Here is a 72,089-nt window from a genome sequence, read left to right on the forward strand (position 1 = left end):
TATGGACATTGTTTTCTTGAAAAAAGTCTACCTTTAAAAAATAATAAGGGCCCAACTATTATATGTAACTATAATACACTAATAAAAGCATACAAAATAATAAAGGCTGGGTATATGGCTCAGTGGTAGAGAACTTGCCTACCACAAAAGAGGCCCTGGGTTCAATCCTCAGTATTGCAAAAAATAAAATAAAATAATCTGGATCTAAAACCCAAGACTAAGTTTATAAATTAGAGAGACAAAAGAGAGGAAATTTTAAAATACAGTTAAATCTTGATCCCAAAAATGAAAAAAGTATGTGTAGGACAGGGAAATGGTTCAGTGTTAGAGTGCTTGCCAAGCATGCAAGAGGCCCTAGATTTGATTCCCAGCACTTCAAAAAAGAAATAATTATAATAATAATAATAACAACAACAACAAATATGGGTAGAAGACTTCAGGACAACTTTGACAACTTATAAAATTAAAACCTGGACTTGCATTCTAAAATGCATTCTCTACATTTCGGATAGAGGAATTAATAAATCTAGAAAAACAAAAACAATGTTAAAGAAGAAGTATGCCAGTGGTTTCAGACAATCGTGGATCAGAGTTCAAGGCAGATTTGTTTAAACAGGTTGCCAGGCCCCATCCCCAAAGGTTATATAATTCAGTAAGTCTTGGGTAAGATCTGAAAACTGCATTTCTAACAATTTCCCAGGCAAGGCTGAATGTCTTTGGAACCACTGAGGTACAGTATTCCCCACTAGAAAATGTTCTATACAATTACAATAATCAATGAATGGATAGACAAAATGTATTATATACATACAATGGGAACTATAAAAAGAAACAAAATATTGATTCATCCTACAACATTGATGAATCTTGGAAACATTATGCTAAGTGAAAGAAACCAGACACAAAAGGCCACACAGCATAAGATTTCATTTATATGAAATATCCAGAATAGGCAAATCCATAGAGACAGAAAGTAGATTAGTGGTTTTCAAAAGCTAGGGGCTAGGGAGCATTAGGAGTGATGCTAATAGATGTGGGGTTTCTTTGGAGGAGTGACAAAAATGTTTTAGAATTGGATAATGGTGGTGGTTGCACAGCCTTATGGATATACTAAGAATCATTAAATTCTACACATTAACCTGAAGAATTTTATGATCTATGATGAGGATCTCAATGTAAAAATATAAAAAAGATTACCAGAAGAAGAGATAAGAGGCTCTCTATATATTCTTTCTTTTAATAAACAAGCTGTGTCCTTTTTTTTTTTTTTTTTTGGAGGTAAATGGACACAATACCTTTATTTTTTATTTATTTATTTTTATGTGGTGCTGAGGATCAAACCCAGTGTTTCACACTTGCTAGGCGAGCACTCTGCCAATGAACTACAACTCTAGCTCCTTGTATTCTTAGAGTAACTGAAGATCGTAGATTTGACTTCATGTGTTTAAAGAAACTTAAATTTGAAAGTTAAATAGTAAACTATAAAACAATATTTGAAACAAACATGGCAGCATCAATAACCTTGCTCTTTCAGTTTGAGGTTAGTTTAGGAAAAAATAAGACTAACACCTCCACCAAAAAAATAGACTAAGGACATGAACAGGTAGTTCTTAGAAGCAGACATATACATTGGCTGGAAAACATTTTAAATATTCAATCTAATTAGCTATAAAAGGATGTAAATTGAACAAAGATTCTTCTTTTTATATTTATTTTTTAGTTGTAGTTGGACACAATATCTTTGTTTTATTTATTTATTGTTATGTGATGCTGAGGATTGAACCCATGGTCTCACTCGTGCTAAGTGAGTACTCTATCACTGAGCCACAATCCCAGCCCCACAGATTTTTCTTGCCTCATAAATTGGCAAAGAATTTTTAAATTTAATTTCATTTATTAGTGCATTATAGTTATACATAATAGTTGGGTTCATTTCGACAAAATCAATTATTTCTTACTCTAAACGTGTGGAATTTAATTTACTTCATTTTGGTTCCTGGTTCCCAACCCCTTTCATTCCTCTCCTTCTTGCCCATATTCTCCTTTCTCTACTGGTCTTCCTTTCACTCATTTATTTCCTTCATAAATATCTCTAAATAATTTTTTAAAAAATCTTTCACAGATGAGAGTTTCAATGGTCCTGAATTCCAGGAGCATAATCTGGCAACCAACCTGTGACATATAGGTAGTCTGCGAATCTACAGTACCGCTTACATGAATTTAACCTAAGGAAATAGTTGAGGATGTGTCCAAACAATCAGCCCCCAGATGGTAGTTTGGCAACCCTTTCTAAGATTCTTAAAATGGGAAAGGAATTGTGTGTTCAACAATAAATAAGAATTGTGTGAAAAGATGGTCCATTTATCAAACAAAATACTATTCAGTCATTTAAAATTATGATATAGATGCATTGCCATGAAAGATGTTTGTAATATATTGTTAAGAGGAAAATACAGGTGAGAAAATAATATATACAATATAAGCCAACTTTTGTTGGAAGAGCTGTATACGTGAAGTGGAAGATCCAGAAGCCTATGCACTCAGGCATAATTGAGGTCCCTGGGTAAGGAGACAAGAATGAGTTTTCCTTCCTTTAAGCTATATATTTTATTTGCTTTGTTTCATTTTTTTTACAAGTACTACATAGTGCTTTTGTAATACAGAAACAATTATTTCTTACTCTAAAGAGGAATGTAAGTAAAATTGAAGTGGACATTTCGTTTTCTGAGATACACTGTGATATAAAGAAAATGGAAGCCAGGAACAAGACTCTAAACCAAAGAACAAAATGGGAATGGCTTTGGGAGTTCCACTCTTTCTGATGTCATCTGGAAATAACATTCTCTATGTTGTATTCCTACCATAATAATATAGTTCTGCCAACTCAATATACTCTGCTCCTCAGGAAACTTGTCAACTTCAAGGAAAAGATGATTCTAGAGAGATTTTTGTTTCCCTAGCTATCTAGTATAGAATTCAGAGACCCAAACACACTGAATACATAGCAGCTAACGTATCAAACTTGAGCAACTTTTAATGGGACTCAATTTCCACTAAAAACAGCAGATGATGTTTATTTATTATTTACTATTTGCCAGGTTCTGTTCCAAGAATTTTAAACATAAAAACCCATTTCTTCTTCATCACAATCCTCTAAGAGAGGTACAACTATTATATCCATCTTAGAATGAGAAACTGAGGCACAGAGAAATTAAGTAACTTGCTTAAACTCATAAGATCCAAAATTAAGCATTCTGGTTGGAGAGTCTTTTCAAAGTCTTTTTAACAACTCTATACTTCTGGGTTGAAACAAATATCTTGCCATTGTCAAAAGGAAAACTTCTTGGCCTCCTTAAGGTTAGGATTACTCTTCATGAGAGGGCCATAGTGGTCCCAGAGAAACGTCCTGCATCTTCTCAAAGCTCTCTGCTTCTGAACCTAGGGATATGAAGTTCAATGGAGCCCTGGTCTCCTTTCCTGCTCCCCAATCCACTGTCCTATCAGTTTGCATCTGAGGAGCAAGGTAGGGTTGAACAACCATTGGGCTTTTGGTGTGATGGACCCTCACAGCACTGTATCCTTGAGAAGGGGTCAAAATTTGCAGATCAAGGCCATAATTTCTCCCACCAGCTGCTATCTGCTAGGCACAACAAAAGCCAGAACCTGTTAGAAGTCCCAAATCAGTCAATTTTGATAAATTTTTTGTTCAATTTTGTCCTAACTTTTTGAAAGTTAATTAATTTGGTGACGAATGGAGAAGTCCACCTGGGGTGCAGGGAGAAAGAGGCTTTATTGTCCATAGAGAATTTAAAAACAGTAATATAACTAGCTAAAAGTCTGTTTATAATTATCTCCATGCACCCACAATTCTAAATAATGTCAGTAATAAAAGACTCCAACCTGCTGGATTTATGAACCACTTCCACCGACTTTCCCCAACCTTGGTACACCATGGCTTTCATTCCTATCCTTTCTTTTGTTCTACCATCTTATTTATAAGTCTGACCATCAATATCCAGTTCCCTCCCTTTACTCTTTATAATGAATAAAGAAAATAGTCTTTGAGGAGGAGGAAAAGGAATGATCTTTAAAGCCTATGTTGGCCCTCTTTTCTACCCTTAAAGGTATCTGGGAAAAGAGACCTGGGAAGCCAGGCATGGGGCCCAACACCAGCTTTTCCCCTAAGGGAAGACATTGTCCCCAAAGTTGGAGTCAGGCTCATGCTGGGAAAGGGAGTGTCTTTGAGGCCCAACCCTGATGTCCCAGCTTCTCTGAGACTTTCCCTGTGCCCCACGGCAGAGTTAGTCACTTCCTTCTTGTGCTCCCATAACACTTTGTACATACACCCCTTTGTTAGAGCACTGGCATGTTGAACACTCTTGGATCACCCCACTATTCAGAGAGCTCCCTGAGGGCAGGAACTTACTTGTTCATCTCTGTTCCCTGCTTCCGACATAGTGACTGGCACTACAAGGAAAGATGTTCAAAAATGTTCAGCTGAACTAAAAATGGAATCGTTCACTATCCTCAGCTTTCCCCATAAATCTCTGCCGGTTGTTAGCCCATGATGAATATGGTCCAGAGTGGGACATCAGTCATTCATTTATTCTATGCACACTTGTTTATTATTATGTAATTCCACTGTAGTAGGTTGCTATTGATATTAGTAGTTTCATTTGCTAAAGATAAATTGCAAATCTGAGAGAAGAATAACAATTCAACACAAAACAGGGAAGTTTTTGAAATAAATTCATATATTACAGATGGGAAATTGATGATTTTAATTCCTCTACAATGACTATAGAGACCTGCAAAAGGAATGAAAACAGAAATGAAATTTGGGTCATCCTTACCCAGGGGCAAAATCTGATGAGAATTATTGTGACCCTATGATAAGGACTTTGCTGAGGCCTCAGTGCAGTAAGGGAATTGCTTACTAATAACGGGTGGGGATGAGTTGGGAGGAAAATGTGACAGGACTCGTTCAGCCTTGTTCAGGCCACACCCAGTTTATTCAAGGACTTCTGAACCCTAAAAATGTGAAAAGAACACACTGAAGGTTGTATTTGGGACAAGTGGCAGGTAGTCCAAGGGAGGCTAGGGAGGAAGCTCAGTAGTAGAGGGTACAGTGCTTGCTCAGCATGTTGCAAGCAAGGCTATAGGTTCAACCTCCAAAATGGAGGGGGAAAAATTGTCACCTACAGCATGTTCTTGCAGTGAATACATTACAATCCTCTCTACCAGGAAAGAGAATCCCCATGCTGCAAAAGGATGGTCTTGAAAACAAGAGCTGGGTCAGGTGCAGAGGCACACAGCTATAATCTCAGCAACTCGGGAAGCTGAGGCAAGAGGATCGCAAGTTCAAAGCCAGACACAGCAACTTAGTGAGGCCCTGTTTCAAAATAAAAAGGATTGGCTCAGTGGTTAAGTGCCCCTGGGTTCCATCCCTGGCACAAAGAAATAAAAAGAATACGAGCTGGTCTGAAGAACACCTGACGATTTTGTTTCAAGAATGAGTGACTGACTTGATTTACTTCCCTTTGTACAGTAGAACTTGTACAATAGCCTCAAGAGTCATGTCAGCAATAATCCCCATGAAAAACATTTGCCAAGATGAAATTCATCCTTCATGGGCATGTGCTGCAGTGGCACTTTAAAATGTATCATCTGGGCATCTGAAGAGAAATATAATAGCATATAAAATAAATTTTAAAAGTCAACTAACAATAGCATCTAGGAGATGCCACTTGGAGAAAAGAGAATGGAGTGCAGGGAAAACCTTGGGAAGCATACAGCTAATGGCTTCAGCAGCACTTCCTGAGCCCTGGTTTTAACCTATTCTGAGAAACTTCCATGACCTCCCAGGCAATATTAGCATGGGCAGGATTTACAAACCAATAGTCCATAGGCCAAATCCAGCTCACAGCTGTGTTTCATTTGGCTTGAACAGTGAATTCATTTTTTAGATGTTGGAAATCTTTAGGACATGTGCTTTCCAGTTTACCACAGTCCTCACTGCTCCCATTTGTCTTACACAGGACTCAGTCACATGAGCTGCCAGGCCTGTGTGGGCATCTATATCTAGGACCTCTCTAGGCTTTAGACTCTATTCTCAATCTTGGCTGTCCACCTGAATCATCCAAAGGAGTTTTAGAAAACACCCATATCTGAGCCCCATCCCAAATATCTTAACTTAATTCACCAGAGGTGCAACCTGGACAAAGGAAGTTTTTAAAGTACCCCAGGTGATTTTAATGTATAGCTAATGTGAGAACCACTGCCCTTGAAAAGTGGTGCCCACATGTGTCCCACCAGGCACTGCCTGCCTCCAAACTGGCTGCCTCTTTCTACTTGCTGCTGTACCACATGGCCAATATAAGGACCACCTACCTCACCAAGACCCTTACCTTCAACCTCGTCTGATATGCTCCAGGCCAACCTCCCCATGCCATTCCTGATGATTTGGGAGATAATAATCTAGAGCTTTTAACAGATTTGGACACTGGCACAGAGTCAATCTAGTTATATACATCTTAGACATATAATAACATCATGAAGAAGGTATTACTTTACTCTCCCATTTTACAATTTACATTTACATTTTACATTTACACAGATGGGAAAATGGTGACACCTAGCCCTATGGGCATAATAGCCCCATCATACACTCAATAACTCAGGCTACATTGAATTTATTTCAATAAACTTTCAGTACCATTTTTGCAGTTGGTAGAGGGCTATATTCCAGAACAGCCCTGATAATTGTTTATAGCCCACTTTGCTCTGATAGGTCTATGCCTTTGTCACAGGGGTTGGTAAATATTTGAATTTAGAGTCCATGGACTTGTATTGGGCACCAGGCACTTTCTCATATCAACCCTGTGACAACAAAGGTGATTAATATGTGGTCCCAATGCTTGGGCTCAAGCCTCAAGGGGGAAATAGACCCTGAAATAACTTGCAATGAGATACGACACAGCATAGTAGGAGTCAGAAACTGAGTGTTATGAGAACATGGACAGGGAAGCATCTGTCTCTAACTCTGCAACATCAAGAAAAATTCTACAAAGCTGGAGATATTTGGACCTGCACATGGAAGGATAAGTAGGAGTTTCCCAGACAGAGAAGGAGGTAGGTGGAAGTACTTGCTGAGCAAAGGCATGGAGGTGTACCACAGCACAGCATGTATTTGGAAAACTTGGCTCCGAGACAGGAAAAGAACTGAAGATTCCTTTGAAGGTTAGTTTATCCTGCTTATCTATAAACCTCATGATTGTGAATGGCCTTAATTATTTTTTCAGTATTTTGGACCATCAGATCAGTCGCTCATGAGTTTCCCAGCTGCAAAGACAGAGCTCAGCAAGGTGGCAATATCCCTCCTCTGTTTCCCAGCACCTTTCCCTTTTCAAATAACATTCCAGAAATCTTAAAGTGACCCTTATCTCTAGCAAAAGGTAATCTCTTTTTCCTCTCTCACTATATACAATCATGAGCACACTGGCATAACTAATTATATTAAATTGGCTGATTCCAATGGCAGCATCATTGGGGGAAAAAAGGTCACAGGAAGAGATAGAAAACACAAAAAAGGAGCACACAATGTAACAGTAATACACTAATACTTTGGATTTGTTTCAAATTGTCTTAGGATAGTTATTAGTCATTCTACTAATTAATATGCATCAGGATCCATAATTCTTCTTAGGCATGCCTTTTAAAATTCACATTTTGTCCCTTACTCTGGACATCTTTTTTAATGTTACTGAATATAGAAATTATGGATTTTTAGTATCCACACTTGGTGAGTTATCTGAAGGCTTTCATTTGAGCTAATTATGGTTGCACTTTCCAAAGCAAATGCATCATCAGAAGTAGTATTGTCCAAGATCAGCCAAATGCCTGTGCATGAGCCTGCCCTCCCTTTTTCACGTGCATGTGCTTCAGCCGGGGGCGATGTTCATGACTTTGATATTCTTCAACATTTTCAAGCGGGAAGGTTTGTACAAGATTAATTACAAACTTAAGGCCTAGTATAGCTCAAGCCCTCATTATCATTAATGAACCTCCTCTTCTGTACTGAGAAGGGAAGAGACCTCTAATTGGGTTTATTTCTTAGAGTAGGCAACTAAGTAGCCCTCAGAAGTTCACTTTGCAGACCTATCATGTGAAGCAAACCTGCTAATCTATGAAAACTGGAGTATCCACTGAGAAAAAATAAATGTTGTGACATTAGTCAGTTGGGGAAAACCACAATGAAAATCCACTGCATCACAACATACATGTGGTTCATTAATCCGTAAGTAGAACTTGGCCTGAATTATTCATGATAATAGCCCTTAATATACTAGTTCACTACAGTGTATTTTGTACCAGTAATGGAGGTCTTCGTCCTTTAAGAACTTATTACAACTCTCCACTATTAAATCTTCCCTGAGAGGTGGGGTAAGAGTCTGACCAAGGTTTTCATGGGAATGTCATGTTTGCAGCATAATAATCAAGCTTTACTATTCTGAAGAGACTTTCATCCTAAGGATCTCAAAGCACTTTATGAGCCTTCATTAGTGCCAGGAATACCCGGAAGGCACCAGGGGTTTACTATCTTTGTTTTATAGGTGAAGAAACAAGACAGGGGCTGGTGAAGTGACTTGCCCAAGGTGACATAACAAATCAGCGGGACATCATAGAGGGTACAGGCAGGTTTAGGCAGTGTTTTTCTTCAGCCTTACAAGACACCATTTGAGTTATCTTTTGGGCTAGAGAGGCCTAGCCATGACTTTCAATGTTTGGGTAGCTCTCCTCCACTCCTGTCAGTCAATGCACATAAAAGGCCCCCATTGGTGCCAGCAGAAGGGAAGAATAAACAATACTCTTACTGGTGTTTTCAATTCAAAAAAATTCCTTATTGGTTACTCAACTCTTTTATTCACAATTTCTCTCTCACTTTGTGTAGTTTGAGAAATTCTCTTGTGAAGTATGCTAAATATGCCAGTAATCACTGTCACACTTGTACTCTCTAAGAATTGAATGTTTGGGGATTTTTGTTGTTGTTGTTGTTGTTCTTATGAAGTAAGTTTCCAAAATTATCATAGGCTTTTTTCCATTTTATTACAGGATTTCAATAAAGGACCTTCAACTAAGTTAGATTCTGCTGTTGTGCCAGAAAATTATGGATAATTAAGTGGTAGTTTTCTCCTTATAAATGTGATGATTCTTCTAAATCCTCTACCTTCAAGAAAACTGAGAAGGAACCTTTTGAAAAATTATTTTTTATTGATAATGACATCTATAATATGGGTCCTACTTTGAGGTAGGGGGAGGGAATCTTTTTTATTTGTTTTGCTTTAAATGTGTGTTTTTGATCCCAGCTCAGATTTACATTTAAAACATTTTAAAAGTGTATGCACTCCCAATTGTGTGGAATGCAAGGAAACAGCTCTGTCCTTTGTGACAGATTCCAGAGCGTCTCTACCTTAAGGCAGGCGGGTCACTGGGCCGCTTCAGTGACCCCCCCTAACCTGTACCAGGCTGCCGGCAAGTACTCCTGTCAGCTCTGTTTACTCTGGCAAGACTGATGGCATCCAGGTGGATTTCCCAACACCCCGCCTCCTCACTCTCCGCCCCCACTCCTTCCCAGCCCACAACTGACTGGTTGTATTTGCCAGTCTAATAGTTGGTCAGTGAGTTGCTCTGCACAACTCCAGTCTGTGGACCTGACTTGTCTCCTGAGTTAAACTACTCACTTAGCTTCGAATCAGTTCAGGTCCTCCACCTGGCACCCCTCACACCCCAAAGTGTCTCTTCAATGTGTCTGTCCCTCTGAGCTTTAGGAAAATGTGCATTTGTGCCTGTTCCTGTCCCTGCATCTTCCCAGATGAAGTTGCTCGCCTGGGAGGGCTGTGCTGTTAGGCAGATAATCCTGTTAAGCATCTGGAGGGCCTGGTCAAGAGTTGTGCAGCTCAAGAATGTCAGAAGCAGATAGAATGGTGCTAGATGTGGGATGGGGGCAGTGCTGATGGTAAATAAGTTGCTTCCCTGGTGAACATCAGCCTCGGGTCTGCCAGCTCCCACTGGCTGGCAATAAGCTACTGATCATAAGTAATAATTATCAGTGGGTGACTGTTATGTGTTAAGTGCTGTTATTAGCCCCTTGGATGTACCACTAAGGATTCAGACATGAGTAAGTCATGGTTCCCAGGTAATGCATGTGAAGGTGGGGAGAGGAAAGGTGAAGTTAACAGACCAAAGAGCAAACATGAAATGATGTATTGCAGAATCCAGAAAGGGAATGATCCTTGAGGAGTGGAAGATGGTACTTGAAGGAACAAAAAGGATCCAGGCCTGAGGAAAAGAGGGAGGGTGCTCCTGAAAGGAAAAATTACATAAGCAAAGGTGCCAGTTCAGGAACTAATGAACTGTATTCAGGGAACAATAATAGAGGGACATGGCTGGTGCAAGAGTTCACACGGGGGAGTAACGGAAGAGTGACTCTGAAGAGCCAGGGTGGGGCTGGTTGAAGAAGGCCTGAGTGCCAGGCAGAGGGGTTATTCAGCAGGCAAAAAAAAAAAAAAAAAAGTTCTAGCAGGATTAGCCAGGAAAGTGGGAGGGTGACATGATCCAGGTGGTGTTCTGAAAAAATTAACCTGGCATCAGTATGTAGGTAGAAAGAGACTGAAAACAGGAAACTATTTGACTGCAGTAACCTACACAGTGTTTGATAAGGACTGGGCAATGGCTGCTTAACCTATTCATAGTTTCCCTTGCTGTCTAGAGCTTTCTTCAGCCCCTACCCTGGACATGTTCTGCGATTAACTTCATTAATTCCTTAGGTCTTGGTGCACACACTACTTCCTCAGGGGAGATCCTCTAGACTGAGCCCCTTGCTAGATGTTCCCACGTATGCCCACTTGCTTTGTCATAATACTCCACTGTGTTGTTTGGGGATTTTTAAGTTCTAAATTAAAAAAAAAAAAAAAAAAAAAATATATATATATATATATATATATATATATATATAAATAATATAAATTTACCATCTTAACCATTTTTAAGTGTACAGTTCAGTAATGTTCAGTGTATTCACACTGTTGGGCAACCAGTCTCCAAGATGCTTCCATCTATACCCATCTATACCCATTAAACAACTACCTCTCATTTATCCCTCCTCCCAGCCTGCAGCAACCACCATTCTCTCTCTCTCATACAGTATTTGTCTCTTCTATAAACTTATTTCCCCACCAAGTATAATGTCTTCAAGACTCATCCATATTTGGCGTGTTATAAATTTCCTTTTTAAGGTTGAATAATATTATATTGTATGTATATACCACATCTTGTTTATCCATTCATCCATTGATAGATATTTTTAGGCTTTTTCTAAGATGAAATGGACTCTGGGGACCGGGGTTGTGGCTCAGTGGTAGAGCGCTTGCCTAGCATGCGTGATGCGCTGGGTTCAATATCTGGCACCACATAAAAATATAACAAACAAAATAAAGGTATTGTGTCCATCTACAACAAAAAAATTGTAAAAAATGGATCCTGATAGAATAGGGTAGAATAGAGTGTAATATAATAAAAATATCAAAGTTTTCTTGTAATAGGGACAAGAATTGAGAAAGTCACTTGTCAGAACTCCAATATAATGAGAATAGCAAAATAGGAAAGAGAACTTAGGGATATGAACCAAATCCCTTCTTTTCCTCATATAATGCAAATGTCATGGCAGGCACTGATGAATTTCTACATCTGACTCTTCTAAGCTTAAACCATCAAAACAGAAAATGGAAGTGAACTGTAGATTAGTAAAGTACTACTTCTCCTGGCCACATTTACTCAAACATTCTTCATTCCATGGCCTTATCTATCTCAGAATACATACAGGCTGGTGGGGTAAGACCAATCTTCTGGACTGCACAAAAAAAAAAAAAAAAAAAAAAAAAACAACAGGATGCCTGCTACTCAGTTTCATTGTCCATGATAATGTGGATTTAGCTTCTAGTATGAGCCCCAAAGCTCTTTCTTTTGTAACACCCTTCATATTTATGCTCTCAATACCTCGTATTAAGTCCTAGACAGGAGCCCTTTTAGATTGGATAATAGTGGTCAAAGAGAGCTCTCTGGAAAGTTTTTATCTTGTACCTACAAGTAAAGAAGATCGGAGAGAACATACATATTCATACACACAAACACACACATGCTCACAGGCACACATGTGCATAAAGCCTGGGGCCAAGGAAGCAAGGAGGAGAGGTTGCAGCTGTACCTTGGCAAATGTGAAAGGGAAAAGAACATCTGAGTGATTGACTATATCCTCAAATTCTTCCCTTAGTCACTGCCAGGGACATCATCCTCCCCACTTCCAAATTTGTTCTGGCAATCATGCAGATGTTTAGTGGACACTGTTGGAATAACACAAGTGTTCACTGATGTCCAAACCACCCTGGATAAAGAGAGGGCATCTGCAGACCTATGTTTAGTGCACTTTATTAGCCCCAAGCCCCAATAATGCACTGGTCCAGGAGCAAAGTCATCAAACATCTCTGCCTAAGAAATGCAACCAAATCTGTATAAACAAAAACTGAAAATAACTTATTCTGGTAGTTGTTCAATAGAGTAGTCACATACCTTGGCATACATCCACAGGTTCAAAGGCATTTAAGTTTTGAGAGAAGCATTAGTTTGGAGAATAATATATAATATGATTTTGCTAATTTTTAACATAGATTTAAGTTAGAGATTCAAGATTAAAGAATCATATCAAATGCTTATTGTAAGTGAGTTTTTAAATTGTTATTGGAAACCAGAATATTTTATTGAAAATAAATAAAATAGCAGATACACTAAAGACATGAAATTGATACTGAACTTTTAAAATCAATTATACATTTGGAAGCAGGACTTAAATTCAAAACCAAGTGAAATTCATATTCTGAGTTCCTCTTCAACTCTAAACATATGACAATGACAGATAAAATGTATAAACACAATAACAATAATAGTCATAGTCAAAAAGAATGTGTTTATTTTGCACATTCATGGACTAAAAAATTATCAGAAATACAAAGTTATAAGTGATGGATTTTAAAAAATCCCATGAGAGAAGGGGAACCAAAGCTGAGATCATTGCAGAACAGCACAGATCCAAACACTGAGCAATGATGACTTTTCTCAGGCCCCGGATGCAAGACAGAGTTTTCCCCATCTCCCTAGATATGTGACTTTTTCAAAACTATAGGTCCAGGTGGTAGTATTTTTTTTTTTCAGGCTTCATTAATGAGTAGGGGAGTCCCGCCTTAATCTCTATTTTACAGTGATCTTAAGTTTGATCTCCACTCTTTCATGAAGTTCTAAATCAATAAGCAGTAGATAAATTCATTCCAGATGAAATGACAATAATAGAGGTAAAAATGACATTAAAATAACTATTTGAGTCTTCAAAGAAATAAATGAAGAAATAACATCCATAAAAGAATAAAAAGTTATAAAACAAAAGTAGGCAGAAGTGAAATAAGAGGAAAATTTTAAAATAATTATAATAAATGTTAGAAATGAAAAATGTGTTCATTAATGTAAAAAAAATAATCTGTAATAGACACAAAAAGAAAAATGTCACACTAAGAAAAAGCAGCAGAAATTTATTCAGAATCAAGCATAGCATGACAAAGGTAAAAACAATTATTCAAGAGCAATTCAGAAATCCAGATAATGATTAGAGATTTCTAAGTAGATTTCTAAGAGTAGTTTAGAGTTAAAAAAATAGAGGAAATGAGGGAGAGCAATAATCAAATAAATGTTGACTGAGAATTTTTCCTCATATTGAAATAACATTACAAATCCTGAGCAGGAAAAGTGAATGTAAATTATTCCTACTTACATTATTACAAAACTTCAAAAAATCAAGGATATAGAAAATAATCAAAGCTATGGAAGAGGCAGGACAGATTACTGGCTATAAAATGATGGTTAGACCAACAGCAAACCACTCAGAAATATCAGAAGTCAGACAATTTCTAATGAAATATCATCAATGTTCCAAGAAAAAAAAAACACTTCAGAATTCTTCACACAGCCAAACTATCATTCATGTGTAAGAGAAAAAAGTAGGGCTGGGGATGTGGCTCAAGCGGTAGTGCGCTCGCCTGGCATGCGTGCAGCCCGGGTTCGATCCTCAGCACCACATACAGACAAAGATGTTGTGTCCGCCGAGAACTAAAAAATAAATATTAAAATTAAAAAAAAAAGAGAAAAAAGTAAAGGCTTTTCAGATTTATAATGTCCAAAGGCATTTGCAGTGCATAGATCCTCACTGAAAAGACTACCAAAGGATTTACTTCAGTGAGAAGAAAAATGAACCCAGAGGGATGGGATGGGATGTGAGGAAAGACAGAAAGCCCAAAATAGGGAGAAATATATTGGTAGATTAAATATAGACTGTAAATTTGGACAGAAATTACCTGAAAAAGCATAAGATAAAGAAGAAGTGTTGAAACATGAGCCAAAACAAAGAAATAATTCACCAGCAAAAATAAGAAAGAACTTGGTCTGCTCTAGACTCTCTTTGTTCAGCCATTCAGCAGAGGAGAGATGAGTGACCTGCATGTATTGATTGATTTATACACTAGTCCTATTCCAAGAAAGATTTAAGTTAGCTAACCTGCAGCTATTCCTGGTCTATCCTTCATTTTCAGATTCAGGAACTTCCTAAGGGAGTCATTGGCAGCCTTTGATTGAACCTTTGGCACTAGTCCCAGAGAGAGCTCTCCATGTTCAAATGAATCATGGGATGTAGGTTTTTTAAGCAGTCTAATCCCTCGGGTCTTCCAGTCAAGTACAGTAAAGACTTTTAGAAAAAAAAATAAAACTCAAAGGAGAAGGAACATGGGACCTATGAAAAAAATTTTGCAGCTCTAAAGAGTATGTAAGAGTTCCCCAAAGGAAAAATCCTCCTGAAGTAGGTTAACTTTAAGATAAACCTGTTTTATATTTCCAATGAGATAAGGGAATTCATCACATCAGTGAACAAGTCAGCATTAAAAGAGAATATAACAAAATTGAATCCCCAAGAGCTGAAACTGGGTCTTCATTAAAATCAGAATGAAAACTACTAAAAATCTATTCAACCAAATAAATGATAGTATCAAGAATTATATATAAAATGTAAAATAAGTCAATAAAATATTTAAAAGAAGACAATAGATACAAAGAAGAGGACACTGACCTAACAAAAAACCCATGAATAAAATATTCATGATGAAAAAGGAAAAAATGGTTAAAGTTTGATTATCAATACTCACAGTATTTGGGGGCAGGGAGGGAACCTGGTACTAGAAATCAAGAGGACTGACTTTATCTCAGATAAGGTCAATAAAAAGGGAAACAATATTAATACAAATCCTTGTGCATTCTTAAACCTCAAGGGAAAAAAATAACCTATAAGTTGATAATAAGTTGGAGTATGGAAGAAGATCATGTTTAAATAAGTTAAAATCAGGCTTGTTTCATATATTTCTTCTGAAACTACTCTGGTTAAAAGGCCAAAAAAAAAAGCATTTTCAGATGTGACACTCAATGATTCCATTCCTGGATATGGTTGTTCATGTATAAAGGCAATATTCTAAGATTTGTGGAGACTGAAAATACTAACAAGTTAAGTGCTATTCATGGAGAGTATTCAAGAGTATTCAAATCGTTGTGTTCAGAATCAATGGGAGAACTATTGGGAAGTCATAATTGAAAAGAAATAATTGTCACTGAAATTAAGTTATGGAGATAAGTGTAAAAATCTACATTAAGTTTTTACAAGTATTTGACAAATAATTGTCACTGAAATTAAGTTATGGAGATAAGTGTAAAAATCTACATTAAGTTTTTACAAGTATTTGGGAAAGAGTGTTCTTGATGTCTCAATAATCAATACATCTACTGAAAAGATAAGGAGAGAAAGTTTTCAACTGTGAAATGCAACATCTAAAATAGCTTCCCATAACCCCTTCCTCCTGGTATTCCAGCTTTCCCCCACAAGATGGACTGGACCTTCACTGTCTTCTAACATAAAAAAAGATAGCAAAAGTAATGGGATATCATTCCTGAGATTAGGTTACAAGGTCTTGCGTTCCCTCCCCGTCCCCCCGCCCTCATTTCTCTCTCTCCATTTCTCTCTCTCTCTCTCTCTCTCTCTCTCTCTCTCTCTCTCTCTCTCTCTCCATTGCTTGCTCTAAGCATCCAAGCACTGCCATGTTGTGTGCTGCCCCATGGATGGACCCATGTGGCAAGAAACTGATACCTCTGGCCAACATCCAGCCAGGACTTGATGCCTGCCAACAGCCATGTGAATGAGCTTGGAAGTGGATCTTCTGAGGCTGCCAACAACCACATGAGTAAGTTTGGAAACAAATCCTCTCCCAATTGAGCCTTGAGATGACTGCAGCTCCAGATAACACCTTGATTGCAGACTTATAAGAGACCCTGAGACAGAGGACCCAGCTAAGCTGGCCTGAGAGATAATGAATGTTTGTTGCTTTAAATCAGTTGATTTTAGGTTATTTGTCATATGACAATATGTAACTAATATACCTATTATCTGATATTTTAAATTTTAGAACAATAAGAAAAGTAGGAAAAAGAAAAGGGAAACTACAAAGTATGCCATATTTTTTTGGCAATAAAAGTGGGTCAAAAGATTCTAAACAAAAAAAAAATTGTAAGATGTTTAAAGTAAATTATTACTAGGATCAACAATATGGTGATTAACTTCCAAATAGCTAAAAATAAACAGAATACACATGTCAGCACAAAAATAGAAAACAAATTCTGAGAAAGCATGTCATGAAATCTCTGAAGTCAGAGCAAATATAGCAATTAGACTGGTACCATGGTAGAGACCATGGAATCTCACATTCATTTGAAAAGAGAGAATCCAACAATATTTTATTTATCTATTTGGTGAACAAATATTTATTGAGTGCCTATTGGGATAATTGTAATGAACAAGGCTATTAGTCTGATGGAGAATACAAACAAGAAATTATAACACAGGATAGTAACTGCAATGAAACAGACATATAGGACAAAAGGAAAGTTGATTGGTGTAACTTTTCCTACCTTAGTATATTTAGTTCCTTGGGTTTTAGACTATGCATATATTAGCACCATCCCTCCAGGTAGTCTTCCAAGATTCCCAGTCCCTACCTTTATCTCACACACACACACACACATACACACACACTCATACACATACATACAACTCCAGTGAAAATTTTAATACACCATAATTAAATTGTAACAGATTAAATAGAAGATGTACCAGAGAAGAATTAGATGATATGATAATATGAATATGACAATATAACTTTAAGGCACAATTAATAAATTATACTTAATTAATAGAAATTCAAAAATACTTTTTTGCAAGACCCTCTCAAAAAATTCAAACTAGTAGGAATTATGTGGATCATAATAAGTGATCATAACATAATAAAGTGCAAAATCATTAAGTTTGGAGTAAAAAGGTTGTTGATAAATCAAAAAACCTTATATGACATCTAGTTCAAAGAAAAATATCAATAATACAATAAGATAATTTAGAAAAACAATTATGAAGGCTTATATAAGCAAACATAGGAAATGTAGCTAAACATATTCTTTTTTTTGGGGGGGGGGGAGGGACGGATTTAACTTACCAGTGCTTTACCACTGAGCTATATCTCCATATCTCCAGCCCTTTTTATTTTTTTATTTTGAGACAGGGTCTTCTTAATTTGCTTAGGGTCCCTCACTAAGTTGCTGAAGCTGGCCTCACACTTGCAATCCTCTTACCTAAGCCTCCTAAATGGCTAGGATTATAGGTGTGTGCCACTATGCCTACCTACTAAATATATTTTTAGAGTTGAATTCATGAAGTGGTTTTTTGGGGGAAAAAAAAGTGTTCCATTTGAATTTCTATAAGTAGAACACACACATACACATCCTAAGGAAAATAAGAGGGGAATAATAAAGATGAAAGCTTATTTGTTTAAAGAACAAATAAATAATATAATGGCAAATCTAAGAGAAAAGAAAGCAAAATTAGAATTTAGAAAAATGATGTTAAAATATATTTTCAATTATATAGTTGTACATAATTACATTACTAAATTTAAAAATAGCAAGTAGTTGCACATTTCTCCCTAAAAATAAACAAAATAATTTAAAGTGCAAGATACAGAAAACTTAAGATTAATATGGAAAAATAAATGGGAAAAAAAAACATTAAAAAAATCTATCCCTACCACCAGGGATCAGGAATACTGTCATATCTTACAGTAACAGGTCATTTCCATGTTTGAAAAACTTAAACACCGGAGAAATTAGGAGCTATCAATTGATTCCATAAGGTAAGCATGTCCATGGACTCCAAACTTTTTTGACTTACATAGACACAATTAATTATAGGCAAATTTCCCTTTGCAATAGCGATATGAAAACCTCAAACGGGGACTGGGAGTATAGCTCAGTGATAGAGCACCTGCCTAATGTGTGAAACCCTGGGCTCGACCCCCCAGAACCACAAAAAAATTTCTACAATTCATTCTTTCAACAATCACTTATTGAACATCTATTTCGGGGCAAAAATGATACACTGAACATTGTAAAATCCCTAGGAGATACTTTATTAGTGAGATATGATCCTTTCCCTCCAGGGCCTCAGATTTAAATGGAGAGGAGACATATCAACAAACAATTAAAATGTGCTAAACTCTAAGGAAATCTATTCTCAGAGTACAGCCATGAAATGGGGATATCTAACCCAGCATGGGAAGGGAAAATAGGCAACTATCAACAAAGACATCTTGGAGGACAGTGTGCTTTAAAAGGTCTGTGTTGAGAGCAGTGTGCAATGGTGAGTCTAGTGCAGGCCAGAGGAGACAGGAATTGAGGCATGGAGGCAGAAAATGGTTTGGTGCTTATAGGAAATGAATACACACTCCCTGGTCTACAGGCAGAACACTGTGCCTGTTTCTCACATTGTGTTCATAGGGTACAAACCCAGATCTAGCAGCTGGATTTAGGAATCATCAGTATCATAAAGTTGTGGTTGAAATCATGCAGTAAAAGAGAACACCCAGGAAGAGGAGGAAGTATTTTTAAAAAGCGGGGGGAGAGCTGGCTAAGGACAGACCCTGAGGACATGAAAGGGCAGATGGTGGGAGAAGAAGCCAATAAAGGACTGGAAAATATCTGGTGAGAGAGGAATAAGGAGTTTGAGGCATCATAGAAATCAAGGAAGGGGGTCCACAAGACTAGCTCAGCAGAGAGAACCCTTATTGAAGCACATCTATTAGCTTAGAAATTGAAGAGTTCAGGCAGCAACACCAGACTATTCAAAAAACTTGGAGAAGAAAACAAGAAAGAGTAGAGAGAGTAGAAATTAAAGGAATGTTCTGGGGGATCTGTTGTTTGTTTATTTTTTATTTTATTTTTTTAATTTTTAGGGTTATTTTTATCATCTGCTTTGCATAACAGATCACACTGAAACCTGTGACTTAAAATAAGTATTTATTATTTCTTAGATTCCTATCAGTTAACTGAGTCTTCAGCTGGTCTCTCCTTTGGGTGCTTTTTAGCTGTCAGGTCATCTGGTTGAGCTAACTGGGACTCTACACTTCTCTGTCCATGTGCTTAAACCTTCCTATCAAAATGGTCTCTTGTGCTCTAGGGCTTATTTCACATGGCTATTCTCTCCATCAGGATATTATGTGTTGCTAGACTCCAAGTGAAAGAAGCTCACTCACCAAAGCCTCTATTTACATCACACCTGCTAATGACCTTTTGGCCAAAGCAAATTACTCACTCAAGTCTAGAGTCCATGCAGGAGGGAACTGTTCAAGGGTATCAACAGTGAGAGAATTAAAGGGGAAAGGGGGCTCCTATATACAAGACAGTCCCCTTAAAATGGAGTTAAAAATGTTTATTGGTTGGGCTGGGGATGTGGCTCAAGCGGTAGCACACTCGCCTGGCATGCGCAGGGCGCTGGGTTCCATCCTCAGCACCACATAAAAATAAAATATTTTGTGTCCACCGAAAACTAAAAAAAAATCCTCTCTCTCTCTCTCTCTCTTAAAAAAAAATAAAATAAATAAAAATGTTTATTGGCTGAGCCCAAGGGAACTAATTGAAAGGGAATGTTGAAAATACAATAAAGAAAGGTTTTACTAATAGAATCTCAAAGGGTGGTTTGATGGTTTTCTCCTCTGAGACTGGAGAAAAAAGAAAGGTTAAAATAGGTATGTAGGTATTCTGGTTTGATTACTGAGAGAAACAGGGGAGGGAGTTGTCCACGGAAATGTGGCTCTGGGGTAGAATTTGTGGTAACACCAACTCTGACATCATTTTACTTCTCCATCAACACTCAGTGTGCCTATTGAAGCTGAAGCTCATTATAGTACTGATCCAGATTTAGAATTTGGTTGGTGCATGCTGCAGAAGAAGAGTGTGTTATTGGGAACCATTGATTACTAGAGAGAGTAATTTATATGATAGAAATAGGGTCCTGACTCCATAGGTAAAAATGAGAATGAGGAGACAGATACAGGTAACATAGGAGTAAGAAACTAAAGGTTTCTACAGGTTCAAAATACACTTAAGTATTAAAAGGATTGGGAATGGGTCAAGAAGTTTGAAGACAGAGGAAGTTGAGACCTGTAGAGAACACTAAAATCCATGAATTAATGAATGTGGAGGTGGAGAGGAAAGTTCTAAGCCAGTTCCCAATGCCAGCATAATATGGAAGTAATCAAGAAGTGATGCTACTCTGAGGGGCTGCACAAGAGCAAGACTGGATCTGTTGTGTCTTCCAGTGCCTGTACAGTGCACATAGAAGGAAATGATTATTTGTGGAATAACAAATGATTTGAATCCATCTCCCTCATTTTACAGATGAGGAAACTGAGGCCCCAAATGATAAATGTATTGTTTAAAGTTATAAAATTAGTATGCACCTAGACAAAACTTCCTGCCTACTTATAAAACCACATTGAATGGGATTTTCTTCTCAACATTCCCAGAAGCAGTTCATTATTTTATTATCTCACAACGATTTAAATGGCATTTGTCATTCCTTAGATAAAGGGATGAAATACTCTAAAGATGAATGAGTATGGAGAGTGGTTAAAATCTTCCTTGAGGCTTAGAAGGATTTACTCACTTATCAGAAATACATCACAGGCCAATGGTAGAGAATAGAGGACACAGAGACAAACCCACATAAATACGGTTATCTCATACTAAACAAGGGTGTCAAAAACATTCACTGGAGAAAAGATAGCCTATTCAACAAATGGTGCTGGCAAAACTGGAAATCCATATGTAGCAAAATGAAATTAAATCTCTCTCACCCTGCATAAAAATCAACTTAAAGTGGATCAAAGACTTAGGCACTAGAACAGAGACACTGTGCCTAATAGAAGAAAAAAATAGGCCCAAATCTTCACCATGTCAGCCTAGGATCTGAATTCCTTAACAAGACTCCTAAAATGCAAGAAGTAAAATTAAGAAGCAATAAATGGTATGGATTCAAATTAAAAAGTTTCTTCTCAGCAAGGAAACAATAACATGAGGAGAGAGCCTACAGATTGGGAGAAAATCTTTAACACATGCATCTTTGATAAAGCATTAATCTCTAGGACATACAAGGAACTCAAAAAACTTAACACCAAAAAAAAAACCCCAAATAACATAATTAATAAATGGGCTAAGGAACTGAACAGACACTTCACAGAAGAAGAAATACAATTGATCAACAAATATATGAAAAAGTGTTCAACATCTCTAGCAATTAGAGATGCAAATCAAAACTACTCTAAGATTTCAGCTCACGCCTGTCAGAATATAGGCAACAATAATTGTTGGCAAGGAAGAGGTAAAAAAGATACACTCATACATTGCTAGTGGGACTGCAAATTGGTGGAACCACTATGGTAAGCAGTATGGAGATTCCTCAGAAAACTGGGAATGGAACCACCATTTGACCCAGCTATCCCAACCCTTGGTTTATGCCCAAAGGACTTAAAATCAGCATACTATAGTGACACAGCCACATCAATGTTTATAGTAGCTCAATTCACAATAGCTATACTATGGAACCAAACTAAGTGTCTTTCAAAAGATGAATGGATAAAGAAAACATGGTATATACTCAATGGAATAATACTCAGCTTTAAAGAAGAGTGAAATTATGGCATTTGCCAATAAATGGTTGGAGTTGGAGAATATCATGCTAAGTGAAATAAGCCAATCCCACAAAACCAAAGGCCAAATGTTTTCTCTAATATTCGGATGCTAATTCACAATAAGGCAGGGAGCACTAGGGAAGAACAGCATTACCTTAGGTTAGGCAGAGGGAAGTGATGCGGGGGGAGGGGGGGAATGTGGGGATAGGAAAGATAGTAGAATGAAACAGACATTTTTACTGTATGTATATATGTAACTACATGACCAAAATATATTTCTGCAACATGTACATCAAAAAAATGAGAAATAGGGTCTGGGGATGTGGCTCAAGTGGTAACATGCTCGCCTAGCATACGTGGGGCGCTGGGTTCGATCCTCAGCACCACATACAAATGAAATAAAGATGTTGTGTCTATCGAAAACTAAAAAATAAATATTAAAAAAATTCTCTCTCTTAAAAAAAAGAAAATGAGAAATTATATCCCATCTATATATTATATATCAAAGTGCATAAATGCATTCTACTGTCATGTAAAACTAATTAAAACAAATTTAAAATTTTTAAAAAAAGAAATACATCACAGGTATTTTCAAGGTACAATTAAGGAAGTGGGTCCTGTGACGACATCCTAGCCAGATTGCCAGCATCATATTGTTCTCTCTTTCCCTGGTGCTGTGGTCTCATGTTCCTTGTTAACACTCAGAAAATCAGGAAGATAACATATGATACATATACACACTTGCGTGCACACAAAATATCTGCCTACATAGTCACCATGGATTTTTCCCAAACTCAACAGGATTAAAGAAATTAATTAGCTTTCCACTGGATAGGTCTGAGGCTATTAAAGTCTTACTAATATCCTTATAGAAAAATGAAAACCTATCCCCCAAAGGCTATTGTCAGGTATGGAATTCAACTTAAGAAGGAGGGTGGTGACATGCTCTTCTTTCCCACTGGACCAAACTTTCAAAGCTTCAAATGTGTGGTAAATCTAACCAAAGATAAAGATTTGCAGGTGTTTTATGCATAAAAGCAAGAAAGGCAGATGTATCTGAAACGTGCTTCTAACCAAATGGGACATCTGCAATCCATTAGGGGTGTCCTGAAGAGGGAAAGTGAGAGGAGAAGTTCAGGAAGGAATTCTGCCCTGTAGAAGCACTGGCCTGAGGATATGTCAGACCCATTCTGTCAGGATCTGAAGACACCAAGGTTTTAAAGAAGGTTACCATTCCAGGGCTAAACTTACATCTATGTCAAATAAGCCAGCATTTTTTTTCCTTGTCTTCCATCAAGCTATCTTTGAAACGCCTTCTCTTTCCTGAACTACACCTACATGTTTTAGTATTTAAGACTTGGCAGCCACCTCAGATAAAGAGAACACTCCCTGCTTTGAATATGCGGACTTTCCTTTCCCAACACTCATGAAGAGCAATCTGTGTCCTGACTGGGTTTTTAATGCTCCCACAGAACAAAGCAAAATTGTCACCACGGGCATTATTTGCAGGTTACTCATTGGCTGTTATGTGTCATTTTGGACTCCTGAGAAAACCACTAACTTTTATTGAAGTGTTTGTAGTAAAGGCTATTGCAAAAATATCCATGGCTGTGAAATGACTCTGATATTTGTGATTCCTAGAGTGAACATTTAGGACCCTTGGTTTTGTTCATATATAAAACCTCTGGTCAGGGCTTGCTTCTAGCGTCCATTTGGAAGTCTTACATTGTTTCAGCAACTGGCCCAGAATTAAGCCTAACAGAGAGAATGGGGGTGCTCCTCAAATGAATTCCCTCAGAGAGCATACCAGGTCTGTTATCTGTATACTGTCTCCAACTTGCTTACTGGCCTTTTGATAAACCATTAGTGCTGCAGCATTTTTTTAATTACTAAACTCCTGGTGACAGACAAAACTGGCCTGTTAAAACTTGTGTTGTAATTTGAGGATTAAAAGCCACACCTCTGAGAAACGTGGGCATCAAGACTGATTTGGTGTTTGAGACAAGGTGCTAGAAGCCACAGTTTGACAAAGTGGATTTCCAAGTGCAGTTAGCAATTACATTTTTAGAAGTCTTCCATTATGCCATTTATAAGAAGGTAATTTTAAGAGGCTACAAGTCAGAAACGTGTGTTTAAGTCTCAACATTTGTACATATATAGGTAAAACCCATATTTATGAAGCACCTACTATGTACAGAAATGCATTGTGCTAGCAATAAAAATCAACAGTGCCTATCTAAAGTTTCAAGAGCCACTGAAGAAAAAATATCTTCAAAAACTTTAAGTATGTGATCAGAGCATATTTGGAAAATACTTTACTTAAGAGTAAAGAATAAATGACTATAGCATCAATGTGCTTTGACTGGAAGAATCTCCTCACCTGGTCCAAGGTTTGTGGATTGAGGACCTCTGTTAGGAAATTCCTAATTCTCTATCACCAATATCATCTAAAAGTGCAAAGAATGAACAAAAGACTGTTATGACAGAGGACACTTGGTAGTTCATTTATTCTTCATCACAGAATAATCCTCCACTAAAACTAAATGTAAGTTTCTATAAGTTGAGAAACTTCCAATTGAACATAAGATGGAAAAAAAGCCATCTTAACTGACATAAATGATAAATATGTCTTAATTTTTCAGAGAACTAAAAAGGCCAAAGATTTCAGGAATGGATTATTCAGAGTTTCAGTTGAATTTCCCAATTCTCTCAATTCTACCCATCTCCATATGTCAGCTCCATCCCCTGATTGATTTTCTGTTATTGTTCACAAGATGACTTCCAGCAACAACATGGATCACATTTTCTCCTTGTTGAGGCCTATAGGGAAAGAGCTTGGCTTCTCATACCCACCAAAGTTCTGAACTTTAAACTGATTGGACCATCTGGAACCAGTTCCTGTGGCCAGGAAAATATCTTGCTGATTGGTTTAAGGGTGGGTTACCTGAGCCAATCACTGTGGGACTGAGGTTGAGTAACCACCCAGAGGACTTGGCCACAGTGGGGAAGGAATAAAATAGAGGGTAAGAGGCAATCACTGAATAGTGCCTACTATCATTCTTTGTTTTGCATAGACTCTGGATTGCTTATTAACTTTTATTCAAGATCAGAGATAAGCTGGGTTAAGAAGACTCTATTTCCTCTAAATTTGCCAGTTCGGACATTCAAAGATGGTTTGACTTTTAAAAAAGCATAAAAAATGGGTAACTCGAAGCTTGCTTTTTTCCCCTTAAAAATAAACTGTGGCCTCCCCTTCAAAGAAATTTTTTTTCTAAAATATTTTTAGTTGTAGATGGACACAATACCATTTGCCAGGCAAGCACTCTACCACTAAGCTACAACCCCAGCCCTAAAGAAATGTTTTTAAGCTTGAGATCAGTAAGCAATAGAGAACAATTTAAAATCTCTGTCCTGTAGCCCATTTTCTCTAACCTTTTCTTCAAATTTCAAAAAGTAGTATGACCTCACTTGGAATTATCAGTTATGGTAACCCAAATATTTTCTCCTTCACTTTGCATAATGTGCAGAAGACACAACACATCTTAATAATGTACCTTAAAAGTTTTCTGATGCATGTTCATCATCCTCCCCAAACATATCAAAGCAGTACTTGTTCTGTCCTCAGAATATTCACCCAAAATTCATCAACTCAACCTGTAAAGTGCCTGTCTAAGGGATTTTCAAACAACTAAGTATTTCTTATACATGCTAATTAGAAATAGAGCTCCTTGAGTTCAGAAATGTAATTGTAGTACTAAATAAAGTGTCCAGTCAGGTAGTTTCCTACCACTGCCTTGGCGATGAGAAGGAGTTGTTTGGAAGACAGGTCACAGTTTTGTTTTGTTTTGTTTTGTTTGTTTTTGTGACTGTCAATGTTTAAAGGTTATGGAGGACAGACTAAATGAGAAGATAACTTCACACATCCCAGATGTACCAAAATAATGGTAGCTAAATATTTGCAATATTTTCCCAAGCATTATACTTAAAAGAACCATAATAAATCCATATTGGAAATGAGTGTTTTTATCTTGATTCCAGAGTGGCCCGCTGCTGCTCACAAGTCACATCATTGGCAGACATATTTAGGGAGGCAGTTAATATCAGGCATGGGTTTGTTTTCACTTTTAAATTTACTATTATGTTTATCATTCTTCCTCGCTGATAAGCCCCTCCCTCCACCTCCTTGAGATTTGGCAACCTTGACTATGAAAACCCAAAATGCCAGGCATGGTGTGTCCACTGCTGTGCAGCAGAACCTGCAGGATATTTTGGTTCTTCTAACTCCAGGCCTTATGTGAGAGTAGAGGGACAGGAAAAAAAACTCTGCCACCAAAACCCAGTACTGTCTTTGGAATGGTCTCATCTCTTCTCCCTCTATAAGAAGCAGCCTTGGTACTCCAACGGGAAAATTGCAACACCTGTGCCAGGTCTGTGGCAGGCCAGCCTGCCCCGCAGCAGGCAGCTGCGTGGGGGGGCCAATTTGGCCCAAGTGCTGCTTAGTCAGGCTCCAACATGGAGCAGAGCTACAGATATGCCCAGACCTGCCACCACCAGGTGTCCATGTCTGGGCCAGGAGGTGACGGTACAAATGTGACTCTTACCTCCTGGTGCTTCCTGACACTGTCCTCAGAGGAATGTGCAGGACTCAGAAGAGGCCACCACAGCACACTTTCTGATAGGGCTGCAGCTCTCTGTCCACTTTCTATATCAAAAGCCTTTGCAGGCTTTCTCCCAGTCTTCCTGCCAACAGCCCCAGGGCTGGCTCCTCCTCTGGGCCTCTGGTGGGCTCAGGTGAGAGGCGGCTACCTCCCTGGGCAAGTTACCTACCTGCCTGCCTGCCTGCCTGCCCTGCTGTAATACAATGTTCCTATCATCAGCACCCAAACCTCCTAGCTAAAAGGTATAGAGTTTTTTCTTTTGAATACAATGATTCCCATGACTTAAAATACTTTTAATTACAATTTTTTTCCAAGCTCATTTGTACCTACTAGGGGAAAATTGCTTGTGAGAATTAGTTTCCTAACAGATTTACAAACAACTGAACAGTCTTTAGGGTGTAAATTCTAGAAAGGTTTATCAGATACTTCTGGACTATGAATTTAACACAGAGTTGGCTTATAAACTCAGTGTGGCTTTTGATAACTCTGTTTAGAATTAAGATGGGCTGTGAGCTGTTCACCATAATATTCACTTACAAATATTTATTGCACACCTACTATGTACTTCAACCCCAAGCCTCAGGAAGACAAAAATATATAGCAGAGAGTGCAAATGAAGAGCACATTGGCCAGATTCAGCTCACAAGCATTTTGTTTGAGTCAAACTATATTTATCAAAAATTTGAATTAGTTGCCAACTTTTAAACATCAGAACATTTCCAGCTTCTCTTGAAAACTTAGGAAATCTGGCAAAACTGAGCTCACATTCCCAGCTGATGACAAGCAGAGTAACAACTGCCCACTTCAGACAGGCCTTGGCTCTCCATTCCTCACCTGCCCATTCCCCCCTGATTCCACCAGCCCAGCCCCTCAGCACTTGTGGCTGATTCTTGAGACTGGGAGTCACAACATACCCACCCTAGGAAAGGCTTTATGCAGAGACAGAAATCCAACTAAGTCCCTCATCTCCAAAGAGTTAACTTTTGCCTCCCTAAGATCAAGTTAGGTCATGGTGATTTTATTTTTTCCCCCTTTTAGTAAAGATTTTTTTTTATCCCTGTGTTCAAACAACTATAAAGTTAGTGAAGACATTGTTTTTATCACTTGCTAAGACAGGAAACTTGATACCAAAAACAAAAAAAATGGCAAGGCTGAATCACAGAAGCAAAAAGTGAAGATTTCAAGAGCGAGGTGGGCTCTCAGGTATGCCCTCCTTCACCAGATGAAGAAGCTAAAGTCTAGAAAAGGGGAAGGCCATGCCAAATCCTACTGGCAACCTGAGAAGAATAAGAACATGGTCTGTGCAGTCTTGACCCAAACAGTACCACAGTCTTCTGTATATTCCAGGGTGATTTCTCTGTCCCAATTTCTGCTTATGTTTCCAAGAAATCACAGAGAAGACCATCAGATCTGGGGAATAAATTTGAGAACTGAGTTCCGAAATCACATGGTGCTATTAGGTACATGATTCTAGATGAACATGCAAAAGATTAATTAGTGTTTTTCACCCAGACCAACTAATTCCCTACATATGGGTCAAGATTGTCTTCTTTGAAAAAACGTAGCCATTGACCCCACTGATGTGTGTTCAGAGAGGTAGCTTGTGTTCAAACTCTGTATTGCTGAAATCCTCCTTATGTTCAGAACCAGGAATAGAGTTAAACAAGTTGATCCCAACATTTGTTGCAAGTGATAACTTTTACTAAATCAAACAAAAGACACATGAAGTGAACACAAAGATAATGACCCAAACCTTTGGACATATTAAAGACACTGAAGTGGGCCATTACCTGGGACTTAAACATTTTGGTATATTTATAATAAGCATATATATCCCTTCAATAATATGCAACCAAGAACCCCTCTTGTAACAAATTTAAAAATCAGTTTTAGATACTGCAAAAAGGAAAGGAAGAGAGCAGCATTTGCAGAACAGAGACTATTTTATTTAGTCTTGCCAATCTGGCCTGAGACAGGGTTTCATTTTTTTTTTTTTTTTTAACAGATGAGGAAAGGGAGGCTAAGAAAGCTGACTTCCTCTGGTAGTTTCCAATTGCTCAGAACACGCTCTGCCCGGTCATTCTAACTCTAAACTTGATCTTTGTCTCAAGTTTATGCTACTCATAGTGGAGAAGCTACTAAGATGAGTAATGACCAAAGTAGTTAAAACAAGGACACACCACAACTAGACTACAAAATACAATAAACATGTTAAAAGAGTCAGAAACAAGTGCTTGGGGAAGGCTGGGCTTGTAGCTCAGTGGTAGAACATTTGCCTAGTAAATGTGAGGTACTGGGTTTGATACTCAGCACTATATAAAAATATAAATAAATAAATAAAAGGTATTGTGTCCATCTACAACTAAAATTTTTTTTAAAAAAAAAGTGCTTGGGGACAGGGGCAGGAGAGGGCAAAAGCACATGAAGTGGAAGTTTGGTGGGTCAGGGAAGGCCTCTGAAAGGTGATGACATTTCAGAACTCTTTAAAGAAAGCATTGTATAACAACAGTCAAAGAGCAAAAAGAAGGAAGTCTTAAATCCTGGGTGTTGGGTGGGAGTGAGGTAGGGGAATGGGAGGTAAGCAGTTTAGACTGGAAATTAATAAAGCAAGGATTCATGAAGTTAGCCATATGAAAAACTGAATCTTCCCCACAGGCCAAGGCTCACTGCATGAGGTCATGTCACTTCAAGCCTTCAAGAAGGGCCCCACGATATAGACCTAGAACACTCACCTGGCCAGAATGCCAGATATGTGAGGCCAGTCTATGAAGAGGCAGCAGGACCCTCTGGACCCCATGCAGCCCGTATACTTTCATTCTCCTGTGCTAAGTTCCCTCCTGTCCCCTCAGAGATCTGCCCATGTCTTCCAGAGTCAGTGTCAGGCATCCTCTGAAAGAGAGAGGAAAGAAGGCCTGATTGTCTCAGGTTCTTTTCTGCCTTGCCCTGGGCAGAAGGAAAGTGGAGTCCTGCTTCAACAGCTGTGGGTCATCTCTGTCCTCAGGCCCCAGAAAACAGGTTCTCAGGGCAGGCCCCTCCCCATCCGTCCATCAGAGCTAAACTCCAGTTTGGTTTTCCACTACACTTAATATCATTTTGTCCTTAGTATACAAGAAGACAGGTGAAAAATTAACGCCATTTTACAAATGAAACAAACTGAAGCTCAAAGAGCAAAGTCGCTGCAGAAGGAAAGGGGGTGCTTGCTTGATTTCTTTAATAGAGCCTCCTGGCGACCCCCTTTTTTCGCGTCCTGCGACGCACCCGCACACCTCCGCTGCAAAGAGTTTCTGGTGCGAGGAGGGAGGGACCCGAGAACGAGGACGCCCCAGGCAGGTTGGGGAGGCAGTCAGCCCCAGAGAGGATAGCCAGAGAACTTCAGAGCGTCTGCCCTCCCCAAAGAGGCAAATGCGGACACGTCTGCGTCAGACACGACAAGTGCCTTCAAGCCCAGCGGGCGGACCCCTCCCGCAGCGGCCGGCGATCTCCGGGTCTGGGCCGCGGTCGCGCACCAGCTGCACTGACTTAGCGCTCGAGCGGCGTCCGGAGTTGGAGGCGGCTCCCGCGGCGGCTCAGCAGCTCCGAGGCTCTGCAGCCAGGGGCGGGGAGGGGCGGGGAGGGGCGGCGCGGAGGCCCGGCGCAGGGCGGCGCGGGCACACGCGGCGCGGGGAGCCGCCCACTTCGCCGCGTCGGGCCCCGACGGCGGAGCTGGATGCGGCGGCGCCCGCCGAGCTGGGGCGGACGCGGGGCAGCCCGGGCCGGAAACACGCGCCGGGAGCCCCGACGCTGCAGCCGCAGGATGGCCGAGGTGAGCGCGGCGCCCTCCAGGGAGCGGGGCGACGAGCGCCGCTTGGGACCTGGGACGCAGGGCCACCTGCGCAGCGGCGCAGGCGTGGCGTGGGGTGGGGGAGAGCGTCGCCTCCCTCTGGGGGGCCACGGAGCGCTCGCACGCGTGGACGCCCGACGTCCCGGAGCCGCCGGCGCGTCGCAAGCGCGGGTCGGACGCGCTGGGTCTGCCTGCCGCCACTGCCCACACGCTCCAGCTCTGCCAGCGCCCGCGTTTCAGCCGGGGACATTTGCACTCACCGTTCGGACTTGTGAGAGAGCCTCCCCCTACCCTCGCTCAAACCCTTTTTACCTCAGAATTAATGAGACAGCTGCTATTTCAAGCCGCCGGTTTTCTACCTGAAGCTTGTTTCTGTGGAGAGCTTTGCGGGTGTAGCCTGGGGTGGGTTCTGTGAGAACTGCGAAGACAGACGGGGGCAGTGAGGGCCCTGTCCGCCGGCGGACAAGTCCTGTGTCTTTTAAAAAACAAAACGACCAAACACTGCAAATAGACAATTAGACGGGTCTGGTCAGAAGGCTTGCAGGGCGGCTTTATCAAGGCCACTGCTGACCTCGTTCCCGGGACGTTAGGCGAGGCGGTCCTAACTCCGGAGAGCACTGGGGTGGGTGGGGGCGTCGGTGCCCGACGTGAGAGCGGACGAGGGGGTGTAGGACTCCTGAGAGAGACCGTCACCTGCAAGCGACCGGAAGCGAGCGCGGGTCCCCAATGCGACAGTGCCTCTGCCTGAAGGTGCTTGCCCCGGAGCGCGGATCGCGTGCGGGGCTGCTCGGTGCCGGGACTTGAGGCGCCGGGGCCCAGTGCGGGACTGGTTCCGCTCTGCCAGCCGGCGGCGGGCGCCGGCGAGGCCGCCGCGGGTCGCGCGCCCCCGGCCTGGCTCGCGTCAGCTCCTGAGAGGTTGTCAGCCAGATGTGACACGATTGTGGAGAGGAACGAGGGAGGAGATCTGATATTAATCAGTGCGTCGCTCCGAGTCAAACTTTCTCAGATGCGGTGTGGAAACATGTTCTTCTCATTCCAGGCATCTCTGTGGCTGCGGGCTGCCACCGGCCTGGGTTTGACAGTTTAAATGGAATGCCAGCTAGCAGCCTTGATGGTATGAGTGGAGCTGTGTGTTTCTGCGGGGGCGACCAGGCACACTGGGATGCAGTGATGTCCCCTAGTTTTATGACCGCGCTCACCAGGGCCCTCCGAAGACAGGGCGTTTAAATCGGACCAGACGTCTGGTCGCAGCCAGGCCCCTCCTGTTAACACTTAAGGGGCCTGAAAGAGGCCCGCTGTGTCCTGGGAATCCCTGTCAGGGTGAGGGGAGGACATGTGTTACTGAATGGGACCACGGAGCAGATGCAGCAACAAGTTTTTTTTAAATACGTTCTTCTCATCAAAGCGACAAGATTTTGGCTTGACAATATAACTTAATTGAAAAATAGCATTTGCACTTCTTTTTTCCCCCTAGTGTCCTTTCATTCTTTTATTGTCTTAATATGATTAGATTTTATGGGATCTCTTTAGAAGATTTCAGAGACTGAGTTTGCAAATGTGTTTATGTGTTAAAACTTTTGTTCAATGATAAATATACTCCCTTCTCAGTTATTCCTTCCCAGATTTATTGACAGACATTATTAAAACCTCATTAAAATTATGTGTCAAAATAAAATCAGCATGTAAAAGATCATCACTTTGAATATTACAAATTTGGATCTGATTTTTTTTCCTTTAAATATGTATGAAAAGATACCTGCCCCTTTTGCTAGGAGGAATTTTGATAAATAACTATTCTTTTTGCATACCTTCCGGCAGTTAAAAATAATTAGACATGAGTCATTATTTGATTTCTTGTCTAATAAGTTTGAAAACTTTAATTTTACTCTGAAACTCTTACTGTTTCAACTCAACTGTTAGTTGAACATGTTCCTGTTATAGTTAAATGATGAGAAGTGTTGAAATCCTCACTTAACATAGGTGCTGCTCATACTTTGGAAACTCATAATTATGTTTAGACCTCTGCGTAATTTAATTTTTAATATTGGCTGTACTCATACAGTCTCTTTAGACTGCTAAGGACTTAGTGACGTGTTTCTCCTTCATTTAGAGAGACATTGGTTACAAGTTTGAGGTTGTTATTTGGCCGCTGATGTCTACCAGTATGTGAAACAATTATCTGTTTGCTGTTGGTATAATTTCTACTAGAAATATTAACCAATGGGGAGTAGTTGCCTTAGAAACATAAGGTTTACATAGAAAATTATAATATTTTTATTACATCTCTCCCATGCATCAGTTAGGCCTGCTTACCAGACCCATGCCAACATTCTATACCTCAGGATCATTGGGTTGGAAAGACAATCCATTCCATGAATGTATAGGTTTCCCCATAGAACAGATAAGCATTACACTTGTCATTTATAATTTTCAAAGGATAAATATAAACAGGAGAACATTTTAAAAGTTCAGTTTGCTAGTAAAATTAAGCTGCAGTATATGGGGTGGGAGGCAAAGTGTCTTTCAGCTTTTGTATATATAGTTGAGAAGTTATTTTGATGGTGGTCATTAAAAGAGTCGCCCTGAAGGTTCTACAAGGTAAATTATTTGCAGGAGGAGTGTGCTTCATTCCAGGGTGAATTTTCTCTACAGATGTCATTTAGAGTGAGTTACTTTTGCCAGAAACAGTCTTTTTTTAGAAAGACCTAGAAATACCTTAGCTGTGGCAAAATCTCAGTGCTGAGCCACCCATCATTTTGGTATCTAAGATCAAGATTTAGGGAGTCAGTATACTATTTTATAAAATTAAGTTATTCTGAGTATTCTGCAGAGTTTTCATTTTATTCATTCGTTCATTTTTGACAATTTATATGACGTGTTAAAGATCACTATGTTAGTTAAAAGAAGCATCTAGAATTTTGGGGGGGTTTTGTCCCCCTGCCCCTTTTAAATTGGTTTCTACCTGAAAACCTTATTTCTCCTTATCTTGTCATTCTTTGAAGTCCTTTTTCCTAATTCTGGAAACTCCAGGATTCCAATGTGGCACCATTTCTCTACGTAGACACAGGCTTACATTAGTCAGAGGGTGGGTATAAACAGCAGCCTTGCTTCTCTGGGGTCCAACTTATGGCCTTCTCAAACTTTGCATAGTTATAAGCAAACAAGCATCACTGTTCCTGTCCATATGTGGGCTCATTATTATAAAGCAGTCTAACAAATAACAAGAGAACTCTACTTTCAGGGGATGATAATTTCACTCAGTTAATGTGAAGGAAGAGAGAGGTGGGAAATGAAATATGAAGGCCAGATCCAAACAGACATGGGTGGAAGGAAATGTTTGCCTCAGATAAACTCTCATTCAGGCTTTTAACTTTTCCATACAATTATATTAGTTTGATTGTCCCTTCTTGCAGATTGTTTGTGTAATCATATCATATACTCAAACATGAAAATTATTTTCCAGCTCTACACCAGCTTCCAGAAGAATTGTCCTTGTTCCGTAGCCCTCTGATTGTTTCTTGCATTATTCATAATGAAGGTAAAATTTTATACCGCCAACTCTATCATTTGATGATACAGATGCTAAATTTTAAGACGGGGATTAGGATGGCATAATTAACTAATTTGAATTTTTCTTTTTAAAAATTTAGCGTTGAAAATCTAATTTTCATTAAGTGCCTGAAAGAAATGTTTATAAGATTTTACTTAAAAATGTTTTCAGTTTCACCTTTATTTTGGATCCCACCAATAGTGAAGTTGTATTCCTTATGTAACTGGCCACCTTAGCTAACATCCTAAAGTTAAGTGTCTTGTTTATTTTTCTCCCCCTTGGTTGATTCAATTATGTTTAGAAGCTCTCTACACATTCATTTAACTTCTTTGATTTTTGTTATCAAATGTTTTTGAAGAATACCTCTGAGGTCTCCCAAATTTAGGTTACAAAGGGAAATTTTTATATATCCATATCACTTTTATTTCTGTATAACTTGAAAAAAAATTTTAAAAGAAAGATTTGGTTTGGTTTCTAAGGTAATATTTGCATATTTTAAACTTTTTTATATTTTCAGTTTTAAAAACTAATAATTTTAAGAAAAAATGCACAGATGTTAAATTATTTTGGCACAATATTTATACTTTGATTTATAGACTTCAAAGAACAAGTTTTTTCCCCATTACCTTCTTTGAACTAAGCAGCAAGAGAACACTGCAAGTGTGTCACACATGCATTTTGTACACAAGTAAACTTGGCCCAGCATCTGTCACCTGAAAAAACTTTACCTCCCACCTGTCTTAGCCAGGCCCTTCTCCATGCCCTCAGTTATCTTTGACTAGCCTCTCCTGCTATTCCTTATTTGTAATGAGAACCCAGATTTTGTCAGTTCTCCTTTGGTGTCATTTTTACATTACAAATGCTGGTTTCTGGGGTTCTTCAAATCCCTTCTTTCAATCATGATCATGATTAATTAACAGTGCCTCCCCTTTGTTCAGACTCTAATGTTCCCTGAATCCAACAGAGAAACTTCTGAGTGCGCATCTGGTAAGCCTATTCCCAACCCCCACCTTAGGTTGCCTTTCAAGATTACTCTCACTGCCCTTAAGGAAACCTGTGCTCTGTGCTCCTGGGCCTGACATACATGGGCATGGTGAGACTTTCTTTGTGTACAGGCCCATGGTATTTCCTACATGCACTGAAAGCATGCCTGCTTCCCCCTAGAGGCAGTCTCCTCTGGTCTCTGCATAACACTGCTCTCTTCATCTGTTTTCCATCTCACTCAAACTAAAATTTTGGAGAGATGGAAATTTTGACCTATTTACTTTTTCATATTTTATTACAGAAAATTTCTAAAATCAAAATTGGGGTAGTTTAGTGAAGCTTTCTGAAATGTTTGGGAGCTCAAAAGTTGTGAACTCTTAGCCAGTATCATTTTATCTATATTCCCTTATCCCTTTACCACTACCAGCACTGACTGGATTACTTTGAAGCAAATCCTAGTGTCATAATTTCATTCGCAAATATTTTAATATGTAGCTCTAAAATATAAAGCCACCTTTTTTAACAAGAACAATATACAGGAGAGTACGTGCGTGCGCGCGCGCGCACACAGAGTATGGGGGTATAGCTTAGTGTCAGGACAGCTTAGCATGAGCAAGATCCCTGGGTTCAATCCCCAGCATCAAAATATTATTTCTCAATATCAGGGTCAACAAATTTCCATTCAGTGTTGAAACTTTCTAATAAACTATATTACCATTGTTCAAATTGGGATCCAAGTCAGGTCTATTCATTGTCTTTCAATGTACAGGTTTACTTTTTTCCTTGCAGCTTTTCTATTTATCCTATTTATGTGCTCCCCAGTCTGGATTTTAATGATTTCTTCCTTGTATTATCATTTAAATATTCCTCTGCCCGCCCCCATATTTTCTTACACTGGAATTGAGGCTTGATTTGATTCAGATTAGTAGGAACATCAGATGTGTGGTGATATGTAGCCTTCCGTCCAAAGGCAAATGGCCTGGTTGTTTTCTTTTTCATTAGGAGTTATGCAACAGTGGTATTCGGGTTCTTAATTTATTTGGTTCATATTCAAAAACAATCTTTGTCTCATCATTGATTCTGTTACTCTGAAATATAGGTTGTATAGAAAAGGATTCATACTTGGTTCTTTCCCTTTGTTTACCAGTTTTCAGAATAACTAGCATTCTGTGAAGGTGGCCAATAAGTTTTGTGTTTGAGTGTATTTTAAGTTAGATTTTAACACGGTGAATGACTTATGATAATTTTTGACAAATCATATTCTTTTCTCTGCTGTTCTTGGCCAACTTAGTTGTGTGACTTTTCTTCCCAGTGAAGCCATGTGCTCCTTTACTGCAATAACACTGAAAGTTACTCGTGTTTGTACGCCACAAAGCTCCTCATAAATCCTAGTACATGGTAGTAGCTTTTCCAACAAAACTTTTAGAGTAAATTATCATCATTTTGTTAAGCTATTGTTGGAACATGATGGCATAATAGGTTGATGAGATGAACATCTGGCCCATGTGTATTTCTCCAGGTGGACTTCAGTTCCAGTGCTAACAGCCAAAGATAAGCTCTCTTACATAAAGGAACTTCACAAGATTTCTTCTTTCTTTCCAGTTGTCTTTATTGCCCATCTGGCAAATAGTGCCACTATTTGCAATTGAATCCTGGTTGTACCTCTGTGGGTTCATGTATGTGAGAAAAAAAGAGATGAACTTAAAACAATGAAAGAAATTAGTGAAAAGTGGGAGGAGGAAAGAAAGGAAAGAAAAAACTGGTTCTAATAAGAAAAACGTGAAAGAAATATAGAATGGGTATGAGGCAGAGCAGCTCTATAGAGCAGTAGATTCCACCTTTGAATGCTGCAGCATAGAGGGGATGAGAATGTCATTTTCATTGCAAAGGAAGAGAAACCAAACCTTCTCGTTACAGCTAAGGGTGGTCCCCACTTCTTTAAAAGATGCATTGTTTGGATTATGATATCCTGTTGGCAGTTTTTGATATGCACTGCAATTTTCTAGGACTCAAACATATTAATAGCAATTGTCTATATTCAACATTTTGAAAATACAATTTGGAAAAACCTGAAGCATTTTATTCTAATGACTTGTAAAAAGTGATTTGTGGTTTGGCAGATTGGATTCTTTGATTTCCAATTGGGGACTTAATGATTCTTACCACTGAGAATCTGGCACAACCTTAGAATTTCAAAATTAAAAAAGGACCGCAGATTCTAAACTTGACCCTTAGTAATCTCTACTAGTGAGTTAGTTTCCATGTGGATATTAATGTGGCCCTCTCCACAGTCAATAGGAGGATCAGTGTGTAAACTAGGAACTACATGTGGCTGCTAGTGCACCTAAATAGTCACCATCCTTTCTTTTCAGTCTATCCTTAGGGTATGACCTTAAGGATGCCTGATAGTCACAAAATGCCCTTTGGGCTTCAACCATCATTTTCTTGTTCCAGGAAGGAGGAAAAGGAAAACAGGAATCTAAGCTCAGTCAGCTCTGATTTATCAAGAGCTTTCCATAATGCTCCAACCAGTAACTTCTCCTATATGCCATTAGCCAGTACTTAGTCACCTGGCCACCAGTTGGGACTTAGAAATTAAGATTCTTTTACCAAGGCAGATCAGGAAAAAGGATATTAGGAGGGCATCTGTAATCCTAAGCATGGCTCAGTTCTCCATTGATTTGTTCATTCAGTCATTCATTTATTCTCTCGTGTGATACCAGCAGATGATTTACCAAATATTCGGTCCAGTGCTAGTTACTAGGTATTAGTTTAGAGTTTTAATTGTTGTATTGTCTTCTTCAGGAATGATTCATTGTGGAGTAACTCTAAGGAGGTTTTTATCTAATATATTTTTGATTGCTATGTCTATGCAGAGTCAGATCATCAGAGCTCAGAGGACCTAAGAACCTACTTATGGATAGATGGCAATAACAGTCTAGCAGTCCTAGTTGGTCTTTTCAACTCTCCATCTTTGTGTTCACATTAATATGGCTAACAGCCTCTGAGATTGACAGGGATAGGTACCCAACCTGTTTTGAAGACAAAGGTGCCACAGCATGGAAGAAGGCTATGTGGCTTAAACAGAAATAAGAATAGTTTGAGGCCAATCCTGGGTTTTACTATCTCTCCATGAAAGGAGTTTAGTGAGGTAAATGGGAAGAAATTCACATGCTCTGGCTTTGCAACCAAAGGTATTTTTTTTTTAACAGGCAGATCATATTCACTTTGCATCTGCTTAAAAAGACTCGCTGTTAGAACAAAACTCACACTCCTTGGCCTGCCCCAAAAGGTCCTATGTTGAATTGCCTCTGTTGCCTCTCTGCCCTTCATTTTCTACCATTTACTACATTAGGGTCACTCTAGCTATACTGGCCTATTTTCTATTCCCTGAACACCCCATTCTCTTTCATGCCTCAAGGCCTTTGTACTTGCTGTACCTTCTGCCTAAAACACTCCCTCCCTTTCCATATCTTCACATGGCCAGCTCTTTGCCATCCCTTAGGACTCAGTTTGTATGCCACCCCCTCAGAGGCCCGTAATGATAATCCCATCTAGAAGATACTTACTCCTGTCCCTTTTTCTCCATGCCACCTAGTGAAATCATTAGCGTTCTGCATATTAATTCTTGGACAATACTTGCCTTATTCTGAAAGGATCTTGTTTGTTTACTTGTTCATTTTTCTCCTATCCAAGAACTAACCAGGTCTGACCCTAAGGGTGGTATGGCCATAGACTACTTGTTCATTTTCTGTCTCCTGTGGAATATAAGCTCCTTGAGGACAGGAGTCTGTTTCAACACTTTAACCTCTAGAATTTAGAATAATGCCTGGCTCATAAATGTTCAGTAAATACTTATTCAATTGATAAAATTTCTTTGCTACATGGAAATTTAATGTTGTCATGTGCAGAAGTATATGGCAGTGCCTAACTCTGAGCATTATAAAGATTAAATGAAACCACAGGTAGCATCAAATATTGATATTTCAATGTATAGTTCACCCCTTGTATCCAGATTTGAGACCACCCTTACTGCCTATAAGTTTCCCAACTTTCTGAACTATAAAATTGGGCTAGTCATACCGCCCTATGTGGATGTGAGAAAAAGAAAGAAAGAAAGAAAAAGTTCATGTGTACTGCTTAGTATAGTGTCTTGACTGTAATAAATTTTCAGTAAAGCTTACCAACTGTTTGGCTTTAAATGTTACACCCTTCCATAAATTTAAGCTTCCTGAGAGTAATTCCCTTCTCACGGCAAGGCAGTGAGGATTATATGAAATCACATATTAAATATGCACATTACATGTCAAAGGATGGTAACTAGTCTCACTGTTGAATTCAGCACTATGCGATAGAACTTTCTGTGATGGAAGAAATGTTCTATATCTCTACTGTCCAATATAGTAGTCACATATAACTACTGAGCTCTTGAACTGTGGCTAGTGTGACCAAGGAACTCAATTCTTAGATGTTATTTGACTTCATTTACTTTAAATGGCCACATGTGTCTAGTGTACTGCATAGTGCAGACTAACTTAGCCCTACAATAATACCTGACTGGATACAATTCGGCTTTGTGCCTCTGCCACATCACAGATGGCCTCCCAGGGCCAATGTTATAAATCTGGGAATCCCCAAAATCTTCTGTTTTCCCTTTTCCCCCTTCCTTCTAGTCCCTTAAGAATATCCTCCAGAATTTATGTTTGATGATATAAAAATATCTGCATGAAAATATATTTAAAGAAAACAGCTTTTATTCTTGAGCTCAATAAAAATCCATCAGAGTCCTTTACTGTCCAGTGCTAGATATGTGTGCATCCAGCCCACTATAAGCCTGGGCCAGCCACTGCCGGGAATTCAGTTCAGCATCTCTGTCGAGAGGGCCACAGAATAGTCTCCCCAATCTGAAGGTAGAGCATTGGTGTCTGGAAGATGAAGTGAGTCCCCCAACATCCCCAAAAACTAGGTCATAACTTTTTATCCCAAGACAGCAAATAAACAGAATCATCACATTCTAGGTGTGTCAGTGGTTTTTGGATGAATGAATGAGAAAATGATAGTTACAAAAAAGTAAACCAGAAGTTTGAATGTTGATTTGTAGCACATCAAAGTGACTAATAACAATTCTGGAAATAGTCTGATTAAGATGAGTGCATAAGAAGCAATAATCATGTCTTGATGAGTTCAGAATGTTATAAACATCTGCTTTATGTTTCTGAAGAATGGAATAAGTATTAGGATTCCAAAGGAAAGGATGTAAATTTTAAGAGTTTTCCATTTTGATTTACATGAGTACTTTTTGTCCTGTAATTAGAATTTTTTGGTTTGATTTCCTTTTAGAAGTTTTAATTTATCTTTAAATAATGGTGCTATAATTTTACAACATTGTGGAATTCTGAGATGGGTGGAAAAATCCAAGGGCCTCAATATTGGAAGTTTTCTTAGACTTTGTGATTAGGTTTTTTAGTTCATAAATAATTCCTCTAAGATTTATTTCCATAGATGTTTAATGAGCTTTATTAAGCCTTATTCAGATGGGTTCATGTAGAACACATGAATGTTTCTTGTTAGTGAATGTTTCTTATAAAGCAGCATGCATATGTTGGAACTGTACATAAAATTGTTGTTCCCCAAACTGAAAGCTGTTGGAACTGAATGGTCAGATTAGGTCAATGGTCTCAACTGGGGGTGATATAGGTCCCAGGGCCAGTTGGCAATGTCTGAAGACATTTTTTTGTGTAACTGGCCTCTGGTGGGTAGATGCTACCAGACATTGAAATGCACATAACAGCCACAAAGTATTATTTGGCCAAAAAGGTCAGTAGTGCCAAAGTTGAGAAATCCTGAATCAGGTGATAAGACAAGAAATGAGTTTCAGTCTAAGACTATTAGGTGTACTTAGAATTGTTCTCACTATGGTTTAGCACTTTTGAGTCTGAGACAGGATCACCCAGCATTTTCTGGGATTTTTCATGTGCCCGTGCCTTTTGATCAGTCTTCATAAATTGGAGGAAGCATATACTCAAGAATATCTCTTTCTCTGGATAAAACAGATCTTATTTTCCAAATAAATGAAATATGCATTTGCTTTTACAGTTCCAACATCTTGTTTTTAAAGAGTGAATGGCATCTTTTAAAATTTCCTTTGACAGTCATAGTTATAAAATCTAGATTGTGAAATATTTCAGAGTTTCATACTGAGTGTTATTGGCAATATACAAATGACTGATTCATCCATAAACTGATGTTTATAGGGTTGTGGCTAAGTTTGAGATGCTGGACAACATGTAATGTGTGCCACAAACAAACCGAACAGTGCCTTTAAAGCTTTTTTGTTTTGATGATATGTAATGTAAATTAAACCATCACTCACTTTTACATTTCAACTTGCCTTCACAATAACTATATAATGTGTGAAGTATAGTTATATAGATGTATTTTATACATTTTACATGCATGTACAAATAGAAACTCTGTAGCCAAAGAATGAAATAATTTCTAGCATTAGAACAGTATTTCTCAATCTTTTCATTACCTCCCACACCTAAAGAGATTTTAGAATTCTTTTCCTAATTGTGCCTCCCCAATGAAATTTTAGTACCATACTATGTACTATATATCTTTTTATGTATATGTATGTATCTGTGCTTATTGCATGAAAAGAATAGTATTTTTTTTCACCTCACAAGAACCAATTTTCATTCCTTTGGGGATGATGTTATTCCCTCTGGAGAATGCATGCATTATTAGAATAATTCAGAGTTGTGATTTCATTTTTTGTGTTATGTTATGTGACTTTATAAAAAGCAAAACTTTTCTCATATGTTTCCTGTTTTTTGATAGCCTCTTGAATAGATAAGGCATTGCTGTTACTGTCTGTGGCACACCTCAGTTAAGAACAGCCCTAATAACTTCACCTGAAAATCCTTGGTTGCAGCTCTATTTAGGCCCATCATAATCCTAAAGAAATAATAGAAGACAGTCAAATCATGGAAATTTTAACCTGTATTTAAACTGGGTCATCAGTTTTTATTTTTTTAAGATAAATTCTTATTTTTTAGTTTCTTTTTTTCAATGGCCATGTAATCACATTTGCACATAGGAAAGTATGTGCATATGTGATTACATGACCATTTAAAATGTCTGATTCATTCTATTATCTTTTCTATTCCTATTCCCCCTCCCTTCCCTTCATTCCTCTTTGTCTAATCCAAAGTACTTACACCCCCATCCCCCACCCCCGAAACATCTGCATATCAAAGAGAACATTGGTCTTTGTTTTTTGGGGATTGGCTTATATTCACTTAGCATGATAGCCTCCAGTTCCGTCTGTTTACCAGCAAATGCCATAATTTCATTTCTCTTTATGGCTGAGTAATATTCCATTGTGTATATATGCCACATTTTCTTTATCCATTCATCTTTTGAAGGGCACCTAAGCTGGTTTCATAGCTTAGCTATTGTGAATTGAGCTGCTATAAACATTGATGTGGCTATGTTACTGTAGTACACTTATTTTAATTCTTTGGGTATATTCCAAGAAATGGGATAACTGAGTTAAATGGTGATTCCATTCCAAGTTTTCTGAGGAATCTCTGTACTGCTTTCCCTAGTGGTTGCACCAATTTGCAGTCTCTCCAGCAATGTGTGAGTGTACCTTTTTCCCCGTATCCTCACCAACATTTATTGTTACTTGTATTCTTGATAATTGCCATTCTGACTGGAGTGAGATGAAATCTCAGTGTTGTTTTAATATGTGTTTCTCTAACTGCTAGAGATATTGAACATTTTTTCATATATTTATTGACCATTCATAGAAGTGCCTGTTCTGTTCCTTTGCCCATTTGATAATTGGGTTATGTGGGTTTGGAGCATTAAGTTTTTCAGTTCTTTATTAATCTGGAGATTAATGCTCTATCTGACGTGCGGGTGGCCAAGATTTTCTCCCATTTCTGTATTCGTTCTCTCCACATTCTTCACATACCATAATATTGACCCTTATAAAGTGTACTGTTGAGTCACTTTTAGTGTACTCATAGAGTTGTGCAACCATCATTTCTATCTAATTTTAGAACATTTTCATTACCTCAAAAAGAAACCCTGGGAATTGGGGATACAGCTCCGTTGGTAGAGTGATTGCCTTGCATACACAAGGCCCTGGGCTCTAATCCACAGACACCATGGGGGGGAAAAAAAAAAGAAACCCTGGTCAAATTGTAAATTTTTGTGCTTTAAAGGACACCATCAAGAAAGTGAAAAGATAGTCTAAGGATGGAAGAAAATACTAACAAATCGTATATTTGGTAATGAATTGGTATCTAGAAAATATAAAGAACTCTTTCAACTCAATGCAAAAAAGACAACCCAATCTAAAAATGGGCTAAAGATCTGAACAGGTGTGTCTCCAAAGAAGATATACAAATGGCCAATGAACACAGGAAAGATGATGAACCATTAGCTATCAGGGAAATGGAAATAAAAACCACAATGAGATACCACTCACACCCACCTGAATGGCTCTAATAAAAAAAAAAAAAAAAGAAGAAGAAGACAATGGCAAGTATTGGTGAGGATGATCTGAGAAATCACAGCCCTCACACATTGCTGGTGGGAATTAAAATGGTACAGGTGCTTGGAAAAACAGGCAGTTCTTTAGAAGGCTAAATGTTGTGCTACTGCAGGCATACCAGAAATATGAACTTAAGTCTAGACTACTGGAATAAAGTAAATATCACAATAAAGCAAACCATACAAATGTTTTTGGTTTCCCAGAATGTACAAAAGTTATGTTTATGCCATACTATTAAGTGTGTGGTAGCATTTTTTAAAAAAAACAATTAAGGGCTGGGGATGTGGCTCAAGCGGTAGCGCGCTGGCCTGGCATGCGTGCGGCCCGAGTTCGATTCTCAGCACCACATACAAACAAAGATGTTGTGTCTGCCAAAAACTGAAAAATAAATATCAAAAATTCTCTCTCTCTCTCTCTCTCTCTCTCTCTCTCTCTCTCTCTCTCTCAAAAAAAAAACAATTAATTAAAACATTTTATTGCAAAAAATACTAATAATAATCTGAGCTGTTGGGAAAATGCTACTAATAGACTTGTCCAATATAGGATTGCCACAAACTAACATTCTTATTCTTATTCTTCTTTTTTTTGAGGGGGGTACCATAAATTGAACCCAGAAGGGCCTTACCACTGAGCTACATCTCCAACACTTTTCATTTTTTATTTTGAGACAGGGTCTCACTAAGTTGCTTAGAGCCTTGCCAAGTTGCTGTGGCTGGCTTTGAACTTGCAATCCTCCTGCCTCAGCCTCCTGAGTTGATGGGATTACAGATGTACACCACCTCATCAGGCCACTGCAAACTTTCTAATTGTAAAAATTGCATATCCATGAAGCACAGTAAATGAACATGCAATAAAATGAGGTATATCTGTATATGATCCAGCAGTTCTACTTCTAGACTTTACCCAAGAGAAATGAAACATATCCATTATAAACTTGTGCACAATATTCCTTTTGGAGATGATGAAATGTTTTAAAATTATATTGTGATAATTGTTGTATGACTCTATGCATACACTAAGAATCACTGAACTGTATGCTTTAAATGTATGGATTGAATGATAAGCAAATATCTCAATGAAGTTGTTTTTGTAAACAGAATAAAAACAGCACTCTCCCACCACCACCCATTAACAGTCACTTCCCTTCCCTCCACAGCTCCTCATAGCCACTTTTTTATGTAAATGAAATCATATATTTCATACACATACATCATACACATACAAATCATAAACATCTGTGACTTTTTGTACCTGGCTTCTTAGCATAATGTTTTTACCCATTTTGTATCATATATCAGTACTTTATTCCATTTTATTGGAAATAATATTCCATTATATGAATATACCATTTGTTTATTCATTCATTGGTTGATGTATATTGGGTTTCTTTTCACTTTTTGTGAAATAATGCTGAATAATGTTGCTATTGTGAATAATGCTGCTATGAAAAAAATGTGCAGGATTTTGTATAAACATATTTCACTTCTCTTGGCTATATATACTGAGGAGTGGAATTTCTGGGTCTATTATTTTTTCAAATTTATTTATTTTATACCTTTGTTTTATTTATTTTTATGTTGTGCTGAGGATCGAACCCAGGGCCTTGCACATTCAAGGCGAGCACTCTACTGCTGAGCCACAACCCCAACCCCTCTGGGTCTATAAACTCATCTTTTTTGAGGAGCTGTCAGACTGTTTCCAAAAGACTTTTATATAAACTTTTCCAAAGTGTCTATACCATCTTAAAATCCCACCAGCCACTGATTTTTAAAGGAAGACTGGTGATATACTCTTTGGAATGAGTTTCCCAAATTTTTGGCCATATTCTCCCTTCCCTGTATTCAGTGCAATGCCACATAGTTCCTCAATTGACAGTTTAGGGGTCTCAACCTATAATTGTAAGGCATTTTCTTCCTTCTTCCAAACATACACAGTCTCCCCAGTTTCAAGGCTCTCTTTAATCATGTAGATTCTACCCAAAGGTTCTTCCCAGGAACCTCACTGACAGATTTCCTTTAAGGCTTTTTTTCTTTTTAATAATAGATTATATTCTTCAGGCCTCTATCTCCTTTCAAGAATTCATCTTAAAAATATATATGAAGCTTCGCTCTTAACACTAGAACTTTGTTGAACATACACATCTCTGTCTTCTGATTCAGTTTTATTTTTGTATATTCTACACATCCACACCAAACTGGCACAATAACATGTAACTTGGGCATCAATGCAGGGATTCTATCTTCCAACCTCTGTCTCTGTCTCTGGCAGCCACATATTCCAGTAAATGGGGTCAGGAAATAATTCTCATGTAGTCAACCCTTATATGTTCTCAGATCTGTTTCTCTTTTCAGCCTCTACCGCATCCTGGGGTGGGGGTAACAAATTCCATACCTGTAATACTTTTGGTTCAGAGTGTTCACCATTTTACTTATCCCAAGATGGCCTCTGTACACCTTGCAGAGTTACTGGTGTGGTCAGCTTAGAGACTTTGATAAAAGTGTGATTGTTGACCTTTTCTATGCTCTTAATAACAAAGTGGCATATTTCCTTCCAACTTATATCTTTTCTTATAAATCCTAATATTTTTTGTCCATTTTCATATGTAGAAAATCTGTGAAGTTTATAGTCTCCTGAGTGTTGGGCCAGTTGATTGCCTTTCCGAGGTACACCTTTGGGCTTGCCACAGTGGGCACTGTTGCTCAATAAATGATGCTAAATGGAGGCATGTGTTTTGTTTTATAAATGCAGTGTTATGTTCCATACAGCATTTACATCGCTGTGCAAACGTGTTCTCTTTTGCAGGCTATCAGCTGTACTCTGAACTGTAGTTGCCAAAGTTTCAAACCTGGAAAAATAAACCATCGTCAGTGTGAGCAGTGCAGACATGGATGGGTGGCTCATGGTAACTTTATTTTTTCCCCCTCTCTTGGCTTATAGTGTTCCCTCATAATAATGTACAGATATTCAGGGACTGGTTTAGAATCTAAGAATAGCAGCTAACTACTAAGTAGTATGTTCTAGGTAACAGGCTGACAGATTTTATTTTTTATCTCTTTGAATTTTAACAACTTTATATGGCATCTCATTAACCCCATTCTAGAATAGTCTTTTTTTTTTTTTTGTACTAGGGATTGAACCCAGAGACACTTTACCACTAAGCCACATTCCCAACACCCCTACTCTTTTGTTTTAAATTTTGAGACAGGGTCTCACTAAGTTGCTTAGGGCTTTACTAAGTTTCTGAGGCTACTTAAACTTGTGATCCTTCAGCCTGTGCCTTCGCCTCCCAAGTCACAGGCATGCACCACCACACGTGGCATTATTAACCCCATTCTAAATGCAGAAACTGGTACTTCAGTGCTATTTATTTGGCACTGATAGGAATGTTATAAACTAATAATTTTTTAGCTTCAGTTTGCCCTAATAAAATTTTAATATAAAAATATCCCTTATTCATGGTTACCTGAAATTTATAATTGGACATCCTTCAATACTAGCCGCTTGTAACTATGGAGTAGTGTGACCAAAGAATGGAATTTCTTATATTTAAATTTATTTTAATCTGGGCTGGGGATGTGGCTCAAGCGGTAGCGTGCTCACCTGGCATGCGTGCGGCCCGGGTTCGATCGTCAGCACCATATACCAACAAAGATGTTGTGTCCACCGAAAACTTAAAAAATAAATAAATAAATATTTTTTTAAAGAAATTTATTTTAATCTAAATATAAATAGTCAAATGTGACTAGTGGCTGTTGCACTGAACATCTTGGATTTAGGTGAATTAATTTGTCAAGCCCCACAAGTAGAAAACAGTAGGTTAGGGCTTAAACCAAGATCTTCCAGATTCCTAAGTCCAGATTCTTCACCTCTAGATTCTTTGCGTCCTGATTTTCCATACTGATTATGCACTTGCCACCTTTGTTTTTCCCTGTCCCTTCTCTATTTGTAATAATTTCACTCATAGGGATACCTCAAGAAAGGGAGAAAAGCCTTAAAGTCGGTCAATTTTAGTTTACAAGTTCCTGTGAATAACTTAAAGCCTGATAGGTATTAAGGCTACTAATCATTTGCATATTCATGTTCTTTCTACTGAGACAGATAACTGAGAATTAGCCCCAGCCTATTTTCTGTATAGTCCTTCTCCTAAATGTAGAATTTTTCAAAATTATATTTCTTCAATTTTATTTTCAGCTCTAAGTAAGCTGAGGATTCCCCCAGTATATCCAACAAGCCAGGTGGAAATTGTCCAGTCCAATGTGGTGTTTGATATCAGCAGCCTCATGCTCTATGGGACGCAGGCCATCCCCGTTCGCCTGAAAATCCTACTGGACCGGCTCTTCAGTGTGTTGAAGCAAGATGAGGTTCTCCAGATCTTGCATGCCTTGGACTGGACCCTTCAGGATTACATCCGTGGATATGTGCTGCAGGTACAGTGACCATGGTCACTGTTCTGAAATTAGTACCCCGGTAACTGATATGACCTAGTTGCCTACTAGTAATAGTCATTGGTGGTCATCTTTCCCATTAATATTTCTAATGACTTATGCCCCTACATAATATTTTTTTATGGGGGGAATCCTCTGCTCTTCTCAAGATATCTGTGGAACTTCAGGCTATGGGACCATGACATTTTTTTTTATGTGGGTTTCACTAAGCTACCTCTTACGGAGTAAACTATTTGTCCCAATTGGGTAGTACCTTCAGTTCTTTTATTATTCTCAAACTACTTACTGACACAAGATGCTACCTATATCAGATTTTACTGAGAATTTGGGGTCAGAAAGGAAACTTACATTCCAGAACCACACGGAAAGCAGCTTACAATTTATGCAGCTCCATCTTGTTCTTTAAAGTTTTCTGGCATCCCAATGCTGATTTTCCTTCCTAGACTCTACTTCTTGTAATATTTCTGTGTTCTTGCACTTGTTCATATGTTCTCTATTACTTGTGCACTAGCTTGCTCACTCTGGCATTCTCACGCATGTGTGATCATGCTCCCTCTCCCTCTCCCTCTCCATCATCTCCTCCCCCTCCCTCAACTCTCCCTCCTCCCTCATCTCCTCCCCCTACCTCTCCTCCCCTGCAGTTCTTTTGTCTTCCTCACATTTTCTCATCTTTTCTTCAATGTTGCATTCCCTTCATACCTTTTTCTGTTCTTTATTTTCAGAACAATTTAACCTTTCTTCCCAGACCATGCCATAGATGTAAGCCTTCGTGTTTTATATTCAGAGAGGCAATCAAGGTTCTCAAGAAAAGAACGTATTTCCTGAGATGAATTATATTAATCTTTTGAAAAGATATGAAACAGTTACAGAACTTTTTTCTTGCTACTATACTAGAAAATTCAGTGAAAATTGCAGTGAAATGGGAAGTGAATATATTTCCAATGCTAAAATAAACTTCAGTCTTGGACAATATCATTAAATAAAAACTAAATACCTGACACTCTTCCAGTAATTTTATGAAGTAAGTATATTATCACCATTTTCTAACTGAAAAATCAGAATCTCAGAGTATTTTTTTAAAGGTCTGGCTGAAATTCATTGCACTAGTCTATGTTAAGTCCGTAGTTTGAACCCACTTCTGCTTAACTCTAAAACCCATAAAGTTACCCTGGAAATATATTTGCTCACCTCTAGTGCTGGACCCCTTGCAGTCTAGAAATAGACACTATGTAGAGTAGCATTATGATCTTACATTATGACATAGATCAATATTTAATGATCCTAATAATCTTGCTTTCTAGTGTTAGGATTAAAAATATGGAATCAATTACCTTGAACCTCTAGTACATGAAAAATTTATAATGTTACGTTCCTTATCGTCTTCAAAACTCTTACTTACACTGTGAAAAATCTCAGTAGGCCATCAAATACATGTTCTGTGATAAAATATTTATTGTAGTTTTGGGAAAAGTTAGGCCTTGCTAGAGTTTGAAAGATCTCCAACACTCCAGTGTAATTACAGCTCTGCTTTGTGAGCATGGGCAATAGATCAATACAGGTTCATTTGTTTTCTATAGTTGCTTGGGAAGATTATTAAACTTGCAACAAATGAATACTTGAGCTATATCTAGTCTGATTGCTTCATCTATACTCTTTAGATAAAGAAGTTACTATTGTTCAAATGATGTATATTTTAATTTTAGTGGGGAAAATGATTATGCCTCATGTAAGACGACATTTGGTTTGAAATGAGGTGAAAAATAACAACTAAATTTCCCTTACTTGGGCTTGAGTAATATAATTTTATTTCTCTTTTCTGAACCTGTCATAAGATCATTGCTTACATTTGTGCAGTTTATGTTTTATTCAAAGTTTCTGGTCTAGGAGAGTAGGGTGAGGTGGGCAGGGGCTGAAGTCCACAACCCTGTACACTTTGATCCAGAGGGGTCATCTTTTTCTGATAATGCACAAAGACTCTCTGTAGTCTAGTGAAGACCTTAATCAAATGACTACTTTATTAAAGGAATGCGTAAAGAGTAGTAAATTGATCACACTTTTAAATTCTGATTTCGGTGTAGGATGCATCAGGGAAGGTATTGGATCACTGGAGCATCATGACCAGCGAAGAAGAAGTGGCTACCTTGCAGCAGTTCCTTCGTTTTGGGGAGACCAAGTCCATAGTTGAGCTCATGGCAATTCAAGAGAAAGAAGAACAGTCCATCATCATACCTCCTTCCACAGCAAATGTAGATATCAGGGCTTTCATTGAGAGCTGCAGCCACAGGAGTTCTAGCCTCCCCACTCCTATGGACAAAGGAAACCCCACTAGCATACACCCTTTTGAGAACCTCATAAGCAACATGACTTTCATGCTGCCTTTCCAGTTCTTCAACCCTCTGCCTCCTGCACTGATAGGGTCATTGCCTGAACAATATATGTTGGAACAGGGTCAGGACCAAAGCCAGGAACCCAAACAGGAAATCCATGGACCCTTCTCTGACAGCAGCTTCTTAACCTCTAGTTCCACACCATTTCAGGTTGAAAAAGAACAATGTTTAAACTGTCCAGATTCTGTTATTCAAAAAGAAGACAGTGCCCGTTCAAGTGACTCCAGCTCATACAGCATAGTCACTAAACTTGAAAGGACACAGTTATCCCCTGAGGCCAAAGTGAAGCATGAGAGGACCAACCTTAGCACAAAGAAGGGCCGAGTGTTCTGCACTGCATGTGAGAAGACCTTCTATGACAAAGGCACTCTGAAAATCCACTACAACGCTGTCCACCTGAAGATCAAGCATAAGTGCACCATCGAAGGGTGTAACATGGTGTTTAGCTCCCTCAGGAGCCGGAACCGCCACAGTGCCAACCCCAACCCTCGACTTCACATGCCAATGAACAGAAATAACCGGGACAAAGATCTCAGGAACAGCCTTAGCCTGGCAAGCTCTGAGAACTACAAACACCCAGGTTTCACAGTGATGTCTCCAGACTGTGGGCCTCTACCCAGCTACAATAGCCCAGGGGAGGATTCCAAAGGCCAACCATCCTTCTCCAGCATTGGACAAAATGGTGTGCTTTTCCCCAACCTAAAGACAGTCCAACCAGTCCTTCCTTTCTACCGTAGTCCAGCTACTCCTGCTGAACTGGCAAATACACCTGGGATGCTGCCTTCTCTCCCTCTACTGTCCTCTTCAATCCCAGAACAACTGGTTTCCAATGAAATGCCATTTGATATTCTTCCTAAGAAGAAATCCCGGAAGTCCAGTATGCCAATCAAAATAGAGAAGGAAGCTGTGGAAATAGCTAATGAGAAAAGGCACAACCTCAGTTCAGATGAAGACATGCCCCTGCAGGTGGTCAGTGAAGATGAGCCAGAGGACTGCAGTCCTCAGTCAGACAGAACACCTGAGGAGCAGCACACACACTCAGGAAGCTTAGAGAGGCCCTGCCATCTTAACTCAGTGATAGAGTCCTGTGGAACTGTCAGCCGAACCCCTGAACAGGCCACACACAATTCAGAGAGGGAGACTGAGCAGAAGCTAGCGTTGACCATGGTGCCAAGGGAAGTGGAGGATGGTAGCCGTGAAAACCACTTCACACCTGAAATGGAGTCCCAAGTTCCTTTTCCTGACTACATGGAACTACAGCAGCGCCTACTTGCTGGGGGACTCTTCAGTGCTTTGTCAAACAGGGGGATGACTTTTCCTTGTCTGGAAGATTCTAAAGAATTGGAACACATAGATCAGCATGCATTAGCAAGACAGAAGGAAGAAAATCGCTTCCAGTGTGACATCTGCAAAAAGACCTTTAAAAATGCTTGTAGTGTGAAAATGCACTACAAAAATATGCATGCCAAAGAAACACACACATGCACAGTGGAGGGCTGTAGTGCCACTTTTCCATCCCGCAGGAGCAGAGACAGGTAAGGCATCTTTTGGCAATTATTTTTTCTAAGGTGGTGATTTTTAAACTTTAACATCCATAGAATTTGTTAAAACACAGACTTCTGGGTCCTACCCCTTGAATTTCTGGGATGAAACCTGCAATTTTGCATTTCTAGCAAGTTTCCAGGCAATGCTGGTGTTGCTGTTCTGGGGATCATAGTGTGAGAATCATTGTTCTATGAATCTCCATATTTCCACATTCACAAACTTTCAATTCCAAAAATCTCAACTCTCTTGGCTATAAAACCTGACCTGAAATGACATGAAGCTATTAGTAATCTTTTTCTATCTATCTTAGTGCAGACTTTTATGTATATTTAGTATAGAAATGTTAATGAATTTATTATAGGGGCATTAACATAATATTTCAGTATATAAATCATTCTACCTTTCTGAAGTCTGAGAAATTCTGAATTCAGAAACACATCAGGCCCAAAGGTGTGAGATAAGGAATACTTTTGTAGTTCTCACATCAGAAGCTTGGTTAAAAGACAAGTAGCCATTTGACTCAGGACAAGGAAAGGAGCTTTTTAAGTTATCACTATAGTTTCCCAAAACTTGTCTAATTTCAATTTCATAATATGAAGCCCATCAAGTGAAAATTTTCTCTGATTTCTAGTTAAACAGATACATTTGAAAGAAAGAATAACTGCTTGATTAAAGTTTTTTAAATACTAGGATATCAAAGAATAAAGGTGATTGGGGGCTGTGTTGTATGTTTGAAAGATGCTGGGTGTTCATGATACACAGAGTCAAACTGTTTATGCCTAACTGGGGAGCATGTCTCATCACTCTGGAGGCACAAAGCTGGTGTTACCATCTTGCTTATGCTTTTCTTCATGAACTTGGGTCCCTAACCATATTCCAGGTCACCCTACAAAAGGAAGAGCAAGCATGCCAAAAAACAACCCTAACAGACTTAGGGAAAGGATCAGCTATCAGATGACATGTAGTATCATAAATGTTGGCTCAAACAAGCTCAATTTGAAGCAGTTTAACACAACCACTAACCTAGTCCAAATTGTAATGCCGCATTTGTTAAGAGGGTGAAAATGCACAGACTCCCACACACATTCCTGGATAGGGTTCATAAGAACATACTCATTGTCTTTAACAAATAGGATAGAGCACAGGAGATATTAAAATTCCTGTTTCCGTTGCTAGGATGTTAAACCAAACCAACAAGGTACCCTAATTAGTGAACTGCTCCTTCTCCGTTCAAAGGAGAAATGTTTGTCAAGAGGTAATCATATTAGTCAGATTATCTTTGATAGTCACAGGACTGTTCTAGCCTTCAGTATCCACTAGATTAGAATGCACATTGATTCTGGATACTTTTTTATTTGATGTTTACTTTTTTATGTATTTGATTTTTTTATGTTCTGGCCTATTTGTAGATATGAGCCCACTACCACAACAAGAAAATATCTTGCATTCTAAATTTAAAACTACTAACTCCCGTAGAACTTGGAATGCATTGTACCTAGAATCTATGCTTAAAATGACACCATTTTAAATGGGACTTTGTAGACAGGCCCAAGCCTACCACCATTTCTGAGTCAAAGATGAGAAATGTGTCGCTCTAAGGATAACTAACTTTCCATCTTCGAGCCACTGTTAACTGCCAGCAGCAATTATCAGGACCCATCAGAGAGGGATGGGGTCAGTACCTTGAATGCTTATTTAGCCAACAAATATTTATTAAGCATCTTCTGTATTAGGTAGTAGGGACACATCCCTACCCACAAGGCCTTCAGAGTAGTAGAGGAGACAAAACAGTAAAAATCATTTACAGCTGAATATGATGAAAACTGCTACAGTGGAAGAAATGTAGGCTGCTGTGGGCACAGGGGAAGGTGCCTCACCAGATTCCTGGGAAGTTAAGGAAGCTTCCTGGAAGAAGGAGTGCGTCTAAACCAGGAACTCAAATGTTTTGATTGCACAGCGCTTTATAAACACTTAGCAAAGAACACTATCAATATTTTACCATATTAGAAATTGAAACAAAAAATATTCATTATATCACTTTGAAAAAACAATAAACATGTTATAATAACATTTTTAAGGAAAAATAAGTATGTTTTCCAAAACAAAAAAAATTATTGTATCACTTTGAAATAACAATAAGTATATATTATTGTAATAACATTTTTAGGAAAAAATAACTACATTTTCAAAAACACAAAATTAGGGAGATGAGTGGCTTTGGTGCAAGAGATTTTTGCAAATCTTTTTATTATCTGGTTTAATTAGAAAACAAATGGATGTAAGAATCTGCTTCTGCATTTAGTCTGTTGTAATATCACATATCAGTAACCTCTGGAAAACTCTACTATACACCCAGAATAAGAGTAAAAAGGGTATGTAGAGTGTTAATTATGAACACTTTACTTGGGGAACCACAGGCATTGCTTAGACCACCCTTGAAAACTCTTAAGAGAGTCAGGGACCACTAGGATTGTTCAGACCGTACTTTGAGAACCACTGGTCTCAACTAAAATAGAAGCCAGGAAGGAGAGTTGAAGGGGAAGCTAGAAGTTGAAGGGAAGATAAGGGAACAGGGTTTGCAAGGTCTTGGAAACAGAAGCCTGGCACATGGTCCAGAGGGCTAGAAAGGTTTTGCATTTGTGGTAGTTATTGGTCATAAGGGGACATGGAACCTTGGGAAATGTAATTAACCTTCTGTGGCTAAAGAAGGATGAAGAGGAGCTCATAAGTTAGCTCTTAATATTCATGGATACTCAAGAGTTAGGTGGGCAAAGACTCAGAGGTTGCAGTAGAGACCTTTCTGTACAAGGTTCCAGTCAATATATTTGTCTGGTTTTTTTCTTTTGTAACCACTTTTGTGTACCAGAACCTATATGTTAATCTAGTGTCTGGTTTTCTACCAACACATACCAGCCCTTCAGCCCAGAATGCTGACATAATCACAGGGCAGAATTACAGTTAAGAAGTGCTGCTTGCAAAGTGGGTAAACTAGGAGCATGATTTTGATTATGTCCCCCAAAAATTATGAATAAAAATTACATAGTAAATGTTATATGTTTTATAAAATATTATTAAGTCTCCAATATACACACATATCTTAGGAAATTTGAAAAGGAAAATTCCAGTCTTAGTCACTTTAGTAAGAATATTTTTCCCAATTTGACCCTGGCATACAATCTGATCTGTATTGGGAAAGGCATTTTCTTTGGGATTATTCTTCTGTTCCCTATAAGATTGTAACCCTTCATAAAGGTTAGCTTTGCTTGTCAGAAGTTAACGGGATCCCCAAGCAAGAACAATATTGATTTACAAGTTACATCCAAATGATAACATATGAGTAAAAGGCATGTGTTATAATGGATGTTCATTATCTGCCCTTTAGGAGTAATCATTGGGTAGAAGATTGGTGGTATGCTCACACTGCTGCATTTGCAAAACTTCCGTCTGGTATATTGTGAAATGCTGCAAATATGAACTAATCTACATGCATACACACAATTTATTGCCATATTTTAACCCACACATGTAGAGCTTCTTGAGAAGTGTGTACAGATGCTCTAGACTTGAACTATTCCACATAAAGATGATATGAGCCAGATAGGAAATTTTTAATATTGTCTAATATCCACATTAAAATATAAAAGGAAACAAGTTAGCTAAGTCTTAATAACATTTAATTCAATTCTAAAATATTGTCATTTCAATAAATGATGCTAGCCACATTTCAGATACTCAATGACTGTATTAGTGCAGTTCAAGAAAGTAATATTTCCTGGTTTCATTGAAATAAAATCCTCTGCTTAGGTCTTTGTAGTTTGTGACTGATATTCTTCTAGGATCTCCTGTTTCTAGTGTTCTACTTAAACTGGCCTAATTGAAGTAGTCTAGCCATTCTCTATAGATGAAGTACTATGTTAATCTGATGGTAAAAACCAAAGTTTCCAGACTGTTGGTTTTCCTGGTGAATGCTAACTTCTGACAAGTAGTGAATAACAGTTGGGCTGGTATGCACTAAACACAGGGACATTTCACAGGGACCTAACACCTTACCATCACTTTTCTCGCTCCATAAGTTTTTCCTGATGTCTAGTAAGTCTCTCTACTGAGAACAGTGTTTCTTTCTGAAACATTCCAACTGGTTGCTAACTATCTTTTCACTCTTGTAGACACAGTTCAAATCTAAATCTCCACCCAAAAGTGTTGAACCAAGAAGCACTGGAGAGCAGTGAAGACCATTTTCGTGCAGCTTACCTTATAAAAGATGTGGCTAAGGAGTCCTATCAGGATGTGACTTTCACACAGCAAGCATCCCAAACATCTGTCATCTTCAAGGGAACAAATCGAATGGGCAGTCTGATTTACCCAATAACCCAAGTCCACAGTGCCAGCCTGGAGAGCTACAACTCTGGCCCCCCTAGTGAGGGCACCATCCTGGATTTGAGCACTACCTCAAGCATGAAGTCAGAGAGCAGCAGCCATTCCTCCTGGGACTCTGATGGGGTGAGTGAGGAAGGCACTGTGCTTATGGAGGACAGTGATGGGAACTGTGAAGGACCAGGCCTTGTCCCTGGGGAAGATGAATATCCCATCTGTGTCCTAATGGAAAAGGCTGACCAGAGTCTTGCCAGCTTGCCTTCTGGGTTGCCTATAACCTGTCACCTCTGCCAAAAGACCTACAGTAACAAAGGAACCTTTAGGGCCCACTACAAAACTGTGCACCTCCGCCAGCTCCACAAATGCAAAGTGCCAGGCTGCAACACGATGTTTTCATCTGTTCGCAGTAGAAACAGACACAGCCAGAATCCCAACCTGCACAAGAGTCTGGCCTTGTCTCCAAGTCACCTCCAGTAACAAAGTGGTAGACCAAAATCTCTGATAAGCATTTGTCATAATTCAGGAATAATGTAATCCAAAGAAATGTGTATGACTATTTAATACTCTTTGGGTAAGCCAGACTAAAAGTATTTGGTTTGCCTATGTAGTTTTCCATAGCAGGATAAACAAAAGACAGCTCTTGTGGAAAGTCAACAATTGAGGTAGCTCTTCCTATTATAATTTTTCTTAGCCCAAGAGGTTTTTTGCTGATATAAGGAAACCTTGAAGAAACCCCGTATTCCCCAGATTTGTTTACACTTTTCCTGGGAGAGCTTTAGGTCTTACAGATCAACAATGAGGGCCTAGGACCTGGGGGTGGTTTCAAGTGAGGCCTACAGTATTAAGGATGTTGGGGAAGAAATGTTCACCTGGAAAAGATTGCCACATGGACAAGACACCAGTCCCAAAGATTCCATTTTTCAGTTCCTTCTTTAATATTAGAGTCTGAAATCCAGGCTTGATTTTGGAAAAATGACCTTCTGAAATCATGCCTCCATTTGGAGCGGATAATTGCTCCCTATCTCCCCTGAAGATCTCATATCTTACCCCTGGGACTTCTCAGCAGAAGCGGATTGGCCTCTAATGTGTTCCTTGTTGATTCCTGATGCATTTAAGAAACTAGGGGGAAAATATTTCATGCACTTAAAAGTAGTGGTCTTCAATTTAATTTAAAATGATTTTGATAATATTTAACTTGTGTTTATGTTATGTAATTATTTGCTGTGAGTGCAGGTGTCAGTGTCACCTCTGGATCTCTGCTCAGTAGCAGAACAAGTGACAACATTTCAAAACCACTGCCCATTTTCATTTGGTGAACTTCAGAGTGTGTTCATTTTGATTCCCTGTGGAATGAATACAAGTATGATTCTGGCAGAACCATTTGTATATATTCCGCCAAAGTATTTAGAGGATATGGTTCTGATGGTTTTTGTATATTTTCAGTATCAGTGGATCCCTCAGTCTTCACCCTTTTGTAAATGTATAAGATTAGGATGAACTTTGAAATTTATTTGGTAGAAAGAAAAGTAGGACATTATTGCCATACTCTGTCTTAATATTTAACTTATTCTGAAATATATTCTACATTATTATACATTTTTGCTGTTATAGAAAGGAAACTTAGCCCTGTGGAATGAGACCATCTCCTAAAATCCAGAATTTATAGATTTCAAAAGCCTGCATAGGTTAAAAAATAGATTTTGTATTCAGAATCCAAGTAGTGTCTTTTAAACTCATGTTGATTTAAGTAATAAAAACATCTTTAAAGAAAACTGAGGGTTACAAGAGATATTATTCCTTTAGCCTAATGGTGGAAAGCCTGTTACCAATTATCTCAACTTTTTAAAAAAATTTTAGTAAATATGACCACTTAACACTTGTCTCAGATTAAAGCAAGATGTATCTTTCAACTGTTTTGTTACCCAGATGTTTAATATTCCAGTTTCCCCAAAGAGGACATTTTTGTATACAAATGTTTTCTATGATTTAATAAAAATATATGGCACATCTTTTGTTTTAAAAGGCAAATATTTGTTTAAAAAAAGTTTTCACAGGGGGCTGGGGATGTGGCTCAAGTGGTAGCGCACTCGCCTGGCATGCGTGCGGCCCGGGTTCAATCCTCAGCACCACATACAAAGATGTTGTGTCCGCCGATAACTAAAATATAAATTTTTAAAATTCTCTCTCTCTCTCTCTCTCTCTTTCTCTCTCTCTCTCTCTCTCTCTCTCTGTCCCCCCTCCCTCTCCCTCTCTCCCTCTCACTCTCTCTCTCTCTCTCTCCCTCTCTCCCTCTCTCCCTCTCTCCCTCTCTCCCTCTCTCCCTCTCCCCTCTCTATCTTTAAAAAAAAAAAAAAAGTTTTCATTATGTGGACTGTCTTTTTATGAGTGCACATGCCCATACATTCAGACACACACATACACACACACACTGAATTTTACAGAACTAAAAAATCAGGGACAGTCTCTAAACAAGGAATACATGTCAGTAACTACTGCAAAATAGAAATTAAGGCAATTAATGGCTTCAAAAAGAAATAAATACTTCATTGGGAAGATAAGCTGAGTACTGATCTTTTACCAAGGAAAGTACATAAAGTGATTTAAAAGAATATGTATAGTGGGATCAACCTTTAGAGTTTTATCCATTTGTGCCTATGAGTGGCTATGTGAGTCTGGATTCTCTATGAAGCTATGCATAGATTTAAGCCTTTTATTAAATATGCAGTTTTAAACTTTAATTTTTATAACTTTTAATTTTTTTACCTTTTTTCCCTTACCGCTGTAGGTCCAGTGTCCCAGTTAAACTGGCTTAATAAGTATCTGGCCATTCTCTTAACTATAGTTACATGTCAGTCATATGGTACAATTAAGAACTGTATATTCCTAGTTTCCAGACTGTTGGCTTTTCTGGTAAATTCTAACTTCTGATAAGCAGTGAATAACAGTGGGCCAGTGTCCATTATGTAGATAAAAGCACAACCCCATCTGTGCATTCAGCCCCCTTCTACATTGATGCCCTTATTTCATATTTTACTGGCAGAAAAGAAGTCATTAGAGGGAAATTTACTCATGTACCAGCATCAGTACTAGTCCCACTCTACTCAAAGCATATCATCTCCTTTCTGCATGACTGCAGAAGCCTCTAAACTCTTCTGTTCTTACATATTACAGTGACCAAAATGGCCTTTCTCAGATATAGGTCAGATCTTGTGGTATCCCAGCTCAAAAACTTCCAGTTACTTCTCGTACCAGTTAATATAAAATCCAAAGATCATCCCAGGTTCTATAAAAGGCCCTTGTGTATTTTCCCACCCTCCTACTCCAACCTCTTTCCCACTTGCTTCCCTTCATTACATCCATTATCAGTTTTGTCTTCATTTTCCCATAGTAATTTTTCCAAAACTGGAGGAAACCCTATCTTAAGTAGCAAATGAATGGCCTTTGGATAACAGAATAATCCAGTCTCCAGTTCAGCTTGTCCTAAACTCATTTTGTCCTTTCCCCTTCAGTCAACCATTTTCCTTCACTTTACAAGATACCACTCCGCTGGCCATATTCTCAGTAGCTGACTTTCACTTCCTACTCTTAGATAATTCTGTGGGAACACCTTTGACTTCTCCCCCATTGCCTGTCATCCCCTTACCACTGTGTCTATCTATATTCACTCCCATCTTCATGTGGCCATATCTGCCTAGACCTCCTAAAAGTCTACTTTGTGGCTGTGTTGGATCCCAGTGCAAACATCTGTGATAAAGTGACCAGGATCCTGCACTGCTCATTTTACTCTCTCACTCAGACCCATTATAGTCTCCCTGTAGTCAACATCTGTTATTGAGGGATCCATATTTCCCTGGCTCAACCTTTAGAGTTTTATCCATTTTGTGCCTATGAGTGGCTATGTGAGTCTGGATTCTCTATGAAACAGACTAAATGTACAAAGATTTTAAGAAAAATTCCTTTGATACAAACTAGAAAAAGCCATAGTGAGCCAAACAGACACAATGCAGTTCTGACCTCCCAGTTAAGGGGAGAGGGGAGGAAGGTTGGGTGAAAGTGCCAAGATCACTATGCAATCTACAGAAGGTTCAGCAAAGCCACTAGGGAATCCTTGAGTCGATCCTGTATCTCCTAGAAGTGGGCTCTTTGGAAATTATATACCTGCCATGCTCAGTCATTGACTTCGGGCAACCCATAGGAAGGGTGCCTTAGTGAAAGCACAGCAATAGATATCAGAACATGGTGCCTGGAGCTGTTAGCCAAATATCACTTTTCTAAAGCCCTTGTGTACTGTTTGAAATGGATTCAAACCTATACTTTTCTCTGGAATCAAAACATTCCTATTCTTTCTAAAGCTGATACCCTTATCCTCTAGGTATGTCACTCCATCACTTCTCTCCCACTTGTTATTTTTTATTGGTACATTATAATTCTACATAATAGTGGTATTCAGTATACCATATTTGTACATGCACATAACATAATTTGATTAATCTCATTCCCTTGTACCTTCCCTTTCTCCCACCTTTTCCTTCCCATCTTCTAATGATTCACTTACTCTATTCTTCTCCTTTCTATTGCTGTTATTTTAATTTGTGCATTATAATTATACACACACACACATGATTCATTGTGGTATAAACACAGCATAATGTGGTAGATTTTATTCCTTATACTCTCTCCTCCTCCCTCCCTCTTGACTCCTTTCCTCTATTCTATTGGTATTCTGTTTTAGTGAGATTCCCCCACCTCTTCTTAGTGTTAGACTAAAGATTTTCTCTCCCTCTTTCTCTCTCCTCAAATATGTGTGTGTATATCTTTATCTCTCTTTCTCAGACTTCCACGTATGAGAGAAAACATTTGATTCTTGACTTTCTGAGTCTGGCTTATTTCACTTAGCATAATGTTCCCCATTTCCATCTACCCACAAATGACATAGTTTCTTCTTTATGACTAAGTGAAACTCCATTATGTATGTGTGTTTGTATACACACACACACACACACACACACACACACACACACACACACATATATATATGTATGTATATATATTACATTTTATTTATCCATTCATCTGTTGATGGACACCTGAGCTGGTTCCATAATGAGGCTGTTGTGAATTGCCCATATGAACATCTGTGTGCACATATCACCACAGTATGTTGATTTTACATCTTTTAGATAAATACCAGAATGGAATAGCTGGGTCACATGGTAGTTCCATTCCTAGTCTTTTGAATAATCTCCATGCTGCTTTCTAAAGTGGTTGTACTAATTTTCCCACTCATTATTAAATATCCTTTCTACTAACTCCATTTCTTTAACCTCTAACATTGCTATCTATCTCTTTCATCTTAATGATGAAAAGAAAAGGCTTTCTGTACTCCTGGTCCCCTTCTCTTGGTATTCTCTCCTACTACTAGTACTGCCAAGTTCTTAGAATAGTAGATTTTTTGCCTCTCCCCTAGTCACTGAACTTGTGTTTCTTCCTTTATGCTACTAAGGGCTCCACTTTCACTTCCTGATGTCCATTGCCAAAGGACGTGTTTGGTTCTTTGGTGTCTTCTGGTCCTATTCTTAATTTTTTTCTCTCCTTACTCTCATGCTCTCTCCTACATTGTTTTATTCATCCCCATGACTTCCACTACTGTCTGTAGGCCAATGTCTCTCCAAGTTGTCTTCTTAAAAAGAAAAAAAAACTGTGTGTGTATATTGCTAGGAATTAAACCCAGGGTCTTATACATGCTAGGCAAATATTCTACCGCTGAGCTCCGTCCTCAGCCCAAGAAGCTGCTCTCTTGAATAGCAAATAAATACCCATTGGATATCACAGAATAATCCACTGTGTCTCTAGCTCAACTCATCCTAAACTCAATTTCCCCTCCATCAACCATTTTCCTCCTATATCCTCAGACTTGGGGGAGAGGTGCCATCACCCACCTGGCCAACACAAACTGAACTTGAGGGCAGTACAAGATACAGTTAAGAGTGTAACTTTCCAAGTCAAATTGCCCTAGGTCAAGGCTTGACTACTTCATAAACTCTGGGTCACAGTTCCCTCATATATATATATATATATATATATATATATATATATACACACACACACACATATATATACATACACACGCATAGATAGATGGATAGATAGATAGATAGATAGATAGATAGATAAAAATAGTCTCTACCTCAGTGAGTTGTGTTGAGACAGAGCTGGCAATCAAGTGACAATGACATGGGAAGAAATTAGCACAGGGATTGGTACACAAGCACTTAATAGGTATTAGGTGGGATGCAGCAGCAGCAGCAGCATTGCTACCTTTAGATTTCTTTTATGTTACTTTCAATAGTCAGCAGTCTCCAAATCTCAACAATTTTCTATCTACCCCAAACACAATATTTCCCCTCTTCTTCATGTACGTAATCACTGTTAGTTCAACAAAAGAGTCCTATCCTCCCTTCTATTCCTTCTCCAAGATTATTTCAGCAGACTGCTACTTTAATTTGTACTCAGACACAACCTTCAAATAGAAGCCCTAGTGAGTTCTGCAATAGCATAGATCTATGTCTTCCTTCCTCTAGTTGCTTCCTGCTCCCATCAGGGTAGAATCCTAACAAGGCCAAGCCTATCATTCATGTGTCCACCTGATCTCACCAGGCTGACCCCTACAGTTGCCCCATAGTCCCACGGCTGGGCAACCTATATGGCCCTGCACATTGCAGGAACTGCCTTTCCAGTCTCTGGCTCACTAACCCTTGGTCCTCTGAGATTCAGCTCAGGATCCATTGCTTTCAGGAAGCCTCTTTTGACTTGTACTCCTTCATCCTCAGGTTTGAGCAAGCCCACTTGTGGGAGGCCATCCTCTCACGTGATTTGAGTTATCTTCCTGGCTGGGTGAGAGGCGCTTAGGCACATCTTGTGTCCAAAGCTTTCCCCGCCCTTCTCAGGTCTGAGGGCTTATCCGTATGGAGTCGTGTCTGACCACTGCCCAGAAGACCCAATCGTCGCCCCTGACCTTGGGACATTGCCCCCCTTAATTTTCATTGGATGGGGTTTTCCCCAGAATTTTTTGTTCCCCAATAAAAGTCCACTCCCTGGCGTGTTCTCTCTCTTCGCTAGCCTCTTCAGTAAACCTCGCTACCACAATAGGTGGCTGGAGGCTGGAGCTAGGAGGAGCTGTCCTGAAGCTGGTTTAAAGGTAATTAGAGTCTTGTCTCTTTAATTCAAAACTCCCTAGAGGTTTCTCACATTTCGAATCTTCATTCATGAAGCCGGCGCTGGTCATTGGTCAGGGGCTAAACCCACTCTCTGTACCCACAGAACTGTGTTCTTAAGGTTTGCTCAGGCTTGCCCTAACCCACCCTACCACCTGTTTGGTAGTCCTGCTGTCAGCATTTACTACTTACCAGGGCCTGACCTAGGGCCTTCAGCTGTCAATCAACAGAGATGTATTGAGAACCCACCTACTATGTGCTGAGTACTACTGAATATATGGTGGTAAATATAATAGAAATGTTCTCCGCCCTTGTAAAATTTAAAGTCCAGTAAGTGGGGGCAGATATTAAATAAATTAAAATAAAACAAGCTGAATTTCCAGAAGAAAATCCTAATTTTCCCTGCCTACTAGGTTCATTTGCAAATGACTGAGGATATGGGGTTATGACCTCCATATGACCTTTCTACCTCAAGGTCAGGCACTGCAGCCTCTCTCTCCAGATGACTAGCTACCTAAATGTGACTTGTCAAATGCCTACAAGTCCCTAAACTTGCAGCTTTGTGAGGTGGTTCTCCTGTTTATATTCAGTTTAAATAACCTGAGACTTCACCCCACACTTGAAGAAAACTGGTCTCAACAATAACTTTTTCCATCAACCTCTGAACATATAAAACAATAAACCTTTCAGATTATGGAGACAAATCAACAAAATTTCAACTGACAAATGAAAACTAGATTATTTGCTCTTAATCATAGGATTTGATATGTATTCCAATCAAACTCCAAAAGAATTATTTACTCCATACCCTAACAAGAGTCCACGACCATGGGAGCATAGGTATGGCATATTGTCTATTTTAGATTATCTTTTCCCGGCTGAGCTAATATATCTAGATTTTGCCTGATTTCTTAAAATCTACTTCTATTAGGAAAGTTCATAAACCACTTCTTTCATTGTTTTGATTTTGTCTTTGATATGAAAGTTGCTTAACATAAAATTTGCCATTTTAATCATTTTAAATTGTACAATCCAGTGGCATTTAGTACATGCACAATATTCTACCACCTCTAGTCCTAAAACATTTTATCATCCCAAAATAAAACCCAGTAGCCATTAAGCAATCACTGTACATCCCCCCACCTGACACATACACACCACTTCTAGCAACTGTTAATCTACTTTCTGCTTTTATGGTTTTGCTTATTATTGATATTTCATATAAATAAATTCATACAAATGTGATCTTTTTGCATCTGGCCTCTTTTGCTTAGCATAATTTGTTCAAGGTTCATCCATGTTGTAACATATCATTCCTTCTTATCACTAAATAATGTTCCATTGTGTAGATAAAACACACCCATCTTAATTTGTTTATCTGTTTATCAACCAATGGACATTGTTTTGTTTCAACTTTGTCGCTATATGAATATCACTGCTATGAACATTTGTAAACAAGTTTTTGTATGAACAAGTTTTCAGTCCTCTGGGTAAATGCTTAGGAGTGGAATTGGTGGGTAATATGGTAACTTTATGTTTGATTTTTGAGGAACTGCCAGACTGTTTTCTAAGGTCACTGATTCCTAAACATGGCTGAACATTGAAATCATCTGGGCAGCTTTTCAAAGTGCTATTTGCTAGATCCCACCCTCAGAGTTTCAGATGTAATCTCTCTCTGCCTTATGGCCTGGGCAGGGGGGTGGTTTCAAAGTTTCCCAGGTAACTGTCTTCAACCTTGAGAACTTTTAGTTTAGACAGGGGTAATCCTGGGATGATGTCATTGATCAATAACTCTTAAAACTGCCTTCTGAAGTCAGTGTTTTCAGATCTGATTGATCACATTTTCCTGGGACATTTATTTTATTTATTAATAAATCAAGATCATTGATGTTTAGGAAACAGGTAGAAGATATCACCAATATCAAACTCTTTTTTTTTTAAAAGAGAGAGAGAGAATTTTTTTAATATTTACTTTTTAGTTTTTCGGTGGACACAGCATCTTTGTTTGTTTGTGGTGCGGAGGATCGAACCCGGGCCGCACACATGCCAGGCGAGCGCGCTATCGCCTGAGCCACATCCCCAGCTGGCTGGGATATTTATTTAAAATACACATCCCTAGGCCCTGTCTATGGAGATGTCCCACTTAGTGGGTCTCAGGGGAGCCTGGGAATCTAAAGTTCAAAATGCACTTCAAGTATATTTTATACAGGCAAATTTGGAAGCATTATTTTATATCCTCAAAGTGTGATATAAGTTCTAGCCAGTAGTGATAGCACATGCCTATAATCCCAGCCACTCAGGAGGCAAAGGAAGGAGGATCATGAATTCAAAGCCATCCTCAACAACTTAGCAAGGCCCACCCTAGGTAACTCGGTTTCTAAATTTTAAAAATTTTTAAAAAGGGCTGGGGATGTGACTCAATAATTTTGCAACCATGGGTTCAACCCCTGGTACCAAAAAAAGAAATATAAATTCTAACTACAACTAAATCATAATCTAAATGTTAACAAGCCTGCAGTGACTATAAGCATGTTATTTCTGAAGCAGTATTAGACTCCGTCTCAAGTGGTATATTCCCTAGACAAGTTTCTCAGACTTGAGCCTGCATTAGATGATCTGAAAGGTGTATAAAACACAGGTTGCTCCCAGAGCTCCTGATTTAGTGGGTCAGAGGTAGAGCTCAAGAATTTACATTTGTAATAAGTCCCCAGGTGATGCTGACACATTACATCTGGGGACCACACTTTGAAAATTACTGATCCCAAGTCTAGACAACAATTTCTCAAACTCAGCACTATTTGACATTTTAGATCAGATCATCTGTCTTGTGGGGGACTGTCCTATACATTGTAGAGTGTTAGGCTGCTTCCCTGGTCTCTACTTGCTAAATGTCACCAAATTGTGACAACCAAAAAATGTCTTCACATATTGTCAAACATTTCCTTGTGGGGGTGGTGATAAAACATGCCCCCCCTCACTGGAGAACCACTAATCTAAACCATTCTTAAAAAAGAAGGGTCCTGTCACTCATCCCATTTATGGCATTGGCAACCTCTCCACCTGTCCTTCCTACCCCTTAGACTATGGGACATCTATAAAGGATATTGCAATCTCTGGGAGCAACCCTTTGAACCCAGATTTCCTCTGGGGAAGTGAGACTCTGTTCCTGGCTTTCCGGCAATGGTGGGGCTAGAAGTAAAGTATACAACAGTCCCCGCACACCAGCTGAGCAGGTAGCCCAGCCCCTCTCACCTTCCCCTCACTCAAAATGTCTTCTTCTGAGAGGTTGGCTCTGGCCATTCATTAAAGATTTTTCAAGAGAGTTGAAAAGTGACTATAGGCAAACTGTGTGGAAGAAGTAATGTCTAGTAGTCGCCTAACGCTTTGAAAGTTACACTCTAGAAGACTTCTATGTGATTGATAAGTTTTGATTGGTTAGAATGACTATTCTTATATTCTTTGCAGAGAACTAGGAATATTGCGGGCAAGAAAAACGTTTTATAAAGAAACTTCTTGACTTTTTCCAAGCTGATGCTGGTGGGCATTTTCAATTGTTGAGTAATGGTGCCCTCTGCTGGAATTTCATATTATTGCAGTTGGCATTGTATGCTACCAAGTCCTGTCTAATGTAGGAAATGTGTTTAGAAAATCCCTCATGATTCCATCCTTGTCCTGCGATTTTAAGGCTGGTTGAGAAGAAGACTTGTTTTCTGAGTGATCCTAAGCCTGCTTCTAGAAGGTGAGCACCTCTTCCTAGAATACTGGTTCAGGGTAGGTCTCACATGGGCTTCCCTTTACAACTCCCAAATTTGGCATTTGCCTTCCTGGAACAGAAGCTGAATCAAAAGACACCCAGAATCTCCAACCAGTCCACAGGCAGAAGAACGATGTGGTAGAAAGGATATGCTCTCTCTGATTTATCTCTTGATGTTGGAACCTCATTTCTCCATCTGTAAAATTGTGGTTTCAGTCTGTACTTGGAGGTATTCAAGGAAACCTCAAAGAGGCCTCAAAGACCCTTCTGGAGGCTCAGGCAAAGCTGATGAGAGGAGTAGGCATGTGGATAACCACCAGCCACCACAGTTCACTCTACTTCTATCTGATTGGGCTTGGGGTTTTGTTTTGTTTTTGTTTTGACACATAATATTTGTGTATGTTTGTGGGGTGCAGTAGGGTAATTTGATACATGTATACAATGCATGATGATCAAACCAAGGTAATTAGCATTTTCATTTTCTCAAACAATCATTTCTATCTATAGGGTGGACCTTTGTGCCCACCTAGCTATTTTGAAATATACCATAGCTTATTGTAGACTATGGTTACCCTACTAGGCTATAGAACACCAGAACAAATTACTTCCTATCTGTGTTTTGATGCCCCTTATCTAATCTGTTTTCATTCTTCTTACTCTCTGGTTTTATACTCAAACATTCCTCAATTCATACTGGGTTGATGTCCTGAAAAAAAAAAACATCAAAAATTGAACATGTAGTTGACGATGCACTTAATGCACCTACCCTACTGAACATCATAGCTTAATCTAGCCTTCCTTAAACATACTAAAAACACTTAGCCAATAGATGGGCAGAATCATCTAACACAAAGTCCATTTTATCACAAAGTGATGAATATCTCTCTTGTGATTTATTGAATACTGTACTGAAAGAGAAAACTGGAATGACATATGGGTACACTTTCACACCATCATAAAGTCAAAAAATCATTAAGTTAAACTATCAAAAGGTAGGGACCATGTGTATTAAACTTTAATATTTGATTCTGTGATCTGCTGGTAAAAAAAAAAAAAAGAGCCTTTCCTTTGAAAATTGTACATCCAGTGCTTTCTCTGATTTCTGCCCCTTAAGTGTATCTATCTATGTGTTAAGTCACTTTGTTCTGCTTCCCCCATTGCCTGCTTTTGGCAAAAATGAGTGGTAAGGATTGAAGTTTTCCACCCTGAATCCCATCCAGATGCTCAGTGTCTGTGTGTAATGATAATATCTTCCTTCAAATTTGATTTTCTAACTACAAACTCAGTAACTTGTGGAATTCAGGGTTATTCTGTCTTCTCTATGAAGAAATCATGTTTGGTCCAGTTCAAATATAACCTCACTGGAGTTGGTCAGTAAGGCTTGATGTAATAGGAACCTCGCTAGGAAGACTGGTCTACTCCATTGTAAAAACATTTCCCAAAATTTCACATTTAAAATCTAACCCTGAGCTAGGCATGGTAGCACATGCCTGTAACCCTAGTGAATTGGGAGGCTGAGGTATGACGATCAAGTTTGAGGCTAACCTCAGCAACTTAGACCCTGTCTCCAAAAAAGGGGGGTGGGTGGGGATGTAGCTTAGTGGTAAAGCATCCCTATGTTCAATCCCCAGTACCCAAAAATATAATAATAATTAAGCTTTACATAATGGCTGACTAAATGCCAGGCACTGTGAAGTTTTGTTCAAAACCCTATGAAGGTACTTATGCCTTTATCTCTTTATTTCTATACTGCTAGTTCTTAATATTCCATTCTAGACCTTATCTATTTTCTTCCTACTACAAAAAAGTGGGGATTTAAAGTGATGAATTTTTAAAGAAATAACTTCTGTTGAAGTTAATATTTAGACTGTTGAAATTCTTTCATTGAATCAACAGTAGCTGCTGGGAAAAATCGAAACCACAATGATAAATACTTGAAAGATCCCAGACAAAAATCTAAGGATAAACTGAGCCTGCACCAGTTTCCTGACTAATATTAAACTATATTATTAATAATTATTTGTACTTTTTTAAAGCACCATAAATTTACAGACCACTTAACACAGTTAATTTTTGCATCAGCCCTGCAAGAGGAGCTCTATTTTACAGGCAAAGACTTGCACAGAACTGTAGGGTCAGGACAGTTCCCAGGTCTAGTGTTCTCCCACTATCCCATATGACTCTGGCCTCAAGAGGAGAGAGCTTTCAGCCATCTGCTCTTCCAACTTCCAGACCTTAGTCCCTCCTGTCCTCTCCTCAATCATCTTCAACTCTCCCTCTTCTTGGGTAAATGAGACTGAGAAAGGGATTTAGGATAAGGAAAAAGAAATACAGAATTATATATACACCCTCAAGCCATTAAAATGAAGGATCAAACCATTGAGATTCAGAAAACACAGTTGTAAACCTTGGCCCACACCCTTGTAAAATGAGGGAAATACGTAAGCATGGGAAAACTGGCAAGAAATTGTGTAGCTCCACCCTGGATCCACCTCCAGTCCGGCCCTTGATTCAGCCCTTTTGAAATATTGGACCCCCAGCCCAAGTCAGGGCTGCTTCTCATTCTTGAGACAGCCCATATTCTCCCTTACATGTGAATTTACCTTCCTAAATAAACCTCTGTCTATGTTTTTCTCTGGCTCATGCTGAAATTCTTTTCCATCATATAAGCCAAGAACCACTCTGGTCCTCCATTGAGTTCCTCCTCTCCTCTGCGAACTCAAACCCTTCACCGGAGACATCTATTCTCTCGCGACAAGACCAAGTCATGGGTGCTCGCTTGAATTTCTGGCAGCAGTCTTCCTTGGCCAATTGGCCCCAGTGCATTCAGCCTAGCCAGGTGTCCTTCCTCAGCTCCATTTCCATAGCCCACAGCTGCAACTCCACTTGGCTCTTCTAGAGCTTCTCAAGTGAGAGAGCGCTCTGCGGGCCACTACAGGACCGTGTAGCTTCCTGAAGGAAGAGGGCAAGGAGCTGTTCCAGGATACTTAAAAAAAAAGAGGGCGGGGGCAATATGGCTTTTGTTAAAGAAAAAGGAGCTTCTGTGACCTAAGATCCAAGGCACTAGAGTAGGTACCTGAAGATATTAACTTTTCCTAAATAGTGACTTTTTTTTTTCTGAATGCAAAGTAATAAAACTTGTTGAAAGTGGGACCAGGGGAACCTTGACAGAAACAGAATAAGACAAAACTAGAAAAAGATCCCATTATAACGCTATCATCCTCCCAACATCCTTCCATCATTTTTCTTTACTTTGCTAAAAGCAAAAAGATTTGTTTAATCATCTATTTTTCATCTTTATGGAAGTAGTGGATGTACATAATTCTTAAAGTCAAATAGCACTAAAAAGCTTTTATGATTATTAAAAGTCTCTGACCCCTACTGCCTCCCCATCCTATTCTTATTCTCCAGAAGTAGCCATTGTCAACTCTATATTATTGCAAATTGATTACATATCATTGTGTGTGTATACACACACATATATTGAGGTAGGAAATGACATTATTATTTATTAATACATTGTGGAATGATTAAATCAAACTAACATATTCTTAACCTTAAATACTGGTCATTTTTATAGTGAGAACATTCAAAATCTACCTTTAACCGTTTTGAAATTTACAGTACACTTTAACTATATTACTATACTGTGCAATAGATATCAAAAAAATTGTATCATCCTAATATTTTGTATCCTTTCAACCCACCCCCTTGCCTCTGTAACCACCATTTTACCTTCTGTTTTATGAGTTCAGTTGTTTTGGATTTCCACATGTAAGTAAAACTATGCAATATCTGTCTTCTGTACTTGACTTATCTCACTTAGCATACTGTTCACTAATTCCATCTGTTTCACTGATTTTTTAAATATTGTTTTTCTACTTTCTATTTCATGTATTTCTGCTCTTTATTATTTCCTTCCTCCTGCTAACTTTGGGTTTAGTTTGTTCTTTTTTAAGTTGTGAAGTTAGATTGTTTAATTGTAATCTTTTTTCTTGTATTTTTTTAATAATTTTTTTAGTGGTAGATGGTCACAATACCTTTATTTTGTTTGTTTGTTTGTTTATTTATTTATTTATTAATGTGGTGCTAGGGAACAAACCCAGAGCCTCACGCATGCTAGGCAAGCACTCTACCACTGAGCCACAACCCCAACCCCATTTTTTTTTTTCAACATACGAATTTAATGTCATAAACTTCCCTCCTAGGGCTGCTTTTTTTTGCAACTTTTAAGTTTTGGTAAGTTAATAAGTTTTATTTTATTTTTATTTGTCTAAAAATATTTTAAATTCTTTTTTATTTCCTCCTATTTGAGACTGTGTTGTTTAGTTTGCATATTTTTCGTGAGTTTTCCTTTTTTTCTGTTATTTCTAGTTACATTGCACTGTGGTTTGAGCAGATAGTTGATAAAATTTCAGTCTTCTTAAACTTGTTTTTTTTTTTTTTACAGCCTAAAATGTGATCTGACCTGGAACATTCCATATGCACAGAGAGTCCACTCTGATGCTGTTGAGTGGAATGTTGCATATAATCTTTTAGATCCATTTGGCCTAGTGTTGTTCAAAGCAGCTATTTCTTATTGAC

The 72,089-nt window shown here is 38.8% G+C and overlaps 1 protein-coding gene across 1 annotated transcript; it reads left to right on the top strand.

The window, feature by feature from the left end:
• The first annotated feature begins 26,717 nt into the window (after positions 1-26,717).
• Bnc1 (basonuclin zinc finger protein 1) lies at positions 26,718-57,014 on the top strand. The gene is made up of 7 exons (XM_076849422.1): positions 26,718-26,787; positions 30,081-30,954; positions 31,434-31,694; positions 46,552-46,688; positions 47,978-48,213; positions 50,310-52,153; positions 56,330-57,014. Exons 1-7 carry the CDS (start codon positions 26,718-26,720, stop codon positions 57,012-57,014), a joined length of 4,107 nt encoding a protein of 1,368 aa, XP_076705537.1.
• Positions 57,015-72,089: the final 15,075 nt, after the last annotated feature.

The sequence above is a fragment of the Callospermophilus lateralis genome, chromosome 3 (genome assembly GCF_048772815.1).
Source record: "Callospermophilus lateralis isolate mCalLat2 chromosome 3, mCalLat2.hap1, whole genome shotgun sequence".
Taxonomy (NCBI): Eukaryota; Metazoa; Chordata; class Mammalia; order Rodentia; family Sciuridae; genus Callospermophilus; species Callospermophilus lateralis.

Coding starts and splice junctions, on each gene's coding strand:
- Bnc1 (XM_076849422.1), top strand. CDS start 26,718: ATGGAGCAGAGCTACAGATATGCCCAGACCTGCCACCACCAGGTGTCC. Junction 31,695..46,551: donor GTCAAACTTTCTCAGATGCG/GTGTGGAAACAT, acceptor TGTTCCATACAG/CATTTACATCGCTGTGCAAA. Junction 48,214..50,309: donor TCCGTGGATATGTGCTGCAG/GTACAGTGACCA, acceptor ATTTCGGTGTAG/GATGCATCAGGGAAGGTATT.